The sequence below is a fragment of the Camelus dromedarius genome, chromosome 12 (genome assembly GCF_036321535.1).
Source record: "Camelus dromedarius isolate mCamDro1 chromosome 12, mCamDro1.pat, whole genome shotgun sequence".
Lineage (NCBI taxonomy): Eukaryota > Metazoa > Chordata > Mammalia > Artiodactyla > Camelidae > Camelus > Camelus dromedarius.
The window spans coordinates 4,219,798-4,282,526 of NC_087447.1; the positions used below are offsets into that span (position 1 = coordinate 4,219,798).

Genomic DNA, 62,729 nt, shown 5'->3' on the forward strand with positions numbered 1-62,729 from the left:
TGGGTAGAAATGCACATTCTTGGTTCCTCTCAGCCCTGCCCAATCGGAAACACTGGGAGCAGAGCCTAGGAATCTGTGTTTTGCATGTGAGTTTGCGGTACTGACCCCAAAGGTCATCCCCCAAAATGGAACTTGAGTTTACCCTTTATTAATGAATTTAGGAAGCTTCACTATAATTGCGGGTAAACTTTAAAAAAACAAATGAAGTACCTGAAAAAGTATTTATACTATATATAAAAAGTGTTTTCAACATTGCTATATAAAGAGCTTTTTTCTGTTGCTGTAGTTAACAGGTTACACAAATTTAGCTTAAAACAACTCCCACTTGTTATCTAAATCCTGGAAGTCATAAGTCCAGGGGCCAGACCTCACAAGGCCAAAGTCAAGGTTTCACCCGCCTAAGCCAAGCTCACCAGGTGGTTGGCAGAATTCACTGCTTACGGGGCTAGGGCTGAGGTACCCATTTTCAGCTAGGGGTCATTCTTAGCAACGAGAGGCCACGGCATTCCTTCGCTCGTGGCCCCCTCCATCATCAGATCCAGCAGGAGAACACTGAATCCTTCCCATGCTTTGAATGAGATGCTTCAGATGCAGCAAGATGCTTCCAAACCCTCTAACCTCCCCTCTGCAGCATCTCTTTGCTTTTAAGGGTTGGTATGATTACACTGGACACACCAGATAATCCAGGATAATCTCCTTATTTTAAGATCAGCTGATTAGTAACCCTACTTACATCTGCAAAATCTGTTTTGCCATCTAACCAACTGTAACCACAGCCGTGTGGTATAGGGGAGGCCATAGGGGCCAAAATTCTGCCTCCTACGGAGCTCTTAAAAATCAGTAAGATAAACACACTACTATATACAACACGTACACACTGCTACATACAAAATTGATAGGCAACAAGGTCCTACTATATAGCTCAGGGGATTGTATTAAATATATTGTAATAACCTATAATGGAAAAGAATCTAGGGGAAGGTGTAGCTCAAGTGGTAGTGTGTGCTTAGCATGCACAAGGCTGGGTTCAATCCCCAAGACCTTCCCTAAAAATAAATAAATCTAATTACCTCCCCCACAAAAAAAAATCTGAAAAATAATATATATGTATATTATAATTGAATCACTTTGCTATACACTTGAAACTAACACAACACTGTAAATCATCTATACTTCAATTTAAAAAATAAATACATAATAAAAACATTTTTTAAATCAGTAAGAAAAAGATTAAATTCCCCATAGGTGGGAAAGGGACAAAGAACAAGAACCAGATTACAAGGGGGCCAGAGTGGCCCAGCTGCAGGCTGGGATCAGCCCTTCCCCCCTCCCCTGGTGCCTGGAGAAGTGACATCACTCTAACTCCAGAGCCAAGTTGGGGGAACTATTTCCTAGAACCTGGCTGGCTTCCCCTCCCCCAGCCCAACTGATGGTCAGCCCCGGTCATCAGGGACCTGTTTACCTGGAGACAGAACACCCCGCAGGGTTCTGAGCAGTCAGTTGTGGCCCAGAGGACCCTGGCCTCAGAGGCAGAGCTGTGGGGCCCTGGCAGCCATGGAGGGCCTGCCACCTGTCCCCAGGCCCGCATCCCCCCTGAAGCTGGAGCACCTGTGGGGCGCTCTGCTGCTGGTTTGGGAAAGCCTGACCCTTCTGTTTCCCTGGGGGACCCTGGTATGTGTGGCAGGGCTGGTCTTGACAGTAAAGAAATGGCACACTTCCCGAAGGAGAAGGATGCTCTTCCCGCGATGAAGCCTGTGGACAAGAGACTGAGACCGGGGGACCCACGACCCAAGCCGATGGAGCCAGCAGGCTGCCCGGCGGGGAAGCCAGTCCTCCCCTCTTACAAACTTTATGCACGTCGGCTCTGAACACAAGCCTGAGCAGGTCGGCCTTTCAGGGCACCGTGGACTTCCTAGAAAAGGCTCACAGGAGCCTGCCTTCTCAGCTCTCCAAAGTGACCGATGAGAGACACCAAGCCTCCAGCCACCAGAGAGCACTGGGGAGCAGCTTCAGCAGAGAGGGAAGGAGGACCTGCAGGAAAACCCTCTTTCTCCAGAAAGTCCAGAGCTGCTGGCCTGGGAAATCGGGAGATGGAAGCAGCAAGTCCAGGAGAAGGAGGAAGAGAAAGAAAGACTGGTGGAGGCAGACGCCCAAAGGGAGTGGGCCCTGCAGGACAAGGTCGGCCAGCTGGAGTCCCTTGCTGAGCGCCCACTGAGGGCCGCCCCATGGCCCGGGCCCGGGCCCAGGCCTCTGGGAGATGGCGGGGGGGACGGCAGTGCCAAAGGCCAGCGGGGCGCAGGGGGGCATCACAGGGCCCCCCATCCGTCCCTCGTCCAGAAGGTGACCTGAAGCAGGTCCCGGGTGACATCACAGTGTCCCGTCCAGGTCCTGGGCTGGAACCTCAAGGAAGAGCCAGACCAGTGGGGGAAGAAAAGCAGATGACTCAAGAGCTGACCGGACACATAGCCAGCGTGCAGGCGGAGGAGGCAGGTCTGCGGCGGGAGAAGGCCCGGCTCCACAGCGAGACCCAGCAGCTGCGCCAGAGGCTCCAGATGCTTCCCGGAGTCCACGTGGATCACCTGACGCAGCTTCAGGAGAAGTGGTGCAAGGAGGAAGCATCCTGCTCAGAGCTGGAGAGGAAGCTGGCCGCCGCAAGGGGACAGACGACCTCCACACAGCAGATCCGCGGCGTCTACCAAGAGGTGGCCGAGGCCCAGGGCCAGCACTGGAGGAAAACCGTGCCCACCAGCAGAAGGAGGTCCTCTTTGTGGAGAAGAGAGCCCAGGAGAGCTGGATGGGGGCCGCGGGGATGGAGAGAAAGCCCCAGGAGCTCAGGGAAGACAACTAGTGCCACAGGCAGGCGCTGCAGGTCCAGGGTGACCCCCAGCCCTTCCGACGGGGCCCTAGTGCTCTGCTAACCTGGCAGCTGCCCCCAGGGACCTGGAGGTGGGGCTCCCCAGGCATCAGGCCCCCAGCAAGGAGGAGAGTCTCCCCATGAGGGTTCAGGGCTCCAGGCTCACCTGCAGGGGTGACTCATCTCCCAGCACCCGGGTCTGACCCCCACAGCCACCGCACCACGTCCACACGTGTGTCTGGGGAGGACACGTCCTTCCAGCTCTCCCTAGTTTGTCCTGGTTCCACATCGATGCCACAGTGACTCCTGGTAGTAGAGCATTGTAACTCGGCGGCAGCAGTATTTAAACATGAACTCGTTGATGTACTCTCGTAATTACCTAATTTCCCCGTTGAAATCGTTAGGAATATAGTCTATAGTGTTGTATTTTGGTTGAAATTAAATGCCAACTCTGATCTAAAGCATCCTCTAAGTTTGTCCTGGTAGAGATGTTTGAGACAATGAGAATTCTCTGTACATTAGGCTACTATTTACAATGTGGAAGTAACTGCTGGATATTGACCTGAATGAATTCTGGTTAGTTTGAAAACCTAAGCAAAAAAGCAAGCAAGGAAGGAAGGAAGGAAGAAAGGAAGGAATGAAGGAAGGAACGAAGGAAGGAAAAAAAGAAACTGAACCAAAAAAACTTAAGCAAGACAACCCCATTCAAACTACTTATTATCTGTATTAGCTTAGTCTTAATTTATAGTTTTTCCTAAGTGCATGAGTAATTCAGTACTAAATTCATAGATGAGAAAATTTGAGATTTTGCGACCTCTATTTCCTGTTTTGTAACTTCTGCTTCACCTTCTTGTTTTAAGATAGTGTTTGTCATTTAGCATTTCTAAATATATGCAGCCAGAATAAAAACGTTTTCTTTTGATGCCAAACACACACACACACACCCCAAGGCAGATACTAGACAATTTTAGTTGTTTCACATACCTTAAAAATGTAAGAGAGTTGCAAATTTCTAAAAATGTTTAAAAATAAAGGTGATTGAAGAGGAAAAAAAAAAAACAGATCACAAAAGAAAAAATTTCAGTAATGAACAACTTGAAATAAAGCTCCATCTTATTCAAATACAAACATGCAAATTCAAATAACAACGACATCTTTGAGCTCATCCGTTGGCAGCTATTTAAAAGACGACACAGCTCTGGAGGGCAAGAATGTGGTCAGCGAGGACAGCGAGAAATCACAAGACGTGCTCATAGATTTGATTGGTTCTGGGTTTTGCTCTTTGGTTTTTGTTTTTAACCATCACCATGCAATTTAAAACCTGGAAAAAAGTAAGATATTTTCATTCTGAAAAAGGAAAGAATAGACGCACCCAGCTCTTTGCAAAAAATGGCGCATCCCCCGAGGGCTTGTCTTTACTACAATTAAAGAATCCCTTTGCTGTTTGTACAAACCCAAGTGGAATGCAGCGCCCTGGAGGCGTTTACGCAGACCTTGTGGTGCTGAGGCAGGTGTGGGCGCAGGTGGGCTCACAGAAGGCGCGCTCACAAAAAGGGAGACAGAAATAAGGTTTCTCAGATGCCCGAGTATTGTCCCTGGTAGGACCGAACTGTCCCTGGGGAGCAGACAGATGGTCTCTGGGCCATGTCCATTGCAAGCTTTCTGTAAGTCAGTCAGCCTCATGCTTCGGGGGTGCTTTCGGTGGGAGGGTGGGGAGAAAGGGCTGGGGGCTGTCTGGGCAGCCTGGCGGTCCCGTCCCGAGTGTGGGTCTCCTGGGCCTGGGGGCACTGGCTGAGGGGGACTGGGCCAAGGAGCCAGCTGTCCCACCTGGGAGAGAAACCAGAGGGAGAAACCAGAGCCCAGCCTGTCCCCAGTCCCCAGTGGGACCTTGGGCAGGTCACAGCCCCTCTGCGTGCCTCAGTTTCCTCTTCTGTGAAGTGGGATCATAAAAAACCCAAGATCGCTGTGAGGCACTTGCCTAGTGCCTAGTGGCAATGTAACCTCAGCTGGGGTCCAGCCCTCGGCTCGAGTTGCCTCCCCCAGGTCCAGCCACTCTGTGAGGTCAACCAGGAGCCATTACTTAGCCAGCCCTGCCCAAAAAATATTTATTGAGCACCTGCTACATGCCAGACATCAGTCTGGGTGCTGCGGGACAGCAGCGAACAAAACCGGATTTGGGACACCGGCATTCTGGCTCTGCCAGCCCGCTGTGCGTCCCTGGGCACGTCACGGCCCTCTCTGAGCCTGCTTCCTGTCCAAAGTAGGGAGAGAATTACACCAGCTTCACAAGCCTTTTGAGAGGGTCCAAGCAAGGTGACATGTGTCAAGCACTGGGCAGAGGGAGGCACCCAGTGGTAGGGGGCATCCTTCCATCAGGAACAGCCTGAGTGCCAGTCCCGCCCTGTCTGCCCTCCAGCCCACCCTCAGAGCCCCATGTCTGTCTGGTCCAGTGGACGAGACCGAGGGAACTGGGAGAAAGGATGCTGTGACTGCATTTCCCAGGCTTTGGAGGGAGGGACGCAGATTCAGTGGGCTCCAGCCACACCCCGTAAAAGGCTGGGCAGGCCTGCAGGGCCCTGCTTTTAGGGATGGGGAAACTGAGGCCAGAGGCAGGAAGTGCTCTGCCAAGGTCCCACCTTGTTTGGGGCTGAGGCTAGGTGAGGTCGCCAGGCCTCCTACCAGCTCTGTCCAGGGGGCTTTCTGGAGCCCCAGACTGGGGAGCAGTCCTGCAGGAAACCCCGGGTGTGACAGCGACATCATCTGACACCCCTACCCCTACCTCCCTCTCTCCTTCCTCTTCCTTCCCCAGTCCCTGCCATCCCTCCTCCTCAGCCCAGAGAAGGGTGATGACTCTGCCACAGCCAGAAGCTTCCCTAGGAGGGTTTCCTGATCCTCAGTCTCCTCAACCCACTGGACACTGGACTACAGCAGAGAGTCCCCAGAGCCATTCCTCCCCAGATGGGGATGCTGGGCACATTGAGGCCGTGATGTGGGGAGGAGCCAGGGAGGGGCAGCAAGCAAAGGGAGGCAGGAGGGCGAAACCTGAACGATCTTTATGTGGTGCAGCCCCCACCCCCTCAGCAGAACAGAACTCAGCCTGGAAAGAGGAAGGCTTCGCCGCACCTTGAGGACAGTGGCCCGCAGACATAATCCAGAATTACCCGTAATGCTGAGCACACCTGCTGCAGCGTCTATCACCATCCTGTCAATATCGCTGCGATCACCAGACTTGGGTCATCGTCTGAAGTCCCGATTTTTTCCCATCCCTCCCCCGTCTTAGAGATCTCTTCAGATTACTTTTCCCTACTTAGTGCGACCGCAAGCAGTAACTGTCACAAATCCAGTTTCACGTGCTACGTTTTTCCTAAGACACATTAAACTCCATATGTGTATGGGTTATCTATGGCTGCGTAACAAAGAACCCCAGAAAGTCATGGTTTAAGACAACGTTTGTTGTCTGGAACCTGGATGCAGCTCAGCTGGATGTCTCTCTTTCCCAGGCTACACTCAAGCTGGGGTGGAGACTGCAGACGCCTCCGGGGCCAGGTTCACTCAGCAGCTCTGGGCTGGATTCAGGTCCTCACGGGCTGCTGGACTGAGAGCCTCGGTTCCCTGCCACGTGGTCTCTCCCTAGGACACCTCACGACAGGCAGCCAGCTTCATCAGAATGAGCAGGTGAGAAAGACCTGAGAGAGACAGAGGACTAGCACAATGGAAGTCACGGTCCTCTAGGACGTGATCCCAGAAGCCACATCCATCATTCTGGCTATGATCTTTAAGTTAGAATGAGTCACCAGATCCAGCCCAGCCTCAAGGGGTGGGGAGCATAGCAGGGCGAGAACTCCAGGAGGCGGACCCTTGCGGGGCATGTTAGAAGGCTGCCTGCCACAACAGTGGTGAGAAAGATTCTGTTTTCCTGTTAAGTTCTATGTCTCTAAGATCTCTCCCACACCACAATCCTCACCACCTGGTTCTCACAGCCGCCCTGTGAGCCGAGACAGCTGTCGCTGTCCCAGGGAGCGGGGATGAGGAAACGGAGGCCGGAGGGCTCCATGACGGTCCTCCCAAGGTTGCACCACCCGTGCGCCAAGTCCAGGAGCACAGGACCCACTCTGGGTGGGAAGCAGGGACAGGCTGCCCGGGGCCGGGCGGTGGCGGGGTGGGTAAGAGGGAGGCCGCAGCACGTCAGGCCTGGGGAAGGGCCAGCTGGACCTTGGGTTACCCTCCAAAGCCACAAAGCACAGTCTGCCAACAGGCCAGCCCAGAGGAAGCAGTGGGGCGGTCACAGAGCCACTGGTTTGCAAAGCTGGTGAGGAAAGGTCCCCGGGACACAAACTCCGTTCCCCGGCCTGCCCCCAGGGAGAAAACAAACCTGAGAATCACAGGGGGCCAGAGCCCTCCGGTCCCCGCGGCCCCTCCCCCGACACCCAAAACGAACGAGCAATCGGCCCACCACCCGCCGCTGCGTTTCCGGCCTTTCCAGCCGTTGCCCTGGTCGTGGTGTCCCTTGGAACCTGCAGTGGAGCAAGCTGTCCTCTTGGTGGGGACACCGGCTTTGACTCGGCCCGAACGTCCTTCGTGTCATGCCAGGGCCATTGCTGGCGGCTCGCTTTGTCCAAGAGGGCTTCTCTCCCAAGATACCCGCCCGCCCGCGGGATGCACCAAACTCGGTTTGAATGTCAGAAACACAACCCCCCCCCCGGCTCCCAGCTGTGCCCCCAGCTGTGTTATTTTGGGCAAACTGCCAACTACCTCTGTGTCTCGATCCCGTGTTGTTTTATAGGAGAATAAATGGAACCTCCTTGGTGAGGGTGCTGGGGTACAGAGGAGACCCCAGGGGGGCCCAAACGTCCTTCCAGCCTGGGGCCCTGACTGTCAGAGGTCAGGCACCCTGGGCCTGTCCCCTTGGATGCTGCTTGGTCGTGTCCACTTCCTTCCCAGACACATCGGGCCAACACCCACCACGGAGCTGGGCTTTCTTTGTCACCTGCAGGAGCAGCGAGCATGTGCCCCTGGGTTATGTGCCCCTAATGCCAAAGTAGCTTTACAGTTCAACTCATTCAGTCACTCATTCATCCACGCATCTATTGAGCACCTACTGCATGCCAGCAGCTTCTGGGAGCTATTGAAAAATACAAAAGGTGATCTTTGTAACAGTTTCAAATGATTTCTAAAAGTCCATAGAAAATTTTCTTTAAATCACCTGTCTTGAAGACCTAAACAAGCAACTCTCCAATAAAGACATTCAAATGGCCAATAGGCACATGAAAAAATGCTCAGTGTCGCTATTAGAGAAATGCAGATCAAAATTACAATGAGATATCACCTCACATTGGTCAGAACTGCCCTCATTGAAAAGTCTACAAATAACACATGCTGGAGTGGGTGTGGAGCAAAGGGGACCCCTCCTACACTGTTGGTGGGAATGTAAATTGGTGCAGCCATTTTGGAAAACAGTATGGAGATTCCTCAAAAAACTGAAAATGGACTTACCGTATGATCCAGCAATCCCACTCCTGGGCATATATCTGGAGGAAACTCTATTTCAAAAAGACACATGCTCCCCAGTGTTCATAGCAGCACTATTTACAATAGCCAAGACATGGAAACAACCTAAATGTCCATCAACAGATGACTGGATAAAGAAGAGGTGGTATATTTATACAATGGAATACTACTCAGCCATAAAAAGAATAAAATAATGCCATTTGCAGCAACATAGATGGACCTAGAGATAGTCATTCTAAGTCAAGTAAGCCAGAAAGAGAAAGAAAAATACCATATGATAGCACTTATATGTGGAATCTAAAAAAAAAAGAGAAAAAGAGGATACTAATGAACTCATCTACAAAACTTGCAGACGTAGTAAACAGTCTTATAGTTACCAGGGAAAGGGGGTGGGAAGGGATAAATCTGGGAGTTTGAGATTTGCAAATGTTAGCTACTATATATAAAAGTAGGTGAAAAGATTTCTTCTGTAGAGCACAGGGAACTATATTCAATATCTTGTAATAACCTTTAGTGAAAAAGAATATGAAAATAAATATATGTGTGTATATGCATGACTGGGACATTGTGCTGTACACCAGAAACTGACACACTGTAACTGACTGTACTTCAGTTAAAAAAAAAGATTAAAAAAAAGAGTGATGCCAAATCCACAAGAAAATTTTTTTTTTAAAAAATCACCTGTCTTCCTGGTTACAAGAAAGAACCGTGGGCCTCAAACCATGCAGATCTGATTTTTTTTTTTTTTTTGCTTATCCCAGCCTGTTTTTTTTTAAATTGAAGTGTAGTCAGTTTACAATGTGAGGTCGATTTCTGCTGCACAGCATCACGTTTCAGTCATCCGTATGCATATATATATATATATATATATATATATATATATATCCATTTCCATATTCTCAGCCCTGAATTTATATCCTTCCTCTCAGCCACCTAGAGCTCCGGCAAGACCCCCACCTTGCGGGGCCTTGGTCTCTGCATCCTTAAAATGGGGATAATGACGGTGGCATTCCCACTTGCAGCGAGAAGGGACACAGGACAGGGCCTGTCCTTCCACTCCCTCCCTTCGACACCATCCCTGGAGGAAACATAACGCAGTGTTTTAAGATCACAAAGAATCCCAAGTCCTTGTCACATTCAGTCTTAAAATTAGCACCAAGATTAGTGCAGCGACAATCCTACCATTGTGCTTGGGGGAACTAAGACTCAGAGAGGCCGCATGCTCTGTCCACGGTCACACAGCAAGTGAGGGACACAGTGGACCTCAGGCCTGCCCGAGCCCAGGGAAGAGAATGTGTCAGCTGAGCCCGGGGCCAAAAGCAGGATCGTCAGTTGAACAAGTCCCTCGTCTGTGCCCCGGAGACCAACCCCTGGGAAAACCAGATACTTCCCAGGCTGGGCACAGGCTGCACGGGCTATTTTCAGTTCTCCCACACATGATACAAACAGGAATCTGGGGAGACCCAGATCATTGTCCCGTTGGGAACCGAGATGCTCAGGGTGGCTGCCAAGAGAAAGGCTGTGAGTGCCGAGGGTCGGCGGGGTGGGGGCAGGAGAGCAGAGGGCTGGAGGGATGCCTTCACGGTTGGGGTGCAGTGCTGGAGAGAAGCCCCATGGGGGGCCCGGAGCAAGGGCCTGGGAGAGGCGGGGGCGAGTCGGCCTGACTGGGAGAGGAATCCGAGGCTTTTCCAGGTCAGGCGAGCACACACACACACACACACACACTCACACACACACACACACACACACACACACACACATATGTCCTCCTGAGCTGGGAGCCTGAGACAGGGTTTGAGCAGTTTGTTTGAACTGCGAGATGTAGGTCAGGGAAGGAAGGAAGCCGTGGAAGGAGCGCTGTCAGCCAGTAGCAACAGTCCCCATGGGGACCTCAGAGAACAAACTCAGGGTGATTCCACCACCTCGGGGCGAGGAAGCAGGCGTGCTCCTAACCGCCCTGCAACGTGGCCATTGGCTCGGGCAGCTCCTAGGGTGTGAATTTCCCTGCACAGAGACGTGCAGGTCCCGGATGGGTCGGTGTCACAGCGCTACCAACCAGCATCCACGGCAACGAGGCTGTGCCAAGCTCAGACCATCCCGCACACCCCTGTTCACCCAGCACCGCCATGTGCCCAGCCCCGGCCACGCACCAAGGCACAGCCTTGAGCTCGCAGTCAGGTCTCCCCTCTCGGAGGTGGCATCTCATCAGAGAGATCAAAAATGAGACAAGCATGGTGGGGAAACAAAAATCCTACACAGGATTCGTGCACGAAGGGGCTGATGGAGGGATAAACAGAACTCTGCACATCCATCCAAAGGCATATTACTCAGCTATAAAAAGGAATGAAGTCCTAAATCTTGGCAATAATTATGCAATGCGGAAGAAGTCTGATACAGAAGGCCACGGATATATTGTATGATTTCATTCATATGAAATGTCCAGAGTAGGTAAATTCACAGAGACAGAGGCAGGTTAGCAGTTGCCAGGGTCTGGGGGGAGGTGGATGGGGAGGGACTGCTAGTGGGTAAGCGGCTTCTTCTGGGAGTGATGAAAGGGTTCTGAAATTAGAGTACTGATGCTGGTGCAATCTTGCGACTACATTAAAAATCACTGAACTGCGCCCTTTAAAAGGGTGAATCTTATGGGAAGCGAATTCATTAAATCTCAATTCTAAAAAACACGCAGAGGGGCCATCTTTAGATGAGACGGTCAGGGAGGGCCTCCTGGAGGAGGTGATGTTTTAGCCGAGGTCTGAAGGACGATGGGGAGTTGGCCACAGGGCAGGCAGGAGGGGGCGTGGTGTGTAGAGCGAGTGACAGCGGGCTGAGGACAGTGAGCTTGAGGGGAGGGGGCCAAGGCAGAGCTGGGGGGCCGCAGCAGCCCCTGTATGGCTTCGCATCCATGCTGAGGGGGTAGCTTATTCTGAGAGCAATGGGAAGTCGGCTGGAGGGTCTCCAGCACAGGAGAGAGACGGGATGGGAATTATGCTTTAAAGTGTGGTGGTGGGTGGAGAGGAATGGATTAGAGGGGCAGGAGGCAGACCCCCCCCCCCCAGGAGACCAGTTGCCCCCTGGGAATCACTTGGGACTGGGGCTTACCTGGTACCAATGTGTTCTCACCCTCCTGCCTTAAGGAGGGGCCGTAGGTGGGGTCACCTAGCTCTGGCTGGCCACTTGCATCCAGTGGTGTCTTAAAGGCACCCTTGCCCTCAGGTGATGCGTTTCAGGCTAGGAGAGAAAAGGCCGCAGCACCGAACAGGGGCTCAGGGGGAGGCTGCCTGGCAGGGGCTGGGGGGAAGGTGGGCAGGGAAGGTGGTCTGCAGGTGAGTGAGAGACAGCAGGACAGGGACCCTGGGACCGCCTGGGAAGCAGCCCAGACTTTGAGCTTGCTGCCAGGCCAGCTGCCCAGGCTCCTCAGTGGGGCACCAGCCCAAAGGGCAGAGGCCACCAGGACCAGGAAACCTGGAAGGGGAGGCCCCTTGTGGGTGGACTTGAGGCCGAGGAGGGGCTGGTGGTCATCCAGGTTGGGGAGGGCAGGTCCTGCCTCAGCCTGCCGGGGAGCCAAGCCAGGCTAGGGGACCTCGCAAGTCACGGTCAAGAACTGTTCTGAGAGCGGAGGGAAAGTCCCCACCCAACTCAGACGGCTAATGGACCACGTGGGCTCCTCAGGAAGCCGGCAACTTCCCAGGAGCTGGAACTGGGGAATCTTCTCAAAGAACAATGCCTAGGGAACAACACTGCTCTTCAGAGCTGGCTGAGGGAGCCACACCGGACACGTGCATCCCGCATCAAGCGTTCCTGTGTGCCAGGTCCTAGCTGGCCATCATGGGAAGGCTTCCTGGAGGAGGTGACCTTTGAACTGGGCCCTGAAGGGTGGTGGGAGTTTTCCAAGGAATAGCAGGTAGAGAGAACCCATGAGCACAGACCTAGAGGTTGGAAAGGGCCTGCAGCAACCTGGGAACTGAGCCTGGGGCAGCGGGTGGAAAGCTGGGGGGACTCCTCTGGGAGGGGTATGGCCCTAGGATCTCTCTGCCAGGAGCCCCTCAAGCTAGGCCAACCTAGGATGGGCCAGCTACTCCCTAACTGGTTAGATTCCTTTGACTCTCCCAGCTTCTGGGCAGAGTGTTTGCCTGGTTCCATCCCTGACAGGTCCTTCCCCAGGTGAGACTGCCGACGGCGTGGGGGACGACAGGGTGACAGAACCGCACATTTCTGCAAGGAGGGACTCTGACACAGTTCAGAGCCAGACAGGAGTGCATCACCGAGGCGGTGGCTCCCACCATCTCAGGGAAAGACCACTTTGCAGACCCCCTGGTAGGGAATCCCACTGCAGAAAGAGGCCTCAAAGACATGCAGGCACCCCCTCTGTGTAGTCAGGGAAGCCACAAGCACATAGGGCGGAAGGCTGCACGCAGCCCCAGGACCGGACCCAAGGCTCAGCAAACTGCCTGCACTGGAATTCAGCCCCACACACCTCTCAGCCAGGACACACAACCCAACGACGGTGCGCACGCACGGCGGCCCTGCCTGCAGCTCTCCCGCATAGCTCTGCGGTCCCGCGACGCGGCCTGGAAAGGCCCAGATCCCCACGCCTGCCATGCCCTGCTCTGTGCTACTGCTTGTTTCTGTTGCAGAACAGCTCACCTCGAGCTGCCATCAACCCCTGGACTTTCAGAATGGATGCTTCTGCTACTATTTATTTATTCATTTTGTTTTTTTTTTAATTGAAGTGTAGTCAGTTTAGAATGCTGTGTTAGTTTCTGGTGTACAGTATAGTGATTCAGTAATGCATATATATATATATATTCCTTTTCACATTCTTTTTCATTATAGGCCATTACAAGTCATTGAATATAGTTCCCTGTGCTGTACAGTAGGACCTTGTTGTTTATCTATTTTATCCCTCCACCCCTTCTCCTTTCCCCATCTGGTAACCCCAAGTTTGTTTGTTTGTTTTTTAACACTGTTCTCATACCCATATTGAAATAGACTTTGAAGTGCCTTCTTTCCTCCTTTCTTTCTTCTTTTATTGGGGGGGATTATTAGGTTAATTTATTTTGACAGAGGCACTGGGGATTGAACCCAGGACCTCACGCATGCTAAGCACGTGCTCTACCCCTGAGCTATACCCTCCCCTCCAGGTTTGTTTTCTATGAGTCTGCTTCTGTTTTGTAAATAAGTTCATTTGTCTCATTTTTTAGATTCCACATATAAGTGACATCTTAGCGTACTTTCTTTCTCTTTCTGGCTAACTTCATGATGTATGATAATCTCTAGGTCCATCCATGTTGCTCCAAATGGCATTATTTCATACTTTTTTATGGCTGAGTAGTGTTCCATTGTGTATATATATATACATCACATCTTCTTTATCTAGTCATCTGTTGATGGACATTTAGGTTGCTTCCATGTCTTGACTACTGTAAATAGTGCTGCTCTGAATATTGGTGTGAAGGAATCTTTTCAAACTAGAGTTTCCTCTGGATATATCCCCAGGAATGGGATTGCTGGATCATAGGGTGCTTCTGCTACTATTTAACTCTACTTCAAGTGAAGGCAGTTTTGGGAAGATGGGCAAGTCAGTGGGGCCCTGATGGTCCGGAGAACTGAGGACCGCCCAGCCGCCAGCAGTTTCCACTGCAAAGTATGGTGGTTCCATCAGACAGCAGAAGCTAGTAACTGGGAGGGACATGCGGGTTTCCATCTGTAGTGGGTGCAAGGGGACAGCAGTAGGGTCACACAGTGCTGGGGGCAGTCTGGGCCCCCGATCCCGTGACAAAGTTGCTGAAGCACCAGAAAACCTTCATTACTGCCCTTCCAAAGCCCACATCTCCTGTAGCCACCGAGCTGACGTTTTAGAAATCAAAGCCCAACTCTGACCCTGGGGGTCAGCACAGCCATTTGAACTCGTGGCCACACGGGTTCCCTCAGTTGAAGTTGGGACATCGATTGGGAAAGAGGGGAACCCTGAACATTGGAACAGATCCCATCTGGAAATACTGCCAGGCGGCTGAACCTCCAAATTCCACAGAACTCTCCTGCCTGGAGAAGCCGCCCCCGGGCCCCGCTCTGAGGGGTCAGCTTGAAGGAGCTGGGATAATCACTCGTAAGGGAGATGCTTCCTCAAGGGGCCAGTACTCCTCTTGCTTCTGGATCTAAACTCAAGCCACAGGGGCAGGGGTTATAAAATCTGACCCAGGAAGATGCACTGTACACAGCAAAAGAACTAACAGGCACCTCCGGCTTGCAGTGGCAGAAAGCCAGGCTCCGTATGCGCAAGGCCCTGCGGGCGTTACACCGGGTAGAAGGAATGCAATACTGGGTCAGCTTCACTTTGATGTGGGCGCCCGCACCTGTCCTAGACTCAGTGTATTAACCCAGAGCTGGGAGAAGCGCTTAACAGAATGCTCGTTTCATTGACTGAAATCTGGACCCAGTGGTAGCCCTTTTTTTTAAGTCAAAATTTAACTTTTTTTTTAATTGAGTGGAACTTTCTTTCAATTCTATAGCGCTTTACAATTTCCAAAGTTTCACACACATGACTTCACATCATCCCATAATAGCCTCCCCCCACCCTCTCCTGCCCCTCCCCCACCCCTCCCCCACCCCTCTCCTGCCCCTCCCTCTCCCCTCTCTCCGCTGGGAACCACTGGTTTGTTCTCTGCCTGTGAGCCTGCTTCTTTCTTGTCTTATTCCCTAGTTGGCTGTATTTTTTGGATTCCATGTTGAGTCCATCCAAGTTGCTGCAAGTGGCAAAATGTCCTTTTTCACAGCCGAGTAGGATTGCATTGTTTATGTAGACCACAGCTTCTTTACCTGTTGGTGGACACTTAGGTTGCTTCCATAACTCGGCAAATGTAAGTAATGCTGCTATGAACATTGGGGTGCGTGTATCTTTTCAAATTAGTGGGATTTTTTTTCCCAGTATATACCCAAGAGTGGAATTGCCAGGACATAGGGTAGCTCTGGTTTTCATTTTTTGAGAAACCTCCATGCTGTTTTCCACAGTGGCTGCACCAACTCACATTCAGTGGTGGCCCATCTTAAACAGAGGTGAGGTTCCGGGACTTCCCGGGTGTGCTATAGAGAACGGTTTTTCAACTTCGGCACTATTGGTATTTGGGGCCAGACGACTCTTTGTTGCAGAGGTTATTGTGGGGCTTAGCAGCATCCCTGGTCCATGAGGTGCTAATAGCACACCCCTCCCGGTTGTAACAACCAAAAGGTCTCCAAACATTGCTAAATGTCCCCATGTCGGCTGGGGGTGGGAAGCAAAATCCTTCCCGGTTGAGAACTACCGCTGTAGAGACAGTCCCCAAAGCCCTGGGGAAACGGGACTGTGGAGCGCATTCATTACACACAGCCTGCTCGCCCACGCCCTGTCCACGCCCCCGGAAGGGCCCTTCACCAAAGCTTCGAGAAATACATTGAGAAGAGGAACCCAGCATGTGGCTGTTCTCTGTGGACCGGGAGTGACTTTGGGAGATGCTGCCACTGAAATGAACTTCCTGAATTCAGTGAGGATGAAGGCCTCCCAGTGCAGCAGGGCCGAGGAGACGGGGAGGGTGTAGCCACCATGATGGAAACGTGATAATCAGAGTAACGTGACCCACAGAGGTCCTTGGCCGTGGCTCATGGATCACGAAGTGCCTGGGACTGAAATGCTTGGTTTGACCATATGAAATTGCTGATAGGCGACCATTGTTGACCTGAACGACCATGAAACAGGGTTCAATCTAATCAATGAGCAGCATCCTGGGGTCTTACTTGACTGGAGTAAGAAAAACAGCTCTGGAGCTGGTGCACAGGACAACCTACTGACCCACTGCACTGACGACATCACGCAGGTGGGCCCCGACCAGCCAGACGCACAAATGCTCTAGAAATCTTGACTCACACGTGTCAGCCGGTAGGAGGTGATCCCCACAAAATGCATTGAAATTTCTAGAGACACAGTGACCTGGGGCATATTGAGAGAGCCCCACCAAGAGGAAGCACAAGTTGTCAGACCAGCCAGCTCCTGGGAGGCACCACGACACCTGGGGGGCCTCTTTAGATTGTGGACGCAACGTTTATTCCCTGAGGTGTGCTCCTCCGACTGGCTTACCTGTGAGGCTGCCAGGTGTGGGCAGGACCCGGTACGAGAAGGCTCGGAGATGCGTCCAGGCTGCAGGCCCTGGCTCAGAGGACGCAGCTAGAGGTAGCTGTAGTTCTTATGATCATCACTGCACGGGCCCCCAGAGGAGAGGGACAAAGTGCATCAGAGAGGTGAGAACAGGACATGGAGGGTGAGATCCTGAGCCCAGAGGAGGTGTTCAGAGCTGCCCAGCTCTGCATCCCCTCAGCCTCATCCAGCCCCTCATTTGCCTGTGCAGCCAGCCGCCTGCCTCAGGGCCTTTGCTCATGCAGTTTCCTCTGCTGGGGATGACTTCCTTCCTCTTCTCACCTGAGCCACTCCTGCCCAACTTTCCCCACAGGCTCCCTCATCACCTCCTCCAAGAAGCCGTCCTGATCTCCCTGGACTGCCTGGCCCTAGTGCCTTCTGTTCAGATGCAGTTTTACATGTGTCCGGGTCATCTGATTCCAGCCTTGCCTACCATCTTCCCGAGGGCAGAGACCTCATCTGTTGATTCATCAGCCCGGAGCACAGTGCCCGGCACCTGGCCGGTGCTCAGTGACCATCCACAGTGTGTGCGGTGATGCCTGGGAGGCTGTGAGCGCTCCCTCCTGGCTTGGAGGGACCAACCCACCACATAGCAAGCAGCTCGGCAACAAGGGGCCACAGAAGGGCCCGGCACAATCCTCCTGCCCGCAGGGACCCCCCAGCAGAGGAGTCCAGGCCTGCACCCTTGTAGGACGCGTGGGGTGGACCACAGAGTCCACCTGTGAGGCCCATGACAGGAGACCATGAAGAATAAAGTTCCCTTCTACTGGAGGGGTGGAGGATGGCACCTGATGGCTGGGTGGTGACTGTTCAGAGCAAGAGGACAGAACATGAGGATCTCCAGGGCAGGGATGGCATCTCGGTCGCCACATGGCCAGCCCTGGGCTGGCCACTGGAAGTAGCCCTAAGCCTCGCTGAGGGAGGGAGGGGAGGAATGACAGTGCTTCCGGGGTCACAGAGAGCTTTTCTGCCCAGGACCTGATTCCTTCCTCACGGCAACTCCATGAGTCATTCTTTTTCCCACCTGACAGTTGAGGAACCAAGGCCTAGGGTCACCCAAGATTTGAGGCAGCCACAGGGGCCCCACGTGTGGCTGGGGGTCTCCCCACTGTCCCTGCAGGAGCCCAGAGGATTCTAGGTGGCAATGGGACATGGCAAACCCAGGCACAGAGTGGCTTTCTCATTTACAAGCACCTCTCATTAGTTTTGAAAGAAACAGATTTCCAGACCAAATAAGGCGGTGGACTTCAGAGCCGCTGCCCACTTCACACAATTCCTTTTAAGAGTTCAAATGCAATTACACTTGGAACTTGCAGGGATTGGCTCCCCCCACCCCCCACCCCACCGGCCTCCAGCCTCCGCATGTAAACAAGCAGCCCAGCTGGGCCCCAGCTGGCCTGCCTGGGAGATGAGGGAGGGTCACCAGCCGCTGCCTGCCGCCTGCCCAGCCCCTCGCTCTCAGCCTTGGGCATGGCCATGAGCTTCGGTATCCTCAAGCCCCTCTTCACCCCTCCCGAAAAACAAATGCCCCTGGAGGTCAGCTGGACCCTGCAGGTAGCCCTGCGATCCAAGCCCATCTGAGGTTCACACTTGGGTGGGGACATCGGGCTCCTCCGGCTGGGCACAGGGGTCCTGCAGCTCCATGGCAGGTGCAGGGGAAGTTCAATTTCTGGGTCCTCTTTAAGGTACCCACAGAGGCACCCCCTGCCTCCAATCTGGGCACCGTGTGCTCCAGCAAAGAAAGCACTCATCAGAATTCCCTCAGGCTCCCTGGGCCATGAGAAAGTTGGCCCAGGGCAGCGGGACCTTCCCTGGTGGCTCCCTGGGAATCCACTCCTCACCACCCCCGCCCTCATGGCCATCCCTCTGGCCCCTGCACCCCCCAGGCTTTGGCTCGATGCCCCAGGACCCCGCGGGGGGCTCGCAAGGGAAGAGGGGGAGCTGACTCATCCTCCCGCTGAGCAGCGCACGCACCAGGCACCACAGCTGCCGATCTCCCTGCTCAGTCCAGGCAAGCACTGTGATTTTCCACTTGCGCCATCTGACTGCTATTAGGGCTGGGGAAAAGGGAATTCCTGGCTCCATAAGCCCACAGGGGGCCCTGGGCAGATTCCGGGATGGAAGGGGGAGTGGGGTGCCACCTGGCTGGCATCACTGTCCTGCTGCCCACACCAAAGGTCCCTGCACCACCCCTTCCATGAAGCCCTCATCCCGCTGCTTCCTGGCATCTCAGCATCAGCCCCTCGGTACATTTAAACCACCGGTGGGGACCTGCAAGCCCCGAAATGCGCAGTGGGGGCCGAGGGAAGGCACCAGGCAAGCAGACAGCCTGGCGCTCCCTCTCTCAGGGCAGCGGGCAGCCCTGTGGAGCTGGATTAACAGCCGGACTCGGGCTGCAGTGCTCAGGCCAACGTGACGTCACCAGGCGGAGAGCTGAGTCCCTGTGGGGCCCTGGGGGGGCTCCTGAGCAAAGCATTCCTTCTCAAAGCCTCCTCCCGGCTCAGCCCCTCCTCCTCCTCCCCCTCCCCGCCCCCTCCTGCCGGGCCTGGAATTGGGTTTGGGGCGGGTTACACTTCCAAAGCCATCTCCTCCAGCAGGCGGGCAAGGGCTCTCCTCCACTCTGAGCTCGAGCTTCCCGAGGCTCCGGGCAGTGTTCTGCGCTGGCCTGCTGCCCTGGTGGTCGGCGACCAGAGGTGGGCGTCACAGGAAGAGCCCTCCACGAAGGGAGGCCTCGGAGCATCAGGCCAGCCGCAGGTAGTTCGCAGCGTCGAGGGCCCAGGGGGGGCATCCGGGCACCGGGACCGCAGGGTGAAGGCCAGGCAGGGAAGGAGAAAGAGGGAGGCACCTTGGAAACTGGCAGCCCCCAGAAATCCCATAGCCCCCAGTAGGAACCCTGAGACCCCAGGGCAGTGCTGTCACCACCAGAGAAGGCCCTCCTGCAGCACTCCTGAGGCCCCAGGAGTCCCAGGGACACTGGGCAGCTCTGAGAGTCCCCTCTCCTGAGTGGCAGGCCCCCGCACTCTGGCAGTTCCTGCCCCGCAAGTTGTCTTCCGCTTCCAGCTCTGTCCTCCTGTGGGTGGGGGCTCCCCCTCCCCCACCACGGCCAGCGTGCTTTCTGGAAGGGCCGGGAGGGAACACCCAGCAAGAGCCGTGGCTCCCACAGCTCTCACGCACGCCGACGGCTCTCCCCTCCTCCACGGGGCTGAGCTCCGGCAGCTGTGGGGCTGGCCCCAGGGTGGACACCCAGGGGTCAGCCTCAGCAGTCAGCGGACAGCTGTGGCCCACCTTCCCCAAGGTGGGCGGTGCCTGGCGGGGTGTCCGCATTGGATGAAGGCTGTTCCTGAGACTTTCTGAAAGGTCTCCTCTGTGTCTGGGGGGAGTGACAGCCACAAGCCCACCTCATGGCCAGTGGCCGCCCAGGGACAAGGAGAGAGACTGGAGAACTGGCATCTGCCGGTTCCCACCGAGGCCTCCTGGAGGACAGCCTTGCCTAGCGGGGCGGGTGGGGGGCCAGGGTAGGCTTGCAGCTGGGCGTGGTGTGCAGGTGTGAAGGCATATGAGGAGCCGGGTAGGGCGGGCAGACAGGTAATGGGGGCCCATTCCTGGGCTTGTGTTTAAAGGGGAAGGTCAGGGGTGAAATGAGAGAGCAGCTTTTTTTTGTCTGCTATAGCTAAAGCTAGTTCTATCACAGGCCAGATCCCAACCTGAGGAGCACACACACTCACACTCACACTCACACTCACACACATGTCACACACATGTCTTCCTATGGCCCATGCGGGGTCCAACTTGGCTTCCCAATCTCTCTGCATAAATCCAAGAGCTTTCCAGGTGGCCCGTTGCCTCAGAGACACACGAGGGACACCCACATGTCAAATCAACCAGCAGAGGTGAGCTGGGCCCCCACCCTCGCTCTATGCCCAGCCCCAGCCAGCTGCCCTGGAGGCATCTGTGTTGTTGTGGGGGGTCCAGCCCTGCAGAGGTGAAAGGAAGAGGCTCTCAGAGTCAGGGCACCCCTGGGGCCCAGACCTAGGGGTGATGTGCTTCTGAAAGGGCAACCAAGAAGAGCTGGACCAGTGGAGAAGGAGTGTGGAAGGAGGGAGTACCCCAGGCCAGGAAGGATGGGGGAGAGGCAGGTAGTTTGTGGGTGCAGGCACCAGCAAGCCCCAGAGCGCGGAAAAGCCTGAGGCCTGTCTGTGGCAAAGGGGACAGGGGCCCAACTCAAGTTATGCGGGGGAGGGAGTTCGGGGGGGCACGAAGTACGCACGCCTCCTAGCACCCAATATCTGCAGGCCCACACTGCACACGCATCACAAGTGCTCACTTGTTCTCGCGCACAAGGGCTCCCACTGCCTGCGCAGCCACCTGGGGCGCCGGCGCAAGCCCCGCGCCGTGCGGGGCCGTGGTCCCGGGCCATGCCATCCGCCCTCCCGGCCCCGCCAGCTGCCCCTAGGGGCGGCCGTGAGCCACCGGCTCCGGGAGGCCGAGGGTTAAAGAGGGGCGGGCAGCTCGCGGGGACCGCCTCCCCGCGCAGCCAATGAGCGGCGCCTGCCCGGCCCCGCCCCGCCCTGGGCGGAGGGGCCGCGCGCGCGCGAGGCGGCGGTGGCCCTCAGCCGAGGAAGGAATTCCGGAGGAGTCAGGAGGAGGAGGGGCCTAGCAGCCTGCAGCCTGGCTGTGCTCCCGGAAGGCCCCTCCTCCGCTTACAGCCTCAGTGTCCCGCCTGCACAATGCGAGGGATGGGGGCTGGCGGACCAATGAGCTCTGACTGGCCAGGGTGGACAAGTCTTGCAGGGACGCCCCCTCCCCGACCTGTCACTTCTCCCAAGCCTGCTGATCTGCAGTCCTGGCCCAGTCCAGCTGCCCCTTCTCCAGCCTGGAGCTGAGGCTACCACAGCGGCCTCCGGGCCGGTCCCTCCTGCCGCCGCAGCCGCTCTAGTCCTGCAGATACACAAATCTGCCAAGCTACAGTGTGTGTGTGTGCGGCTGTCATAGTGTGCACCCAGGACAGGTGACCTCACCTCCCTGAGCCTCGGTGCCTTCATCGTGCCCTCATCGTACGGGGATAACTACACCTGCCTCACAGTCCGTAACCAGGACCCCATGGGAGGACAGGTGTGGGCTGGCTGGCACTCGCTGACAAGAGGTTGATGATGGTGGCAAGGATGCTAATGATGACCAGGCTGTCCTGCCTTCCAGGCACCTGCAGAGGAAAGACCAGACACCTTAGCATGTTACATACACGTGGCCCAGGCAAGCCTTCTCCTCCAGGAAGTTTTCCTGCCAGAAATGACTTCTCCTCATCCACTCTCCCTTCTGGGACTGACTGCCCAGAGCCCCTGTCCCATGGCCAGGCATGAAGGTGGTGGCCAAGAAAGTGTGTGTGGGTATAGATGTATGTCTCCAGAAGCCTTCTGGCTTCAGAAATCTTACAGACCAAGCAGGAAAGGAGAGGGACTTCTTCCCCAGAAAGCGTCACTAGTGTGTCAGCAGGGGGGTGAATGAGGGTCCCGGGACAGGAGGGGGCGGTGCACATGGATGTGACCTGCTCTGGACTCAGCAGGACACCCCGTCCTTCCCATAAAGCCTGTCCTAGGGGCCTGGGGAGGGGTCTAGGAGGGCATGGAGAACACTGCCGCCCTAATGTGAGCCTTTCTGCCTTGCCAGGTGGGCTGGGCGGCCCGGTAGCTGTGAGCAGAGCCAAGAGGAATCTGGACTCACCAGGCCTGGAGATGGCTGGAAACTGCTCTTGGGAGGCCCATCCCACCAACAGGAACAAGGCAAGTGTCACCAGGCAGCTCCTGTCAGAGGGGGCTCCTCTGCGCGGCTGCAAGACAGGTGCGGTGGAAGGGGGCAGACCCAGCCCAGCATCCCTGGCTCACACGCTTTGCCAGCCAGGCCCCGTTCTCTAGCTCAGGACAGACAAGCAGACAGCAGGGCCCCTCTGGGCTCTGTGGCCTGGCCCTGGCTACTGGGTCCTTCAGATTCCCAGGGCCTTCACCTCCGGACATCCTTGAGTCCGGTCCCATGTAGACCTTGGGGTGTCAGTTACCAGCCTTCAGAGGCCTCATCATTGCTTCCCTGTGGATGTGTGGTGGGCAGCAATCTCCCAAGGCCAAGCCCTGCCAGGCTGGCTCCCAGGGGACCCTGATGTCACGTGCTCCATGGAGCTCTGGGCCACCCTGCCAGTGTCGCCCCCGGCTCGGGTCCATTATTCACAGTTAATCACTCGCCTCCAGGCTCCAGCCATGGCTGAGACTCTGACAGCCCATCAGGCTGACCCACCTCTTCTGCCCACACCCTCCTTTTTCTCTGAGGCCCTTAAAAACTCTAGAATTACCTCCCAAATCCCAGACAAAACACTCTCAAGTTGGAAGGACTCCTTGAGTTTACCACGTGTAACATCTGGGGAAACTGAGGCTCACACCAGTGTAGTAACTTGACTGGGGTGAGTCCAGGGGTCGGAAAAGAACCAGGACTCCTCCTACCCGGGGGTCCCAGCCAGGCCCGCAGCCCTTTCACCTTTGGTGGTGACCCCCGTGGAGTGGCCGCCACGGGGGACAGGCACAGATGGGACTGGCTCGGGAGTCTCCAGAAATCCCCCCTCCCCAGAGAAAAGACAGAGCCCAGGGAGGGGACCGTGTTCCAGGGCAGGCGTTTTACAAGGTGGTATGTGGCTGGGATGGCAGCTACACACCCAGTGACTCACCCACCCCCCCACTCTGACTCTGAGGAGAGGATTGCAGGGTTTTTCCAGCCTGCGAGAGGCAGAGTGATCTGATCTGTCCGATGCGGCCCCTGCAGCCCAGGTCCCTCCAGCGCCCGAGCTGGCCCTCCGTGGGCTCGTTTAGGCAGTGGGTCTTGTAAATTACTGGGTCAGCTCCCCAGCTAAGGGGAGGCTTGTAGGAGGCCACTCTGTGGCCTGAAGTGCCCAGAGCCATCAAAGGAAAGGCTGAGTAAGGAGCAAGCTAGAGGGTATGAGAGTTGACAGACAGACAGACACATGTGTAGCCAATAAATGTACTCAGAGAGTGATGGGTGGAGAATAAGACCCCGTGCCCGGACCGCATGGCATCTCCCCAACATTTGCCAGCACCCTCAGTCCCTGCTTGCAGATTCCCCTTGACCAAGCCAGGCCGAAGTTCCCTCCCTTTCCCTAAAAGAGCAATCTTTTAGGACCTAGCTTTCTGCCAGAGCTGGAGGCCATCTGGAAAGTGGCATAATGGTCCTGCTTCAAGAATCTTCTCATTTGTTTAGTTGTTGTTTGTTTTGTTTTGATTTTTTTGGAGGGAGAGTCACAAGCGATGAGAACTGATACCCAGCCTTAGATTAGGGGTGGCCAGGTTCAGGCCTTGTGGGAAAGAGTGCTGGGATGGATTGGTGATGTCTGCCAGGGTGTGGGAAGGGGAGTGACAGACAGTGCTCTGGGCAGCCTTGACCGCCTGGAATGAGAGGTCAAAATCGACAGCCTGAGAACCGAATCCAGCTTGTAGACGTGTTGTGTTTGGCAAACACATGGCTTTTTGAATGTGAACATTTAAAGATCAGGATAGTTCACATTGTGATCTAGAGTTCTGGCTTCTCTGGGGAGAGGGGAAAGAATGACCCACCGCTCAGCCCGCCGGTCTCCCCTGGCGCCCACTGGCTGGAGCAGGGCTGCTGCCCACTTACTCAAGACGGGTGCCCTCTGATCTGCCACCGCCCCCGCCAACTTGCCAGTTGCTTGCACTTGGCCCACCTTCATGCATTTGTATGCCAGCCTAGACCCCGCAGGCAAGACTGGTTCTTAGCCAGATGGACTCGTATAAGCAAAGCAATTGTCAAAATACTGAAGTGTCCCCCCACAGCTTGATAAATAGCCACTGCCTCAAGGGTCGCCCCTTCTAGGGACCCCCTGGGCCAGATCCAGGTCCCTCATGATCCAGAATCCCAAAGGGTCACCCTGGGCCAGCAGGGGCCCACCTCTGATTCCCCAGGGCTCTCTGATCCCTGTCACTATGGGACAAGGTCCACTTTTGTTTTGAGAACTTACAAGTGACTCTATTTTTTTAAATAAATATTTTCATGTTTTAGTGTGAAAAATTGTTTCATGTACAGAAAGTCTGCACACACCTTCACTGATTCATCAACTGTTAGCCTATTGCCACCTGTGCTTTCTCTCTACGTATCTCTTGATAGATTGCCTTTCTGTCCCAGAACTATTTGAAAGTAAGTTGCAGACATCAAGCCCCCTAGCCTCCAAACAGCCTGTGTCTGCTAAGAACCAGGGCATGTCCGTGCACAAGCACTGCACATTTTCCTGTTCAGAAAATGTAACATTGGTACAACACCATTGCCTCTATTCCATAGTCACATTTCTCCAGCCATCCCCACGGTAGCCTCTATAGCAATGGTTAGATCCACTATAAAACCCAGGCTGACAGCCCTGCACTTGTTGGCCATGTCTCTTAATTTCTTTCAATACGAAAAAATTCTTCAGTTTGTTTATCTTGCGTAACACGGACATTTTCCTTTATGGAAGGCTGACTTTTCTTCACTGTCCCTCCTGTAGACTGCTGGCTGCAGACTCTGGGGCGTGGAGGGTGGCACTCTGTGGGACCGGGGTGCCCTGCTCCAGCTGGAGCCAGTGGTTCTACAAGTCTACAGTCAGGACCAGCACACCTGGAATCCAGTGGGGGCTTAGGGGTGGAGCTAGCACATCTGGACACAGGTGCGAGTTTGGGGGTGGAGCCCGGCCAGCATCATCAGGCCTCTCCCCTCCACGCCTGCGCAGATGTGTCCCGGTGTGAGCGAGGCCCCCGAGCTCTACAGCCGTGGCTTCCTGACCATCGAGCAGATCACCATGCTGCCGCCGCCGGCCGTCATGAACTACATCTTCCTGCTTCTCTGTCTGTGTGGCCTGGTGGGCAACGGGCTGGTCCTCTGGTTTTTCGGCTTCTCCATCAAGAGAAGCCCCTTCTCCATCTACTTCCTGCACTTGGCCAGCGCGGACGTCGGCTACCTCTTTAGCAAGGCCGTGTTCTCCATCCTGAACACAGGGGGCTTCGTGGGCGAGTTTGCCGACTACGCCCGCGCCGTGTGCCGGATCCTGGGGCTCTGCACGTTTGTCGCCAGTGTGAGCCTCCTGCCAGCCATCAGCTTGGAGCGCTGCCTGTCGGTCGTCTTCCCCGCCTGGTACTGGCGCCGTCGGCCCAAGCGCCTGTCGGCTGTGGTCTGCTCCCTGCTCTGGACCCTGGCGCTCCTGGTCACCAGCATCCACAACTACTTCTGCGTGTTCCTGGGCCACCAGGAGTCGGGGGCGGCCTGCAGGCACATGGACGCCTTCCTGGGCATCCTGCTGTTCCTGGTCTTCTGCCCGCTCATGGTACTGCCCTGCCTGGCGCTCGTCGCGCATGTGGAGTGCCGCGCCCGGCGGCGCCAGCGCTCCGCCAAGCTCAACCACGTCATCCTGGCCATGGTCTCGGTTTTCCTCGTGTCCTCCATCTACTTAGGGATCGACTGGTTCCTCTTCTGGGTCTTTCAGATCCCGGCCCCCTTCCCCGAGTACATCACCGACCTGTGTATTTGCATCAACAGCAGCGCCAAGCCCGTAGTCTACTTCCTGGCCGGGAGGGACAAGTCGCAGCGGCTGTGGGAGCCTCTCAGGGTGGTCTTCCAGCGGGCCCTGAGAGATGGGGCAGAGCTGGGGGAGGCCGGGGGCGGCACGCCCAACACGGTCACCCTGGAGATGCAGTGCCCCTCGGGGAACGCCTCCTGAGAGGCCGGCACCCGGAGGGGAGGCAGGGGCCAGAGTGGCCTGTGGCCTCCGGGGCCCTTTGTGGAAGGACAGGAGCAGAGGAGCCGCCCCGGTGCCCGAGTGCAAGGAGAAAAGTCTGCTTCCTGCCTCACGTGCCGCCTCCCCCTGGGCTGAGGCTGTGGGAGTGGCCGAGAGACATGAGACGGAGCAGCCACCTGCAAACAGGCCCTGGGGCCACGCCGGGCTCTCCCCAGCCTTGTCCTTTTTCCACGACCCACTGTATGGAAGTTGCCCCCAGGTGGGGCTCCTCCTTGCCCCAGGCTGGTCAGGAAAGGAGCAGAAGGGGTCACCCGTCCACCTCCTGCCCCGTTAGTCAGCCCTCCTTGTAAAGAACAGCCAGCACCTGCGCCCGTCAGGCCAGCAGACTCGTCCCGCCGATTGGACACCTGCCGTCTCCATCCGGTCCTCTCAAGTCAGCACTGTGAGCAGACCTGCACGAGATGGTGCTATCGGGGACAGTGTTCTCCCTACCCTGCCTTGCAGCTCAGTCTTTCTGCAGATGACGCCTTGCCCCCCAGTGAATCCTTTGGAGACTGAAATGGGGCTTTCTGTCTTGGCGATGAGCTGGACACAGGAAGGACCCTTGGCCGGCTTGGTGGGTCACTCTCTCTTCTGACTCCGTGCCGGCCAGTGTGTCCGAGCTGCCATCAGCCTGGTCTCTGAGGCTCTGGGGGGCCTTCCAGGCCATCTCTGGGCCCCTACCCGAAAGTGGGCACTGGCTCCACCTGGCCACCTTGACCCACCTACAGGCACCGTGGCCCAGTGTAGTGAGGGGAAGTTTTATGAGAGACAATCAATGTGTATCAATAAACGTTTCTATCTTGCATTGAGGAAGGCTCACTGCCCTCTGTCCTGCCCGTGGTCTTGTTCCCACCATGAGGATTCCACGGGCAACCGAGGCCCAGATGAGCAGGCTTTCCATGCCGCACCCCACGCAGCTGCTCTGCACCCCAGCTCTTGTGCCTCGTTCCCGCCTGGCCTGTCTCCACCCTTGGCGTGCTCCCTCTTCCAGTAGGATGTCCACTTCTCTGCCAGAGGGAGCTTGGTCAGCCGCGCTGTCCTCTTTTGGCTAACACCCAGGCCCTTTTCACCCACACAGGGACATCCTGCTCCCCCGGGAACCTTAGTTTTCTTCACACCTACTCAGTGCCAGGCTCTGTGCTGGCTGCAAATACAGTCCCTGCCCATGAAGAACACAGTGTGTCCACACAGGGGACCCCTGGGGTGGCAGCTGCATTTTCTGCTTTCTTGCCCCCCATCCAGAACCCTCTGTTCTGAGCTCTCTGAGGCTGGGGCTGGCATCCGTGTGCCCGGCACCTCCCCACTTCCCAGCAATAGGCTGGAGCCCCTCTCAGGAGACAGCCTCAATTAGGGCCGAGCCGGAAGTCCTCCTGACTGCCCCCTCGCCTCTGTCAGCCCCTGGAAGAGGCCCATCTGGGGCTCCTGGTATCCAGCCTGGGACCCCGGCCCCTCTGGGGGGAGATCTGGGCCCAAGGAAAGACCAGGCAGAGGCATCGGGGGTCCAGGCCAAGAGCAGGTCCAGCCCCTCTTCTGTGGAGGGCCAGGAGATGGCCGGGAGGACTGGCTGGCAGGGTGGCTGAGGGAGCAAATGGCCCATGAAGGGAGAAGTACCCCCCAGCAGCTGCCACTCTGCCCGCAGACCCTGGACTCCTTCTGCCTGACCCCGGTGGTCCCAGAGCAGGGGTGGCCACACCACCCTTGGGCCAGCTGGGCCCTGAGTGCATTTCCCTGATGACTGGCCCCCGGCCGCCCGACTTGTCCCTCTGGCCACTCTAGGCCACTGCTCTCAAGTTCCCCTTTCTCACAGTCCCAGCCGCTCCTCCCAGCAAGGCCACTGCTCTGCAGAGAGAGAGGACCCTGTGTGGTCCAGAGACGAAGGTTCCTGGAGCTTCCGGTGATGGAGGTGCCCCTTTGCCCCTCTCCCAGTGCTTGGGGCACACCCACCCCAGCCTCCCACCCATCCCTCCCCGAGCCAGCCAGAGGATCCCGGGAAAGCAGAGTTGGAGGCCACCCCCACTGACACTTCTGGGGACTCAGAGAAGCCAGGTGGGGTCCTGACGACACACATGATGGGGTGGGGCTGGGAACCGCCAACCAGAAAGCTTCCACAGCACAGGCCTCACACAATGGGAAGGCCTCCGAGGCCTGCAGGTGCCCAAGGCGGCCTTCCAGAGCCTGACTCCTTAAGGTCCAGTGAACCGCAGCCCCTGGGAGTTCGCCTCTTCCTCAAGGGCCCCCAACCCTGGGCCTCCAGCCCTGACCCCCCATGGGGAGCTGCCCCCCACCCAGGAACTCAAGGGGCCTCCCTGCCTGCTGTCACGGCTCAAAGCCCAGGCTTGGTGGGTGGACAGAGAGCCCTCACCCACTGCCCGGGCCTGGAGGGCAGGGTAGGGCTGGGCCCCATGTGAACACGCATGTGCCCTTAGCGGGCGCTAGGCCAGGAAAGGTGGGGGGTGAACCCCAGGAATCAGGCCTCTCCCGGCCCCTGGAACCTTCTCACTACAGTCTTGCTAGAGAGCCAGTCCCTTTCTCCCTCCAGCCAATCCGGCCCCCAGGAGGCTTCCATTCACAACCTGACCACCTCATTTCTGTGCTAATGGAGGGGCAGTATAGATGCCTGCAAGCCAGAGCTTCAGGCCCTCGGCCACTTTCTTCCTCCCTCCTTTGGTGTCTAATTATTACAGGGGCCAGGGAGCTGGCTGCGGGGGTGGGGCGAAGTGCCTCTGCTATCCCTGCCGCCCCCAAAGCAGCACAGCCAGGTCCCCCAGTGGTCCCCCAAGCTTCTTTCCAGTTATCCCATTGAGGCAGGAAGCCAGGGGGCCCCAAGCATCACCCTGAAACTGCCTGGAGTGAGGAATCTGGCCATTCTCACCTGACAACTGCTGGTCCACAGAATAACAGAATTATGAGTCAGGGAGTGGGAGTCTCTATTCCTGTCTAGGCAGCTGGACAAAGAGCCATCACTTGCCCCCCTGTCCTGGCTGCTCTGCTCGATACAAAACCCAACTACCCACCCCCAGGACGTGCAGGGTGGGGGCGAGGGGGTGGAGGGGTGGCCACGGGCAGGGAAGGGCGCTCCACATTTTCATCTTTCCGGTCACTACTGTCTCTATAAAAACGAGCAAGTGGAGAAGCATGCTCTGTTAGATCACCCAAGGGATAAACACGGCCAAATTTGGGAAGCCAAGAACAAGCTGCAAGGAGGCAGAGGGCCGCCGCCCGCAAGCTATGGGACCTCGGTCTCCAGTGGCTCAGTTTCCCCACCCACTACGATCAGGTTTCAGAGGGGAGGGGAGTGGCCGCAAAAGGAGAGACATTCACAGGAACCACCAATCCCAGACCGGTGGTTGGGGGAATGGCTGCCATTTGTTGAAGACCTACTATGTGCAGAGGGCCCTGGGCTGAGACCTCCACTTATGAATATCACTTAATCTTCACGACAGTGGTCCACGATACAGACTGTTAGCGGTTGTTGTGGAAGCCTGGGCTCCCAAATGGGTTTCCTTGTCCAAGGTCAGTCCTGCCAGGTGGACAGCCCTGCCTGGGGCCCCAGTCACCATCCAAAGGCACCAGCACAGTGGTTTTCTTGTTTCCCTGGAAGCTCAGGCCTCTGAGCTCCGTGTTTCCCATCAGCAAAGCACTGGGAGTTGGGGGTTCAGGAGTTATGCATGGAATAGACAGCGTATGCCCAGCATAGCCCAAGGGCACCCCTGACCGGCCTTGTTGGATTCCACAGCCTATAGAGATCAAAGGAGGGGACAGCCCAGTTTCAGGCTGTCGAGTTCTGGAAGGGAGTGGGGGATGGGACAAGGATGCGTGGGCAACAGACAGCACAGAGAATGGCCTGAAAGCTGAGGCCTCCTCCTGTCTCATCTTCCATATTAATCAGAGGAAATGGAATGCCTCTCTGGCATCTGCCCGGCTTTCCCGAATCTCCTGCCAGTATAGTTTGGAGATAACTTGAGGTTTACATTTTAGGCCAAAATTTTGAAGCCCCAGGTCTCTTCTGCACAACTTGGGTTCAGAACCTTCAGCCAAGAAGATTCCTCCTTCCCAGAAACCAAGGGCTTCCTCTAGAAGGCGACACGGAGTGATGGGTCCATTTATGGTCCAGCCTCTCAGCGCGCGGGGAGAAGCCCCAGCCCAAGGAAGTGTGCCCTTAAGCACACTGGCAACCAGGCCAAGGCGTTCTGCAAACAAACTGCAGAATCTTCTCGAACCAGGATGACTTGAGAACGCCAGTGCAAAAATATGACATTCTAAGCCAGTGGGGGCTGGAGAGTAGCCAGCAGGGCTTTGGAGAGAACAACAGGACACAGTTCACAAAACTGAAACTCATGGAAACTCTGCCTCAGTGAGTCAGAGCGCCAGCACCAAGTTTCCTGGCGAATCAAGAGAAGGCTTCCCTGCTCAGACAGATTTTTTTCTTAAATCTTTGTCATTGATTTAATTGCAGTCTAATTTATATACAATTAAATGCATCCATTTAATATATAGTTCGGTGATCTTTGACAGGTGTATCTAAAGCTCATGTTATCATAAAATCAGTACATAAAATGCTTACATCTCCCCGAAAAGAACATTTCTATCACCCCCCGCAGAAGTTTCCTAGGGCATCCAGCCCTCATCCCACCCTGCCCCCAGCCTGAGGCAACCGCGCATCTCTGCTTTAGCCTCTATAGAGATTACAGGTTAGTTTCACGGGCAGATTTTTATACCGTATCAGGCAGCACTTTTAGTGACAAATACCAGAAACTCAATTTAACTTAGCTTGGGGGAGAGAGTTACAGGTGGGGGCATGCGTGTGTTTAAGGGAGTGCACTGACCCGGATATCAGAGAAGTTCCAGAATGGTCTTCACTCCAGACACAGCTGGATCCGGGCCTCAAATGATGTTCCTGAGATTACTTCCCTTTTTTTTCCTGTTTCTCATCTCTGCTTTTGTCTGTGTTGCCTTTATTCTCAATAAATAGACTAAATGGCAGGTAACTAACAGTTCCTAGTTTTCATTTGACAAATTCAGCAATCCCAGCAGAAAAGAGGGCAGCCCTTTCCTGATAATTGGGACCAAAGTCCAGACCATTATGCCCACCGGGCAGGCCCCAGTCTCATGCCCTTCCCTGGAGTGGGAGGTGGGCTGGGGCATAAGGAGGACGCCCACCTGCTGAAGCCCAACAGGCTGAGAGCAGGGAAGAGGTGAGCTCAAAGAGAAAGAATGAAAAGGAGCTGCTAGCAGGCAAAGTGACAACAGTGGGCCACATTCGTCCCCCAACATTCCACCACCCACACACCCGTTTCTTGCCCATGTTTCATTTTATAACATTCCCACCCCAAATCTGTAGCTATATTATTCACAGCAGACAAGGCACTCCCCCTAAAAGAGAGACAATTCGAAGTCAATTCCAGGGACTGCCCCCCTCCCCCAGCACCGAGCCCAGGATCTGTGGGCCATTTGCATCTCTCTCCATCAGATCCAAAGGTACTTCCTCTAGGGTTGGTACCCAGTCCTAGTGATAGGTTCCATCCATGCAATCCAAATGATGATGGCCACTCTCAAGACACACAATTCACTGTGGACAGGACAGATGGAATAACTATGACTTTTTTTTTAAATCGCATTTGAAAAGGAGAAAATAGAAACAACAAGTAACAGGGAGGGGATAGCTCAGTGGTAGAGCACGTGCTTAGCATGCGTGAGGTCCTGGGCTCAATCCCCAGTACTGCCGTTAAAAAATAAATTTTAAAAAATGAATTTAAAAAAAAGAAACAACACACAATGTTATTGGGCCATAGCATAGTCTACACTGGACGGAAAGCAGTGAGGACTGGCTATGAGGGAGGTTCTTCTTCAGAGAGTAAGCATGGTCACCAGAATCCAAGACGGCCCCCAACAGTCCATCTTGTGGTATTCACAGTCTGGTGTAATCCCATCCCCACGGGTGTGGGCTGGACCGGGTCACTTGCTTCTAACTGACAGAACGGAGAGAAGACGATTAGGTTACAGGAGGCTGTGACTCCCACGGTGGGAGCAGACTCTCTGCCCTCCTGGCTTTAAGGAAGCAAGCTACCATGTTGGGAGCTGCCGGACCGGGGAGGTCCCCGGAAAGGGGCTGATGGCAGCCTCTGGCCAACAGCCAGCAACCCACTGAGGCCCTCGGTCCGACAGTCTGCAAGGAACACAATCCTGTCCACAGCTGTGGAAGTTTGGAAGAAGGTCATGCCCCAGGTAAGCCTTCAGACGAGACACCTCCAAAGACCGCTTCCTGACAGTCCCACAGGACGAGCCGCTTTGCCGGGTCTGGGGAAGCCGCCTCCAAACTCCTGCACTGTGTGTGGCTTCTTTGCTTTCAGTCAGTTCCATGATCTAATAACCAAAACCAGATCCCTTGTTGAGTTGTGGCCCTTGAATCTAAACCCTGGCCCACGGCGTCCCATCCCTCGGGCACAGGTCTGGAGGACCAGCCGTCCCCCTGGCCTCAGCTGAATGGCCTCCATGAGACTCAGAGCCGATGGAAACAACGGCCCTGGGAGCAGGCAAGCAGAGCTGATCTGTCTCCTGCCACAGAAAGTGGGGCTTAACCACCCCCATGGCGTCAACCCGCTGGGGTCGGGCAGGCGCACACTTGAGGCTGGGCGTTTACAACATGCCTCTTTGCCTCTCTCGGGTAAGAGCTTCCCCATGGTCAGGATTCTTGGTTGCAAGTGACAGAATCCCTGTTGAAACATGGTTTGTGTAACTGAAATCAGTCCAGGTATGGATGGGCTCCAAGAACAGCAGGATCCAAGGACTCTGTCGATGCAACAGTAATTAGTCAAAAATGTGAGCATCTGTACAGACCAGGCACTGCTTCTAGGCACAGAAATTCCAAGAACAGGGGAACCCCTGCCTTCCAGAAGCTCATGTCTTCTTGGGCAGTTTGTTTGTGTCTCTTGGGTCTGAAGCCCTGTATTTCTCTCCTGACTCATTCTCAGGCTGTCACCTCCTGGAGGAAGACATCCACCATGGCCCTCACTCAGGAAGCCCAGAATAGAAGCCTGTGACAGTCCAAGCGGTTGTAAAATCAGGATGGTCCTTGTGCCCCAGAGCCACTCATGAGTACAGGGGAGCCTCCGGGTCCTAAGTCACCTCTGTTTCCAACCTCCCTCCCACCTGCCTGGTGCAGCGCACGTGTTAACTCCTGATTCTCTTGGGAAATTGAGGGTGGCTAGGGACAGATTCTGAGCATCACAGTGAGGACTTGGACTCTCAGGGAGGCCGCCTAAACTGCACAATTCTCTAGCTAAGAAGAGGCAGAACTCGGACTTACAAGGTGGTCCTGGAACCTGGGCCCAGTGCGCCCTCCCCCAACCCGCAGCCCTCCACATACAGAGCGCTGAGCGAGTCCATTAGTCAGAGCACCTCTCCTCGTGGACGTAATGGCCTCTCCACGTCCTCAAGGGCCCCTGTTCCTTCCACAGCCCCACCCTGACCCCCATCATCGGGGCCTGCTGATGCTCTGAGGTCCCCTTGGCTGTTCCAGACGGCCTTCAGGAAGGCAGGCATTGCCAATATGGCACAGAAGGCAATCCTTCCGTCACTCCTCTCAGGTCCCCAGCTTCCGTCTCCATTTCTCTACAACCCAGCAGACCCCATCCCTCGGGCAGGGAGCCGGGGAGCCACGCCCAGCCAGGCCCATTAGCCCCCGCCTGGCTCTTCTGCTGGTCTCCCAGTGGGTGGGGCAGACTCCTCTCCTGCATTTATACCTCAAGCTCCCCTCCCTGCATCTCAGAGGGAGACAGGAGAAGGTTCTACAGGGGTCCCAGGAGCGGGGCTCCTCTGAGGCCAGGGCGTGGGGCAGCGGGAGACAGTTCAGAGCATCCCTGTTAAGCCGTGACAGTGGGGCAGGAGAGGCTTGGGGGCCTGGGCCAACAGGAGCTGCCGAGCTTCCAAGTCCAGGAGCAAGGATGGGGCCAGCCACCTTCCCTGAAGGACTGAGTGCCACACCGGGGAGCAGGTGAGAGGGCCAGGTGTCTACTCTCTGGGTGGAGGCAGGAAGGCATGCTGGTGACAAGTGATGGCCTACAGTCCCGCTAACCCCCAGGTGAGAGTCCCGCTCTGCCGAGGGTGGCGGGGGGACCTGGGCGAGTGTCTCAGCTTCTCTGAGCACGTATCTTCTAAATAAAATGGGCTAATGAAGCCTACCTTTAAAGTATTTAAAGGGGTGATGAGTTCTTACCATCCCCCTGGGTGCCTGCCACCTGGAGGTCCCCCGTCAGTGGTAATAGCAGAGCCAGGATGCAGGTGACACCAGCAGGTGTGGGGGAGCACCATTTAAGGAGAAGACGTACGACTCACTGTTGAAGAATCAGTGAGGTAATATATTTTCATTTTAAAATAATGGATGTGTAAATGCACAGGAAAACCCTTCAAGGATATAGCCACACAGTAAACAGTGATACCCAGGGTGAGGGCAGAGCAAAACCTTATTTCTTCTTTACCATTCGAATCTTTAAAACTAAGACTATTTTGTGGAGGGAGGGGTAGAGCTCAGTGGTAGAGCTGTGCTTAGTATGCACAAGGTCCTGGGTTCAATCCCTGGTACCTCTGTTTAAAAAAAAAAAAAAGGCTATTTTGGTATCTAACCTATGGAATTTAAAAAAAAATGTTTAAGGTACAAGGAGAAACAGACACTATCACAACAGTAGTAGGAAATAACACATTTCCATCAGTCTTTAGTGGAATAGACAAAAATTCAAACAAGGCTTTCAAGGACAGAAAGACCAAAACTAACTCAGTAGTTTCTAGATTTTAAACCATCATCCACCAATAAACCGTCACTGAGCAGCAACTCCCACAGGCTTGGTACAGAGGGATGAAGCCAGCCCCAGGCCGGCCTGCCGGGCTCACGGTGACAGACGCCCCAGGGCAGCTGGCATGTAAGGCTGGGTGGAGGGAAGCAGGGGAGGCTGTCTGGGGGCTCTCTGCAGAGCACTGAGGCCAGGGGCACCTCCACATTTATGCAGCACCCACTGTGTGCCGAGACCTGACTCAGGGATGGCTGAGACACATCCTCCCCTCCACCCACCCCAGCTTTGTTGTGCAGGTGACCTCACTGCAGAGAAGCCAGGCATTGGCAATCACGTGGTCGATTTTCTTGCCGTGTGTGTGTGTGTGTGTGTGTGTGTGTGTGTGTGTGTGTGTGTGTGTGTGTGTGTTGTTTACTTCCATTGGGAAGTAGTCACAGTTCATTATTCCACTAAGTTGGTGCATTAGTCCGCTTGGCTGCTGTTACAAAACAGCACAAATGGGGCGCCTAAAACAACAGACATTTATTTCCTATCAGGTCTGGAGGCTGGAAGTCTGAGATCAGTTCGGTTCCTGGTGAGGGTTCTCTTCTTGGCGGGAGGACAGCTGCCTTCTCACTGTGCTCTCCCAGGGCAGGGGGAGGGAGGGAGAGTGCACTGGCATCTCTTCCTAAAACGACACTGATCTTGTTGGACTAGGGCCCCACCCTTATGGCCTCATTAAATCTTAATCACCTCCTTAAAGGCCCATCTCCAAGTACAGTCAGGCTTGTGGGAGGGTTAGGCTCTGACAGATGGATTTGAGGGAGACAAAATTCAGTCCGTAGCAATTGGGATAAGGACTCCTCTGTCTTCAGTTCCCTCTTTTCCTTCCTCAGTCCCAATATTTGCCCTCCCCTCGATTTTCACTGAAAAAGAAGATGCCCCCAGGACCCCCTCCTGCTGCCTGGGCCTCTTTCCTGGTTATCAGTTTTTCCCTTTTTGCCGAATCACTCCCATCCACAACTGAATATCTTTCTTTAAAAATAAACAAAACCTCTGCCTCCATTGGCTCCTGTCCCTGCCATCCATGTAAGAAACTCCTTCAAGAAGTCGCCCACACTCCCTGACTCCACCGCTGGCTCCTCAGTGCGTGTGGGGGTCTCTGCCCCTCTCCCCGTCCCCCACCCCCACCCCCCGCTCTGTTACCTGGGAGAGTTTCTCATTAAAACGCCTGTGGAGCAGCTGTCACCATCTCTGTGACAGTGACCACGTCTGAAGCTACTTCTTCTTGTGCTTCTTGCTTATTGACCATCTGTCCTCAGAACCTAAGCCCCTGGGGAGGCAGCAAGTGTCTGACTTCTTGTCCCAAGAACCCCAGGACCTGGAATAGCATTGGCCCCGTCTGCCCTCTGACTGCGGGTGAAGGATGGATACCTAACGACTGCTAGGAAAGAAGCAGGTGGTCTGAAGACCCCTGATAAGGGGCATGTGGGGAGCCAGGGGTGTGGGCATGTGGGGAGCCAGGGGTGTTGGCCTGTGTTGATCTCCCACTCCAGGCTCAGCAGGTGCAGGACCATGTCCCCCCATCACGAGAGAGCACCCCAACCCAGCTCACTAGTGTGACTTGACTGGACGTGCATTCATGGAGCCCTGCAGGCAGCCACCCAGCAGTGGCAGCCTAGGATGGCGGCGTGGAGGAGGGGGCCCGCTGGCTGGGGAGGGGCTGGGGGACCACAGTCTGTGGCCCCTCTGTGGAGGAGCCTCAATTGGTCCTTCAGGGCATCCCCTTTACCTGGCCTCTCCCAGCTGCCCTTGGACCTCAGTACCTCCCAAACCATCCATCCTCTGAGTCCCCACCTTGTTAGCTATCTTCCACCCAGGTCCCACCACTGCACCCGGCGATTGGAGGTAATTGTCTAATTGTGCATTTCCCACCCCGGACTGCAAGTTCTGTGAGGGTGAACTTGCCTATCATAGTCATTTCTGTCTATGTGCTGTGTGTGTGTGCGTTCATGTGTCCACGTGTATACATGTATGTGCATGTGTGTGTACATGTGCCCTGTCCTATGTTTATCTATGTGTTTGTACTCTGCTGTACGTATATATGCTGCTATATGTGTTTGCTGTGTGTGATATCAACCCAGATCCTTGGACTCTTGAATCAGTACAAATTGATAAAAGGCCAAACAAGAAATTCAGACAAGGCTTTAAGGGGCTCAAGATGCAGCATGAGGAAGTAAGAACAGTAAAAGGTGCCCTTGCTGTCTCCCCAAGGGAGGGCGAGCTGCTCCCTTAGATGCGGTGGTGGAGAAGATCCATGGATCAGGCCGGAGGGGTGGCTTGGGTGGTGCCATGTGCAGGGATCATGTGCAGTCCCCTGCTTTCGCTCCAGGCACCTCAGAAGTGGCAGTTGGGTTTTGCCCTTTCTGTCTCTTACAAGTCATAATTTTCCCCTACTGAGCATGCACTCAGTCATTTTTAGTCCCTTATAGTTTCTTTGTATTCTGTTGCTCAAAGAGCTGTTTGTCCAAATGCAGTAAAGGGTCCCAGGTCCCAGCCTGTCTCAAATGTTTGTACATATGTATATGTGCTATTATATATATACGTACTGTGTGTGTACATGTGTGTGTGACACGTGCTGTGTGTGCTACATGTGTGTTGTATTTGCACGTGTATGTATATATGCTATTATATACATATGTGTGTTCTCTCTGTGTATAGCACTTTGTATCTGGCACATAGTATAAGTTTGATAAATATTATTTAAACTTTTTTTGAACCTAAAGGAAAGACTTCTGGTTGTAGCTGCCGGGCACCTGTGGAGGTTGGTGCCCATATGACATGGTCCCACACTCCCACTGTGGATACAAAGAAACATGGGACAAAACATAATCCCCTCCTGCCCACCAAATAGAATTCAGAGCTGAAAGGTGAAAGAGGGAAAGGAAATCTCCAGATGCCTCAGTAAACTTGCAACTGGCGCTGACATTGATGGCCCAGGGTGCATCATACAGGCTCTGGGGACCGGGGGTGCGGTGGGGCTAGGGCGAAGAAGGGGTAGGGGGCAGGGAGGTGGTCTCGGAACGACATAAGTGGGGGAGGGAGCCTGATCAGGGGGACCTCTGAGAGGCCAGAATTCTGGGAGGATCTTGCTGCTTAAAGAAAGCAACGTTCACCCAAATGCCATTAGGATCCTCTCCCCGCCTGAGGCTGCGGGGTGGGAGGGGTGGCGGAAGAGTATTGAGTGGAACTGGACACCAACTGGAGTAACCAAAGCCTTGCATTTGTACCATTCAAATCTGAATTTACACACCAAACCTCCAAGCCAGGAAATCCAACAAAAACCAGGTCTTAGGCCAGTGAAATCCTTTGAAAGTCCAACAGAGGCCAAAGCCAAATGCCTAGATAGCAACATAGATACACAACCTCTTGGGGCTCCCAGAAGAAGTAATGTCATCCCTGTGGAAGACAGCCCAAAATTGCAAAGTATGTGGGGAATGAATAGGAAGATTAGGAAACATTAATTTTAAAAATTGGTATCAGATCAAATAGACTTTAAAGCTAAAAAAGTACTAAGGATGAAGAGAGCTACACCATAAAAGGGACAATTCACCAGGATAATATAATCATCTCAGATTTGCATACACTTAACAAAATTTCAAAAATAACTGAAGGAAAGAGAAAATGACAAAACTGGCATCATAATGGGTTAATATTTAAATCAGACAAAAAATTAATCAGGATATAGACCATTTAAAGAATGCAATTTGAAAAGCTTAATCAGATGAGTATAGAGGGGCTGGGGGTGTAGCTCAGTGGTACATGTGCTTAGCATGCACAAGGCCCTGGTTTCAATCCCCAGTATCTCCATTTAAAAGAATTTTGTTTGACAACAAAAAAAAAAAGTATAGAAAGTAAATGAAAATTGGCCTCTACTATGCTACCAAGTGTGTCTCAACAAATACCCAAAAATTGACCACATTGTCTGACCGCAACACAGTATCAGAAATCAACAACCAAAAGACAGCCAAAGCGCTCGTTGGGAAATAGACTTCTCAGTAATTGATGGATATTCAAAGTGTAAGCTGAAAATGTTTAAAATGGTTTTAAATGGTAAAATATTTAGACATAAACAACCATGAAGACACAACATACCAAAACTAATGAAACAGCTAAAGAAATACTTAATAGTATGTTTATGAGCCTAGACATCTGTTAGAAAAAGTAGAATGTTTGAAAATTAATTGCCTAATAATTCAACACAAGAAGCAGAAAAAAGAATCCCAAGGTAAATCCAAAGGAAGTGGAAGAAATAAAAGCATGAATCAAAGAAATGGGAAGCAAAGAAACTACAGAATTGATTTAAAAAAACAGTTGTCAAAAACAAACCTCTTGGTGGGTAGGAGTAGCTCTGTGGTAGAGCACGTGCTCAGCCTGCATGAGGTCCCGGGTTCAATTCCCAGTCTCTGTATTGGACATAAATAAATAAACACATATTGTTTAAAAACAAATAAACAAACCACTGGTAAAATGATAAAGAAAAAGAAGGAACAAAGGTACAAATTTAAAACGGCAGACAGAGTTGAAGTTTTAAAAATAGTAAAAGAATACCATGCAGTGGATTATATCGAAAATGTGAAACCAGAAGCATGAACAATTTTCTAGAAAAATATTACTTACTGTAACTCAAGAAGAGATTGAAAACTAAATAGACCTAAAATATTAAATAAATCAGAGTTGTAATTTTTTTCCAAAGCCATGCCTATCCACTAACACAAAAAAATTACCAGACCAGATGGTTTTACCTTCTGCCAAATCTTCAAAGAAAGATGATCCTTACATGATACAGGTTGTTCTAGAGGGTGGAGAAAAAGGACAATCTCTCCAAGTCATTTTATGAAGCTAATAGAACCTTACAGCTTTGAAATTAAAAAAACTGACAAGGATAGTACCAGAAGGGAAAATTGTGGGCAAATTTGTCTTAAGAACATGGATGAAAATGGTCTAAATAAAATCAGAGCATCAAGAGGGAAAAAAAGAAAAAAAACAGAACACACTAGAAATGGTTTATCCTAAAAATATAAGGATGAATGAACACCATAAAATGTATCAATATGTATTCACCACATAAGTAAGCTTAAGGAGAAAATTATTAAGTAAACTCAGAAAAAAATTTATGATAAATTTCATCATTGACTTATGATTAAAAAAAAAACTCTTAAAAAACTGAAAGGGGAGCTTTCTCACCTCGATAAAAGATAACACCAAAAACTTAGAGCAAACATCATATTTAATGGAGAAAAGTTAGACACATTATGTTTAAGATTAGGAAAAAGATAAGCGTGTCTGATTCCAGTCATTGCTCAGCATCATACTAGGTATTCTGGGCTATGCTATAAGATATGAAAAAGAAATTAGAGGTATGAGGACAGTAGCATAGAAAATCAAAATATTCAACAGACAAAGTGATAGATATGATCAACTAAATGAGGTTATTTGCCTGATAAACGAAAGCTACAGAAATCACCAGTGCCCTCTACACCGGCAATAATCAACGGGAAAATATAACAGAGGCACTTCTGTCTGTGGCCATGATGGAGTGACTGGTACTAGCCCAGTCCTCTGGTTGTAAACAGCTAGAAAACCGGAGGAAACACGAGAAACAACTGTTTTCAGATACTGGACTAGAGGCATCCCAGGACTATAATCTCAGACGAGAGCCCTCGCGTCACCCAGCTCTCTGCTCGGAGCTGCTCTCTGCACCGCGGCACAGGAAGTGGGCAAAGCCAGGTGGAGCACGGTGGTCTCCTGGAGTTCAAGACACGAAAGTCAGACTTCAGGGAGATTAAAGTGGCTAGAATTTGTAAGGTGGAGTACTAGACAGAACGGAGCCCACTACCCGGAAAGATAACTCCAAACATCTGCACGCGGGCTCGAGCCTTTGGCTGAAAACTAGGCTGGACACGTTAGGATGAAACTGGCAAAGAACATCCACCGAGCAGCTGTCAGCTCAGAGCCCTCGGGGGTGGGGGGCTCACACAAAGCCATGTTTGCTTTAGAAACAACAACAGTGTGTTAACGTTGCAGGAACAGACAAACCAATGACACAGAATGGAGAAGGCAAAAACAGTCCCGTGTGTAAACAGGAACAGCCTAGAACATATTGTTGAATAAGAAAACGAAAACAAAACCAGCATGAATTCTAAATCACAACGGCATTTGTAGAAATTAAAAACACTTATGCGGAACCATCTGTTGTGCAAGACGGTTAGATGTCCAAGGATGTATGTTAATCAGGTCAGAAGAGATGTGAGTGAAGGCAGGGGAAAGAGGCCGGAATGAAGAGGGAAACTGAAATAAATGATTTTGTTTGATTTTCAAAGACCTGCTGATCATGGTAGGCCGTAAAGTCAGGGTGCAATTAAACTATTCTTTGCACCTGAGGTCCAGTTTAAAAAAAAATTAATTCACAAGATTTGAAGATTACAGCAGGCAAAAAAAAATGATACTATCAATATATATAGAAAAGCCTTTAAGTCAGTTATCTCTTCATGATGGAAAGAATAATTAAAGTCAAAATAGAAGAGAACCTCTTAACCTGACAGAGAGCAACTATAACCACTTTGTGTCTGCAGTGGTGGGGCTGGCAGATCCGGGAGGCGTGGGAGCTGGGGAAGCAGGGAAAGGGTCAGGCCTCCAGGTCACTGTCTGTTGCCAAAAAAAAAAAAAAAAAAATCAGGGTTAGAGCCCTGGAAGGGGAAACAAGGTGAGGGTCTCCCAGGAGTCCCCCAGGGGCCAAGCAACACAGAACCTCACATGGACCCATCTTCCTTCCATAGGATGAACCAGACTCTGAACAGCAGCAAGACCCCAGCATCAAACTGGAGCGGCCCCCCGAGGGAAACACTGGGCGTGACCACCTGGGTGCTGAGTGCGCTGACCATACTCACCTACGTGGTCGGCATCGCAGGCAATGGCGTGGTGGTCTGGCTGCTGAGCTTCCGCGAGCAAAGGGGCCCCTTCTGTGTCTACATCCTCCACCTGGCCGTGGCCAACCTCCTTTTCCTCCTCTGCCTGGCCTCCAAGCTCATCCTAGAAGCCAGCCTGGTGGCTAACACGGGTCATACAATCTACTCAGACCACACAGTTCACATGTTCCCCACGGCCCTCAAGGCATTTGAGGTGCTGAGGAGAATGAACTTCTTGGCCTACACGGTGGGCCTGAGCCTGCTGACGGCCATCAGCACGGAGCGCTGCCTCTCAGTCCTCTTTCCCATCTGGTACAGGTGTCACCGGCCACAGCACCTGTCTGCCATGGTGTGCGCCCTGCTCTGGGCACTGGCCGTCCTGCTGAATGTGATCAAAGCGTTGTTCTGCAGAGAGTTCTGGAACCTGGACGCACAGCAGTGCTTCACAGTGGACCTCATCTTCAGCCTCCTCATCCTGGCACTCTTCACGCCCGTGATGGCCCTGTCCAGCCTCATCCTCTCCGTGCGGGTGCAGAGAAGCTTCCAGCGGCGCCGGCGGCAGCCCACACGGCTGTATGTGGCCATCCTGGCCTCCGTCCTGGTGTTCCTCATCTGTGCCCTGCCCCTGGGCATCTACTGGTGCCTCCTCTACTGGCTGGACCGGCACCTGTGGACAGACATTAAACTCAGCTACTCCATATTCTTCTCCTCGTCCGTGAGCAGCAGTGCCAACCCCGTCATCTACTTCGTGGTGGGCCGTCGGAGGAGCCCGGGCCCGAGGGAGGCCCTGGGGACCGTGCTTCACAGGGTGCTGCAGGAGGAGGCCGAGCTGGAGCCCGGGGACACGCCCTCCACCGGCACCAACCAGGAGGGGGTCTGAGAGCGGCACGCCCGCCCGGGAGAGCTGCGTGCCTGTCTGGCCGCTGGCGGGAGCCCGGAAGGCTTTGCATCTCACCCTGTCCGGGTCCCTTTCTTGCCTGCCAAGGCTCCCCCACAGAACACCGTGTCCTGGATCTCACAGTGCAGCTCCACTGGGAAGATTAAATGTCATCTTTTTCTTTGCAGACGATCTTCTGGTTAGAAGGCAAATGTCAGCTTTCAGCCCTCGCCTGATTGAAGCTAATTATCTCAATAGTGTCACCAGTGGGTGCCGCCCCTAAAAGCAGGTGTGCTCTGAGCACCCTCCTTTCCTGGCTCATCTGCTTTCCCATCTCAGCTCAGACCCCCAGATGTGTGTTCCCCAGGGAGGCATGTGGGTGGGGGGTCTTCATCAATCATTCCAGGCATCCCATGGGGCACCCTGCACCAGCACTGGCCTTGCATGCATAAGCACTTAATAAGCACGCATTTCCCTAATAAAAATAACTGACAGCTGTACAGTGCTTTCTAGCCGTGGAGCTCAGAGAGGTCAGTGTTTTGTCCAGCGTCACATAGCCTGTGAATAAAATTGCTAGGATTCAATCCTTATATTTTGGCCACAAAACCCATGCTCCCACAAACCTGGGCAGGGACAAAGTGGGCCGTCTGACGCAGGTGGTTGGTGATGAGGGTCACCTCACCTCTTGAGGGTTAGTGGTTATCATGGGGCCCCTCAGTTGCATGTGGAAAGAGAGGAGCCCTAGAAATTGTTCACACAGTTACATTTCAGTACAGTTCACTGTATCACACATCAGTTAGGACCACAGTCTCCCTCTACGCCAACTTTTCCTCCATCACGCTCCACCTCAGGCCATGTGACACTCGCTTGGCCACAGGTGTCCAGGGAGCTGGCTAAAGGAAAGTTGGGTCAGTGGCTCCTGCAGTGTGGACTCACCTGGTATCATGAAGGAAAATGCAGGCCCAGAGTCGTCTGGACATCAGATCACCAGAAGCGAGTGCGTCCTGGGCAGCAGAGAAGAAATCAGCTCTGAAATGTTCATAATCAGAAGCCAGTCACTGGCCATGTACAGTTGTAAGAGGAAGATTCCCCTCTCACGGATGCCCGGTTGAAATAGTTCTCATCTGTGAGGAATATGCCTGAAATTGCAGCGTGTGTGATCGTAAAACATGCTCTGCCTTGTTTACTATGGGAGACGTGCAAAAGCACAGTTTATCACACATCCTGCTCTGCGGAATAGTCCTGGAGCTGGGCTGCAAACCGCCAAAATGTCTGTGTGAAGTTGCCAGCTTTATGCATGCCTGCCGTGGATGTTACCAAATAAATCTAATCAGTGAGGAAAGACCGAGTTATCTTTCTATTTTCCCTGTAGAAAATATTACAAAAATGTGCAAGAACAAGAACTCGGGGTCACACGGTTGCAGGGGCGCCGAATCTAGTCCATCACACACAAACCATGTAGTCTGGTCGAGTCGTGACATATCCCTAATTCTCCACATTCGCATCTTTGAAGGGGGACAATACCCGTGACTGTCTCAGGGGTTTCCCGGGGGTTCAATGAGATGACTGTGCGGTGTTTAGATGTATGTGGCCCACAGCAGGGACTCAGTAAACAAGTTACGATTTTTATGCACCAGATCTTTTGGAGGACTGGGGAAGGGTGCCCCGAGCCTCCAGTCCTCATTCCTGGGACCCCACAATTTCCTACTGTTCCTCTTTGTGGGGCAACTTGGTTAATCCAGGAGTCCTCTGCCCCAGAGACCACAGGGGTCCCCTGAGCCTCCCTCCACAGGTCCTCACCACCCCAGAACACCGAAGGGCTGGCCAGGACCCACAGTGGCCAGGCCGCCTCTGCCCCAGAATGCCAGGTCTAGACGAGAGGGAGCCAGGGCAGGAGAGCATTCAGAAGTCATCCAAGCCCCCAGCAGCAGCCTGACATTAACTGAGATCTTGTCCGATGCCTGTTCTGTTTTTAGGCCGGATCTCCAGTCTCGGTGTTGATTGTGCAAACTCTCCAATCTCTCTCCAGTTACTCCCCTTTTTCACTTAACTTGTCTACAACATGTTTTCCTTGCCTGCAGCCAAGGATCACTCACTCACACAGAACTCCTATCAGCAAGGCAGCTGATAGCAGGGCGTTGAGAACTGAGATCTGGCCGAGAGGGTGAGGCTGGTGAAGGGCGGACCCCAAAGCTCCACGCCGCGTGGGCTCCCCCGAAGGCCCTGGAGGAGGCCCGCCCTGTGTTCGCCAGGACGTTCGTTCGTGGAATTTGCATGGTGACATGGTGAGGCTTTTTAACCAGGACTGGTTACCACGGCTGCCTCTCTACCCCCTCAAGTTCTCTTGTCACTCTCCCATTCATGTCAGTGGCATTGGAGTGGCCGCAGATGGACCTCTGGGGGAGGCTGAGTCGGGGATATGCTCAGTTTGGGTTTAACACTATATATTTACCTAGTTCACAAGTCACTTCTATGTAACCATTGTTCCCTAGTGAGATTAGTGGGTTTACCGGCGTCAGGACACGAAGGCACGGCCACCAGAAGTTGGTGGAGCCCTACGGCGCCCAGCACACGAACGGTCTGGGCGGCAGAGGAGACATGTTCAGCCAGAAGCCAGGCTATGGGAAAGTCTTCCGGTCACCCGAGTCACAGCATTTGAAGTGGAGAAGTCAGTTCCCAGGGATGCTGAGATGCAGCAGACAACCACCGTGCACCCTAGACCCCGTTGGAGAAAGAGCTGGTCCACACGGTTGCCGACTTCTGTAGTGTTTTCAGGGGTTATAGGTTTTCTCTCTTAGTTCATCTTGTAAATGGAATACTGGAATGGAATGGAATGGAGTACACCCCCCCCCCGACTTTTCCTCTTAAAGAGCCGTGAATCGTGAGCAGGGAGGGTGTAGCTCAGCAGAAGAGCCCACGCCTAGCGTACACGGGATCCTAGGCTCCATTCCAGCACCTCCCTTAAATAAATAAAACATAAATCAACCTAATTACCTCCCACCAACCCCACAATCAAAATTAAGGAAAAAAAAAAGAGTTATGCATAACAAGATGGCCTCCCATCACAAATCTGCTCGAGCCTCACGTCAAGCGTATGGTGACATTTTCAAGACTCTAAAATACATTTCTGAAGACTGGATGTGGCAGAAAAACACCAGTTGTAAACAACACAAAAAGGTTATTCACATTCAGAAAGGTATTTTGGAACATTTCCCCCCAAACAGTCAGAAAAGATAAACTCTTGACTTAAATAGATATGAAAGGGAACTTCTGTTGTTATCTTTAATTTTGCTTATTTGTGAAAGAAGTAAGAGAAAGTTCAGATTAAAGTTACTGAACTAGGATTCATAGCAATACTATATACAATAGCCAAGACAAGGAAGTGCCCATCAACAGATGACTGGATAAAGGAGTTGTGGTCTATTTATGCAATGGAACACTACTCAGCCATAAAAAAGAATAAAATAATGCCATTTGCAGCAACATGGATGGAACTGGAGATTATCATTCTAAGTGAAGTGAGCCAGAAAGAGAAAGAAAAATACCATATGATATCACTCATACGTGGAATCTAAGAAAAAGAAAAGAAAAAAGAGGACACTAATGAACTCATCTACAAAACAGAAACAGACTCACAGACATAGTAAGCAATCTTATGGTTACTGGGGGACAGCAAGTAGGAAAGGATAAATTTGAGAGTTTGAGATTTGCAAAGTTTAACCACTATATATAAAAATAGATTTAAAAATGAATTTGTATGAAAAATGTATAGCACAGGAAACTATGTCCAGTGTCTTATCATAACCTTTGATGAAAAAGAATGTGAAGGCGAATGTATGTATGTATGTGCATGATGGGGACATTGTGCTGTACACCAGAAATTGACATATTGCAACTGACTATACTTCAATCAATCAATCAGTCAGTCAGTCAAGTTAATGAACAGGAGATAGTTTGAAATTGAAAGCTGAATTGTAACCAAAAGTAATTCATTAAGAGGAAGAAATTATTTTAGAAGAGAAGAAATAAATAAGCTCTTGGATTTTGATTACCAAATCAGAATGTGTCTTATGAATACATTTGGGAAATGTTTAAATTTCATGCTGATTTGACTTCATTGATGGCAGCTTAAAATCATGTCACCACTACAGCAAGGACATTGACAACAAAATAGTTCACAAGTGTCACCAATTCAAGAAATATTTCAGGTCCATCACCATATAAGAAAAGGAGGTGCCCTGAAATCTTACCGCTCAGATATGAAAAAACTTAGAGATCTTCCCAGATTTGATAGCAATCCTAAAAATGTACGACATCACCCATAAAGCTAAGAAACATATTTAAACTACTGATATCATAAAACAAATGTTGATCAGCCGTGCTAGGAAAAAAAAAGGGATTGAATTATCTTTCACGTCTCTCTATGGAAAATACTCAAATCTGTTGAAATATGAGAAGACTACCAGAGTGTGCAGCCAAAAAAAGATAGGGGAAAAAAACATTGCAGATGTTTTTCTCTATTTTGTATTACTTTTTGGTATTTGTCAGCTTTTAAAAATCTGTAATTTGCTGTGTGATTCTTTTTCCCATTCTAAATAACTACTCGTATCTAACTTTGTACTTATAATTTTGTTTTTTTTTTAAAGAAGACCCCCCCATCTCATTGATAAGCTTTAGGCCCCACAAACTTTGCCTTGAAAGGACGGTGGAAGAATTCTCAAATTCCAGATGATCAGCAGGACCCCTGGGTCAACTGAGGTCAGCCTGAGGGTGACCACAGGGCTATCGCCAAGGATACCCACCAAGAGGGGGAGGAGCTCAAGGACCACAGGGCTGCGGGCCGCTTCTGACAGCACTTAAGTCAACAGAATGACAACTCAAATCCCTAATTTCTTGTTTTGAAATCTGGACTGAAACTCAGGGACTTCCGAGGCCAGTGCTGAGAGAACATTTTTTTTTAGTAGCCTGGGCTGAGATTGATTTGGAAAACCAACCAACCAACCAACCAAATGAACACACAACATGCTTCTGCCTTTTGCTGAATTAAAATATCTGTTGAATTCACAGCTTCTTGGGTCTGTTATTCATTCAACAAGCATTTGTGATCATTTACTGTGAGCCAAGCATTGCTCATTAGAGGCTGCACTTCTGTTCATGGAAAAAGAGATACTGAGAAGGTTCCAGAAGACACAGGGCAGATCCTGACCCTGAAAAGACAAACTTCATGGAACGACCCATAGACTTCTCTTGCCGGGAAAGTTCCTCTCCTCCTTGTCTGAGGCCACCCCACCCTTCTTTGAGGAGCTGCTGCCTTCCCAAGGGAGCTCTGCTAAGGAAACTAATTCATTATCCCCTCAACCTTACCTTGGACCAGATCCCCACCCGAGCCTGGGTGGGTGGGGAGACAGCAGGAATTCCAGCCCCCAGGTTAGAAAACATGTGGGTGATGTCTGTGGGGATGGGTTCTGGGGAGTGCTTAACAGATGAGGGCACAAAGCTACTTAAAATCATGGTATGCGTATGTTTATAGAAACTGCACCCATGGCCATGCCCACAAGGCTGGATGTGGTCCTGGGAGCCTCGGGGCTGTTAACATGAAGCTGAAAGTCACCCAGGCTAAGGGGCTCAGATGACAGAGCCCTAGGCTTAATATGGATGGAAGGACCCAAAAACCTCAGAAAATAGAAGGGAATCGGGTCCGGGAGTGCCCCCCACCTCACGCACCATGGCCCCAGAGAGGACCCAGAGGGACATGAGACGATGCCAGGACATTCCAAAACACTGGGTGTGAGGGGAGGGGCGTTGAGGAGGGTGTGAACTGGGAGAAGGGCATGTGCAGATGGACTTGCTGCCACGTGGTCCCACCTCCAACCCCCTTTCTAAAAGAACCAGAACTCCTCTGTAGGAATGGCCTTCCAGTCCTTTTATTTTTCAGGTTGTACAATGTGATTTTTTAAAGGTTATACAATGAGGTGATTTAATATATGCATATGCCACGAAATGATGACTGCAATGAACTCCACACACCTCCTGCCTCTCAAAATCGCCACATTGTGTAGGGTGAGAACACTTAAGATCTAGTCTCTTACTGACTTGCAAGTGTACAGGGCAGTGTTGTTAACTCTGGTCTCCGTACTGGGCAGTAGATCCCAGAACTTCTGTGTCTACAAGTCTGCCCTTTGTTTCACGTCGCCCCACCTGCCACCTCCAGCAACCGCCGTTCTACCCTCTGCTTATATGAGTTGGGTTTTCCTGGAGTCCACATACCAGTAAGATCATCCAGGATTTGTCTTTCTGTGTCTGGCTTAACCTCATTTAGCGAATGGCAAGCTTTCCTTCTTTCACAGCTGAGCAGTATTCCGCAGTACGCCCACACCGCGTCGTCTTCATCCATTCATCCATCCAGACACTTAGGTTGTCTCCCTCTCTTGGCTCTTGTGGATGATGTGGTGATGGAACACGGGGGTACAGATATCTCTTCGAGATGCTGATTTCATTGCCTTTGGCTGTATGACCAGAAGTGGTAATTCTGTTTTTTATTTTTGGAGGAACCTCATCACTGTTTTCCATAACGGCTCTGCCAGCCTCCCAGTCTTGATGGGAGAATAAATCCAGTATTTTCTGCCACAGAAACCAAAAGGGCCCCTTCCTACAAACACTTTCCATCATTCACACAACTAAGGGGTGTGCATTGTCTGTGGAGGGTTGAAGAGTGTCCCTTCAAAGTTCAAGTTCACCTGGAACCTCACAATTCAATCCTCACTTTACTTGGAAATAGGGTTTTTACAGATGTAACTAGTTAAGATGAGGTCATACAGGATTGGGGTTGGCCTAAATCCAATGACTGGTGTCCTTATCGGAAGGCCACGTGACGACGAGGCAGAGGCAAGGACCGCTAAGGGCTGCCAGGGGTCTCCAGGGGCCAGGATCCCCGCTCAGAACCTCCAGAGGGGACAACCCCTGCCAGCACCTTGACTTCAGACTTTGTTACCGAGTCCACATGTTTTCTGCTCACAGTACGACAGGCCAATAAATTGGGAGACGAGCTGTTGGGGCAAGGAATAGCGACTTTATTCGGAAAGCCGGCAGACCGAGAGGATGGTAGACTAATGTCTTGGAGAACCATCCTGCTCTGGTCAGAATACAGCCTCCTTTTATACAAAAAGCAAGGGCGGGGGTGTGGTTGGTTGTTGCAAACTTCTTGCTGCAGGCGTTCTTTGTTCTTGCAGCTGACCGCGTGGGCCAGGTCATGGTGTCCCTGTAAACCTCCAACAAAACAAATGTTATTCTCTATTACAACTTCTGGCCTCCAGACTGTGGGAGAATGAGTTACTGTGGTTTTAAGCTCCCCACCACCACCCCGAGATTGTGGTCATTGACTATGGCAGCCACAGGAACCGCACACCTGGCCCCAGATTGACCTGATATTCTCAGTCCCAGAGAACTGAGTCTTGAAACAAGTAACTCACAGAGAGACCCTTGAGGGTCACCTGTATTTTTCCAGCCCCTTCTCCAAGTACCAATCGATTCAGCAGCTCCCTAACATGCTTCTAATCAGTGCCTTTCTTTTTCTTTTTCCTTTTTTCCCTCAGGTCAGACAGGGCTGACTGTAACCATCTCAAGCAAGGAATCTGAACAGATATGTAGCATCGTCATTCAAGAAGTTGCTTCAGTGAAGATGCTTCAGGCTGCAAGTGGACTAAACGAAGGTCAAACTGAATAGAAGGGGAAAGGAATTTACTGGCTCTTGTAACTAAAAACTCCCTCAAAATATTACGACTTCAGGCATGGCTGGATCCAGGTGCTGTGGGAACCTGTTTCTCTTGGCAGTTCTGCTATCCACTGTGAAAGTCACTATGGGCCTGGGTTTCCCCAGTGCTGGCACAATGGACTTCACTTCTCCCACTTCCATCCTACCTGCTCTCCCACCCCAGGGGGAGTGTGTCTTTTCAATGTTTCCCATAAAATTCCTGGAATTGACTCTTTTTTTTATTCAAGTTTTTTTTTAATTGAAGTACAGTCAGTTACAACGTATCGATTTCTGATGTACAGCATAATGTCCCAGTCATGCATATATATACATATATTTGTTTTCATATTCTTTTTCAATAAAGGTTATTACAAGATATTGAATATAGTTCCCTGTGCTCTACAGAAGAAATTTGCTTTTTATCTATTTTCTTATATAGTAGTTAACATTTGCAAATCTCAAACTCTCAAATTTATCCCTTCCCACCCTCTTTCCCCTGGTAACTATAAGATTCTATACTATGTCTGCGAGTCTGTTTCTGATTTGTACATGAGTTCATTAGTGTCCTCTTTTTCCTTTGTCTTTCCTTTCTTTCTTTTTTAGATTTCATTGCATAAATTGGATTCCAGTCTTTTATGTGCCTTTTCCCAAACTAATCACGTAGCCAGGGGGATGGAATCTGCTCACTGTCCGTATCTGAAGGATATCACACTCGTGTGGAGCCAGATGTGAGACTGGAATTCCCCACCGGAAAACACGTGGGGCTCGTCTTAGCAAGATTCAAGCAGGCTGACCGGCGGCCAACTCCCTTCAAAGCATGGTTGCCCCATGGAGCATGCGTGTTCCATCAGCTCCGTGGTTCCAGTCAAAGCCAAGTCACCGTCCTTCCAACGACACCACAGGCCGTGATCCCCTCCACCCCCCCAGCCCTCAGCTTCCTGGAGCCCCCTCCCCCACCTGCCATGTGACATTCAGGGGTGGGGCACAGCAGGGGAACTGAGCCCAACACTCCCGAGGAATTGCGAAGGACATGGCAAACTGTATGGCCCATTAATAGATGCCGGCCCGGCAGCCGCAGGAGTCTTGAAAATCGGGACGTCACGGAAGTTCCCTGAGACCACAGACACCAGCGGAGCTGCCATCTGCTCACTCAGCGGGATGCCATGCCGCAGGTGTGAGTCTCGCTCTGTACACACAGAGCTGGAATCCACCCTAGCTTTGCCGCCGTGTGGGGCCACCTCCCCGCAGTCTGGGGTGTGTGGTGGTGGTGGTGGCGGCTGCTGAACAAGAGGCACAAATCCTGTCTCCTGAATTGGTGAGTTCCTTTGGGACTTGGTTTCTCTTTCCCCACCGGGGCGCACCTGGTCATCGTCCCCAGGTCACAGCTGAGAGGACAGATGGCTCTTACAGTCGGGTAATGTCCAGCTTCTCAGGCGGCAGGAAGCGTGCACCAGGCCTGGGCGGGCTGGGCGCTTTCCCAGGTCAGCTGGCAGGACCCCCGCCTTTGCTGGAACTTGGGCCCGAAGCAGGGGACTCATCGCTCCCACCGGGCTCTGGTCACGTGCCTCTCCGCCCCCTCGATGCCACTCCGTGGCGGAAAGGACCGCCCTCTGCACAGCTGTGTGGTCCTATTTCAGACAGTTTCAGGTAGTTCAGCTTCCAGGACGCTGGTCTTGCTCTTGTCAGACCTCATTACTCAAGACTCCCAGAAGCCTCAGAAACCCTAACCTTCTCCCCATTCTTCCAAGGCTCTGTGATGGGCTCAGCGGTGTCCCCGCAAATTTGTATGTTGCAGTCCTGACCCACAGCAAGTCAGGATGTGACCGTGTTTGGCGTTAGAGTCTCCTAAGAGGAAACCAAGATAAAATGAGGTCACTGGGTGGGTCCTTCGTCCCACAGGCCTGGTGTCCTTACAAGAGGAGATCAGGACACAGACACGCACAGAGGGACGACCAGATGAGGACGTGGGGAGAAGACAGCCGTCTGCACGCCGAGGAGAGGCCCCGGGGCAGCCGGCCCCTCCCATGCCCGGACCTCGGACTCCTGGTCTCCAGACGGGGACAGCACATTCCTAGGGTGTGGGCTGCCCAGCCCCCGGTGTTGGTTACAGCCGCCCTGGCAAACTCACACGGGCTCCTTCCTCAGTGAATGTACAGCAGGAGCAAAACACACAAAAAGGGTTGGCACAAAATGGAGTTTTCACAACGACTTGCCGCCTTCTAACAAGGATCACCGATGTCCGGCCGGGCACTGGGGGATGCTCCCGGCCCACGGCCCACCCAGACCCCACCAGGCGCCATCCTACCCGAGGTTTTCTGCATCAGCTAGGAATCTTTCAGTTCCACGGGGCAGAACCCACGTCAATGAATGAAGCACACTCCTTCCTCGGGCTTGTTGGCGCCACACTCGAAACGTGTAGGGCAAGGCTGGCTCCAGGCACGGCTGGATCTCGGTGTGGTCAGGAATCTCTCTTTCCTCATCTCTCACCTTTGACTTCCTTTGTGGGCTACTTTTTAGGCCAACTCTAGGTGTGAGGGGAAGCATGGCAGCACTCCCCTAATCCTCTGTTCTCCTGCTGGAACCCAGTTTCCCAAAACCCCAGAGAAAGGTGGGCCGGGATTGACGGCAAGACTGACCTCAGCCATCTGCCCGTCCTTGAAACTATGACCTTGAGCCGGAGGTGCAACAGGCTGTGGCTGGCCTGGGACAAATATCAACCCAGGAACCCACCTGAAACACAGAGATAAGGGGAAACCCAGGTGGTCTTCTGAGAAGAAGAGGGAAATTCGTGCTGAGCAGGAAAAATAAACTGATTTCCTTATGGTGCCTGGGGTTAACGGGAGCACCATGTTACTGGTACCACATCATCTGAGGTCTCACCTCTTCCATCTCCTCAATCCTCACCCCCCAGCCTTGACCACCACCTGGTGTCGGCATGCTTCCCCCTTCCCGTGCCTGCTGCACCTCCGCAGTGGACCACGACCAGGAGAATTCACACCCGCGTAAATGAATGGAGCCTTTAAGATTCTCAGTCATCGGTCAGTGACATCAGGGGACTGAACACTGTTAGTCTCCTGCAGCTGCTATAACTAATAACCACACACTTAGTGGCTTAAAACAACACAAACGTACTATCTTACAGTCGTGGAAGTCAGATGTCTGAAGTGGGTCTTCAGGGCTGAAGTCAAAGGCTGGGCTCCTTCTGGGGGTTCTGGGGGGAAAGCCATTTCCTCACATTTTCTAGCCTCTAGAAGGTGCCGCCCACCCTCCTTGGCTCATGGCCCTGCATCACTCCAGCCTCGGCGTCTGTCATCACATCTCCTCTGCCCCCGACCTTCTTGCCTCCTTTTTCTTAGGGCCCTTGTGATTACATTTAGGGCCCAGCCAGACAGTCTTCATCTCGCAGCCCTTAATGTGATCACTTCTGCAAAGTCCTTTTTGCCCTGGAGGATGACAGTCACATCTATGAGGATTGGGACATTGTATTAGTTCCCTAGGGCTGTGATAAGGAAGTTCAACAGACTAGGGGTGATTGAAAACCAAAAATGCACGTCTCACAGCCCTGGAGGCTGGAAGTCTGGGGTCAGAGGTCGGCAAGGCCCAGCTCCCTCTGGAGATGCAGGGAAGCACCTGCTCCAGGCGTCTCTCCCAGTTTGCGGTGTTCTGTGGCCTGCAGCTGTATCCTTTCAGTCCTCCGCCTTCACACTGTCTTTCTTCCACGTGAATGCGTCCAAATCTCCCCCTTTTATAAGGACACTGGTCATGTTGGATCAGGGCCCACCCTAATGACCTCATCCTCACTTGGTTAAATCTGCAAAGGCTAGCTCCATATAAGGTCACATTCTGAGGTCCTGGGGGTTCAGACTCCAACATAACTTCTTTTGGAGGACGTATGTCAGCCCAGAACAGACACGGACTCTTTGGGGCCATGATTCTGCCTCCTCCATCTGCACCCCACCAAGGACTGGCCATCGTTTTATGTGGGAGAAGGGCCAGGCCCCTGGAGCAGACCACCAGATCGCATCCCAGTGCCCTTCATGGCGCTAGCTTCACCGCCGATTCTCACAGGAGGTGATGGAACCAAGCAGGTGATGGTCAGACCCAGGGGATGGCAAGCAAAGGTCGCTCAGCCAAGCTAGACCACTGGCAGAACGGGCACGTGGTCCCGGGGCTCTGGCTCCCATGTCCTGGTCTCTGCACTCTGGGCCTCTGCCGAGAAGGGACTTCAGAGACCCGGAAATGCCCACCAGCTGGAGCCCCTCACCCCGCCAGCCCCGCCACGCACCCCAGGCTGCAGCCTGCGATGCTTTTTTTTTTAATTGAAGTATAATCAGTTACAATGTGTCAATTTCTGGTGTACAGCACAATGTCCCAGGGTTCGGGGTTCAGCTGTCCCAGACACAGAGACCCCTGCTCTCTTTCTCCAAGTCCCCGAAAATCCCACCCTCCCCTGGACAGGAGACACCGAGGCTGTCACCAGGGCCGCCCATCCCCCTCTGCCTCTGGACTCCACGCACATTTGTACTTTGCCACCTGCTTCTCAGAAGACGCAGATTCTGATCCCAGTGACCAGACTTCCAGGAGCACCAAGAGACCGCCCCCAAGCTGGCCCTGCCCGGGGGTCCTCGGCCAAGGGCAGCAGCTGAGACCCCAGGTTCCAGCGTGTGGGTGGGCTGGGCCCCCTCCCCCGCAGGACAGGCTACTGCAGCCAAAAGCAGGCGAGGGGACTCGGAGTAGGAGCCACAGTCCCAAGTCCGAGGCTGGACTCGGCCACTTACTCTTCCCCGGGTGGCTCTGGGCCGCTCCCCTGACTTCCGTCAGCATCCCGCTTCTCTTCTGCCTGTGGGGACAGCCAGCTGCTCACCGCACCCCCGAGGACCAGTTGCCCCATCCAGATCGCCCGCATGTGGGACGTGCGGAACTAAATGCGCCCCCCGCCCGGTTATTTCCATCCTGAGAGCACAATAAGCTGCTATTTATTCAAAGGAAAAAATGCAAAGTGGAAAGAACACGACGTTTTTCCTTCATCTCCTTTAATGGAAAAAAAGTAGGTGGAAAAAAAACTGATTAATGAAAAAGGGGGGAAAAAAGCCGATTTGGGGCAACATCCCTTTTGTGATTAACTTGTTAAAAAAAAAAAAAGGCAACAGAATACAAAAGGTAAAGTCAAAGAAGCAGGGCCAGTGTGGAGTCAGGTCTGCTCTTCCTGGTCCAGCTCCGGGGAAATGGCCGTGGACTAAACCAACAGGAGCCCCAGCCCCGGGGGCCGCACCCTCAAAGATGATTTGCTCAGTGAACGAGGCCAGGTGCAAAGGGCCACATGTACGATTTCATGTGCAGGAAATGTCCAGAGCAGGCAACTCCATGCAGACAGGAAGCAGAGGGATGGGGACTGTTACTGGGTAGGGCTTTCCTTTTGGGGTGATGAAAATGTCCTGGAATCAGACAGTGATGGTTGCACAGCTCTGTGAATTGACTAAAAACTATGGAACTGTGTGCTTTTAAGGGTGACTTTTATGGTATGTGAATTACAGATCAATTTTTTTGTGAAAACAAGCCTGGGCCCTTCTGAGCACAGTGCCCTGTGTGAATGGGTGATTGTACCACCACAGAAGGCCCACCCTGGTGCTAGGGCAGGTGGGGGACACACACAGCCCTGTCCCCTTACCCAGAATACACCCCAGCTCCTACCATGCTGAGAGCTGGCAGGACCCATCAAGGTGCCTTTACCATCTCAGCCTCTTCTCTCTTCCCCTCCTACCATCCACCATCCCACTGCTCAAACACATCCAGTGCATTTCCCACCGAGAGCTTTTCACTTGCTGTTTTCTCAGCCCAGAACTCACTTCTCCTTGATCTTGGGATAATTGGTTCCATCACATCATTTAGATCTCAGCTTGGACTCCGCCGTGGTGAGGGCTTCCCCACCATGCACTCAGCAGCACTGCCCTGCACACTCCTGTACCGGGCAGCACTCAGCACCTTCTCGTTTCTTTGCTCACTTATTGCCTGGAGCTTTTCCATGGCTGTTTTCCCAGCCCCCAGCTGGCCTCTGTGCCCCCAGGTGAGAGGCAGGGCCCTCTGCCGGGGCTGGGTCACTGCCCAGAGTCCCCGGAGCACCATGGGTGCTTCATAAACATACTGATGAATGAGTGAGTAAATGAATAGCAAACACATGGATATTCCGTATATGATGTAATGAGTATTGAATATCGACTCGCATCTAAGCAATGCATTTTAACCCTGGAGCAAACTTGGTTGCATTCGGACTCCCACTTGCTGACCCAGGAAAGACTTAGCTCCGTCAGGAAGATTTTTCAACCACCTTGTTCCAGGTCAGATGGGGTCAAATCCTTTTTGCCTCCCCATGTGACAGCTACGGTCCTCAAGGTTAAGAGGTCCCCAGGGGGATCTTGGCCCCATTTGATTTGCGACCAGCGGGATCCCCGGGGCGTGATCAGAAAAACCTTCTGTTCTACTGTGTTTTTAAAAGTTTTCTTTGAGAAGTCAGTTCTTCCCCAGCTTTGATGAAAACTGGTCAGGCCCCATGACGTCTCCAGTCAAATGACAAAGTCCTGATTCAGAAACGCGATGGCAAATCCTGTCACAGACCTGGTGGGCAGTCAGGGACTCAGGCACAGACCCCTCTTCGGGTGTGAGCCTCCTCCCTCAGGCCTCCCCTCTTCCTCCCTCCTCCTCCATAGTAATTCTGGTTTCAGAGCACTGGGAGGGAGAGGGTTCTGCAAAGTTCTGGCTGGATGGGCACTGTCACCGGTGAGTTCGCCCTCTCTGGGACTGACAAGTATTCACAGCCGACTCCTTCTCTCAGGGACACTCATTGCAGTCCTTGAGAGGCGACCTTTGGGAACTGTGGCCTGTAGCCCATCCACTTAGCAGACCCTGAGTGTCAGGCTCTGTCTTCGGCAACATGCAGAGGGCAACCCCTTTAGAGCTCACGAAAGCCCTGGGAGGCAAGCACCTGCCATCAGTGAGGAAACTGCAGCAGAGAGTGAGCTGCCCAGGTCCCTCTGGGATGTGTGTTGAGCTGAATGGGCTGCCCCCCTACCCTCAAGGGGCCCACGCCTGCTCTTTAGAAAGCACTCCCCATGCTGTGCTGAAAGGCACCCCAATCCCAGCGCTGCCGGCACCCCCATCTGGAGCCCAGCTGGCCTCTGTGCCCCGCAGGTGAGAGGCAGGTACCTCGGCCGGGGCCCAGGTCACTGCCCATCAGCCGTTCACCTCCAAGAAATCTTCTTCACCCCTCCCGGGTTTCCAGCCCTAGCCTCCCCAGCAAATCTGCCGACTTCCCCGGCCCCGCAGCTCAGCTCTGCTGCCCCATCTCTTCTCCCTTAAAGTCTCTGTCGAAACTTCCTGTTACACATAAGGGAACAAACCGAGGTGACAAAAGTCACCCACAGTCACACAACCCTGGCTGACCTGGGGCTTAATCCGTCTTGAGGTTTCTGGTCCAGAGGCTGCCTTTCCAGTGCCTACTGTGAGTGAGGTGGGAAGCCCCATAAAAAGACCGGCAGGACCCCCAGGCAAGGCCACCACTCTCCTGCCAGCACCATCCGGTTCCCTGGCCCAGAGGCTCTATCTCTTTTTGCCTCTGAAAGGGCTTACTTCTAGGAAAGTGGAACTTACCCCTAAAATTCTATTGGTTCCCTGAGCTAACTCCTGATTGGTCCATTTGCAGTACTTCATTTGCATGGAGCTCACTCCTGATTGGTTATTTCTCTCACTCCTGATTGGTCCATTTCCCTCACTCCCGATTGATTGTTTCTCTCCCTCCTGATTGGTCCATTTCTACAAAGCTTGTTTCTAATTAGTCAACTTTTATTATACCTTATTTGCATATGATGTTCAAAGTGTAAACTGGCAGCATATAAAAGCCTGTGTAACCCTGCAGGCGGAGTCCAGAGCTTGGAGTGTTAACTCTTCTGAGCCCGCTGTAATAAACCTGAGTTTTCCAACTCTCTGAGTGCTGCTTGGTCTCTCGCCCAGATCCAAGTTGCTGTCACAACTGAGCTATAACACATTTTTTTTGTAACAGGAGGAGCGACGGAGAACCAGAAGTTTCCACGCACCAGACATTCTGCTGATGCTGGCTTCCCAGCTCCTGGAGGCATCAGTCCCTCTAGGGGCCCCGGAGCTCCCGACAGGAGACCACCCAAAGCCTGGTGGCCCCTGAGCCCTGGGCAAGCTTCCTCTGGGGAGGCCGGGAGAGGGGAAGTGTTACCATCAGTTCTTGTTCTGTCCCCCTTACCCAGCCCTCCCTGCTCACAGCCCCCTGCCCTCCCTTGGGGCCTGGGAGCCAGGGCGGGCCCATTAGGCCGGTGATCCTGCAGGAAGAGGCCTAATGCAGCCGGTCTCATTTTGAGGCCTCCCCACTCCCTCGAGGGCTGAACGCCTCTCTTCTCAGAGGAGGCAGCCTCCGGGGGCAGATCCCAGAGGCAGAGGCAGGCCCCTTCCGGAGCTCAGAGAGCCTCAGGCGCTGGTGCGAGCAGGGCCTGCAGTGGAAGTAGCACAGGGGTCGGGCCAGGGAGCCAAGGCCTCCAGGATGCCAGATCAGACAGCGCAGGTGGGCCAGGTGAGAGGGCCGCTGCTTCAGTCCACGGTCAGAGGCCGCCCCACACACACACACACACACAAGCACACCCTTAGCAAGGCCACTTCTGCTTCACGTGCCCACCTTTCGTGGATGGCCCGGGGTCAGCCCAGACCCAAGGCCTGGACAGTTCTAACTCTCCACTTTTGTGGGAAAGACGGGAGACAGCACTGGCAGGTCCAGGTGAGTTTATCCTCCCGCAGGGTGGGTGGTGACGGAACAGCCTGGTTCCGGGGCTCTTGCTCTGCACAGTCATCTTTTGGGCACCAAGCAGGGCTCCCCCAGGTCAGGAGGTGAACACAGACGGCCCTCTCAGTGCCCCGAGCGTGCTGGGGACAGGAGGGACTCTGGTGGCCTGAGCTGCTCCCCTCGTGGGACAGGTGGCCATTGGAGACCCTCGCCTGCCAGGTGCCTAGCTCTGCCGTCCCAGGGAGGGCATCCAGGCCAGGAAGCACTCCAGGGAGCTGCGGCTGGCTGGCCTCCCGTCCCCTTCTCTGCCCTACTTGATGACCATGGTGCAAAAGACCCACATGGCCCTTTCAGCAAATATGGAGGGGCCTTCAAGGCCAGAGGCAGGGTCACATGGCTCCAGGGTGGGCACTGGGACGGGCAGGGACACACAGATAGGCGGGGACACACACAGGGGTGTCTGAGCCAAATGGGAGGCTTGGTGGACGGTGGACAGACCTTGAGACAGCAAAGGGGCGGAAGGAGAGCAGGACTTTTCCAGTGGAAGGCTGTGTGCCCCGGGGGCTGCCCTCTAGGGTCCCTTAACCCCTTCTCAGTCTTTGGAGGTCAGATCTCCCCACACTGTCCCCCACGCACATTTATACAAGGAAAGCAATCTAGTGGAGGGTTCAGAGCCTAAAGCAGAAGATCTCCAACTCTGCGGAGGAGGTGGGAGCCCCTTGGGGCAGGTCCCACCCCCCCCCCACCCTGGCCCTAGGTGACCAGTTCAATAATAAGCAATGTGATCAGTAATAGGAATACCAGTAATAAACAATACAATCCATTGCATCACTAGTAGAGAAAGAAGTGATCATTATAAAATAAAGAAGCAGCGCCTGCCACCAGTGGTGGGGCGCCCCCCACAGGCCGGAGCCACACCCACAGACTTTCCGAGTGTGCACGGACCTCAGCAGACCGCGGCAGTCTGGACTCCGAGGACGGAGCTGAAACCTGTAACGTGGGGGTGACGACACTGACCTCGCCGGGCGCTGCAGGCTGGCAGAGCAAGTGAGCACAGTGCCCCCCCAGCCCCAGGCTGCCGAGTGCACCCCGGGTCCCAGCCAGGCCTGACAGGCCCTGAGCTTTTCCACCCCTGGGTCTCTGAGCCGTCCGGGCAGGGCATGCTGGGGGCCAGGAGGTTAGACCCAGAAGGCAATTTGCAAAGGGAGTAAAGGAAGCCACGGGGGAGGAGCACTCTGGCCCATCAGAGTGCAGGCCAACGCCAGGCACAGCGGTGTCACCGGCCGTCAGTCGGGCAGCACAGGTTTGTGGAGATCCCTCCCCAGGACCAGGACTGCGATCCCGGTGAGCTCTGCAGCAGGGTAGATGGGTGGGCAACAGGGCCTTCCAGGCAGGCTAGGGACCCGGCGGGTAGGGGGCCGCGCTGACCGCAGGACGCCCTCGGGCACCTGGGAGGAGTCAAGGAGCTTACTGGCTCATTGCCGAGGGTGCGCTATGAGTCCGCTGTGTGCCAAGCATGTCACATGGTACCCTCACGATGATGGGGTGCAAGGCGCCAGGCCCAGGAATCCCAGCTGGGGAGGGGCAGTGCTCCCCGCCTCCCCCCACCTCCCCGGGGGGCACAGTGTAGTGACCCTGTGCAGCCACTCTGCTCATTCATGCTGACTGCTGCAGGGCCCAGAAGTGGGCACCTGGGGGCCCCAAGGGACCAGCCCCCAGCATGGCAGAGGCCAGGCCTGTGCCGAGCCTGCGGGCCATGCTGGGGGCAGCTGCTCAGGGAGCCTTGCCCCGAGCTTGGCCACCCTCATGGCCAGCAACAGAAATGGGCCTTGGCCTGCCCCAGAGCTGGGAGCAGGTAACCTGAATTAGGCATGAGAGAGTGACCTGGCATGGCCGGCAACAGCTCCAAGGAGTGGCACGTGGTAAATCCAGAGGACATAGATGAGGGTGGAGGCTGTGGAGAATGGTCTGGACCAGGGGCGAAGAGGACCATCAGGGCCAGGAGGGTGGTGGTAAGAAACCCCAACAACATTCCAGAAGGATCCTCAAGCAAGGGGCTGCTCAGAGCACAGAACGTCATTTTTCATCACCTTGTGATCGGAAGAACGAGGTGCAGATGCCAGGAGGGGCTCACTCCGCCAGCATCAGTGACTCAGACTCCCTGGCAGGTTCACCGCATGGGAGATCCCCCACCGCTGAGTGGCTGGGCTCGGACACAGGTGATGGAGGAGGCAGAGATGCCCCAGCTCCCCGGGCAGAGGGCTCCAGCGGGCCCTCCATCTCTCCCTGCCTCATTTGCAGGGACGGCGGACGCCCTGCTTAATGGCAGCAGCTCCAGGAGCCGCAGCCTGGACATTGCTGTCTGGCGGAGGTGCCCACCCACACGGTGCGGGAGGTCCTGAGCACGCTGGTCTTGTTCGCCTGCGTGGGCAGCATCGCGGGCAACAGCCTGGTGGTCTGGCTGCTGGGTGTCTGCGGGCAGAGGGGCACTATGGGCACCTACATCCTCCACCTGGCGGCCGCCGACCTCCTCTTCCTCTTCTGCTCGGCCGTCCTGACCATTCTGAACGCCACCGCCTGGGCAGCCCGCGTGCACCATCTGGGCCTCCTGGCCGTGAGTTGCGCCAAATACCTGGCTTACATGGAGGGCCTGAGCCTGCTGACGGCCGCCAGTGCCCAGCCCTGCCTCTGGCTTCTTCCCTGCCTGGAACCAGGTCCACTGGCACCCGCACCTGTCGACCCTGGTGTGCAGTGTGCTCTGGCTTCTGGCCCTCCTGGTGACCACACTGGCCTTGTATTTCCTTGATGAGCCCCCGCCTGCAGTCGGGCTCCACGGTGGACACCATCTTCCACATCCTCATGCTGGTCAGCTTCACGCCCCTCATGGCGCTGTCCAGCACGAGCCTCTTCATCCAGGTTCAGAAAAGTCCCCGGCCACGGCAGCGGCAGCCCACGCAACTCTACGTGGTCACCCTGGTCTGCGTCTTTGTACTCCTCGTCTGCACCCTGCCCCTCGGCATCTCCGGGTTCCTCCTCTACTGGCTGGACCCGCCCTAGAAGACAAAGACTGTTCGGCCACTTCGCACACCTCTCTCTGTCCGTGAGCTGCAGCACCAAGCCTGTCATCTGCTTCCTGGTGGGCAGTCAGCGCAGCCCGAGCCCATGGGAGGCCCTGGGGACCACGCTCCGCCGGGCACTGCAGGAGGAGCCCGAGCTGGATCCAGGGAGGTGC

The 62,729-nt window shown here is 53.6% G+C and overlaps 3 protein-coding genes across 4 annotated transcripts; all 3 read left to right on the top strand.

Annotated features, from left to right (window-relative positions):
• Positions 1-1,554: 1,554 nt before the first annotated feature.
• On the top strand, positions 1,555-3,318 carry LOC105104395 (uncharacterized). Its single transcript, XM_064491850.1, has 3 exons — positions 1,555-1,610; positions 1,705-2,178; positions 2,386-3,318. The coding sequence occupies exons 1-3, from the start codon at positions 1,555-1,557 to the stop codon at positions 2,846-2,848; spliced, it is 993 nt and encodes a 330-aa protein (XP_064347920.1). The 3' UTR covers positions 2,849-3,318.
• A 15,778-nt stretch (positions 3,319-19,096) lies between these two features.
• Positions 19,097-27,149, top strand: MRGPRF (MAS related GPR family member F). Of its 2 annotated transcripts, none has more exons than XM_064492032.1 (3): positions 19,097-19,280; positions 22,191-22,303; positions 25,075-27,149. In XM_064492032.1, exon 3 carries the CDS (start codon positions 25,297-25,299, stop codon positions 26,278-26,280), a length of 984 nt encoding a protein of 327 aa, XP_064348102.1. In that variant the 5' UTR covers positions 19,097-19,280; positions 22,191-22,303; positions 25,075-25,296; the 3' UTR covers positions 26,281-27,149. The 2 variants fall into 2 exon arrangements, with proteins under 2 accessions (XP_064348102.1, XP_010996385.1); XM_010998083.3 differs by having other exon boundaries at positions 25,297-27,149.
• Positions 27,150-41,945: 14,796 nt separating this feature from the next.
• MRGPRD (MAS related GPR family member D) lies at positions 41,946-42,953 on the top strand. Its single transcript, XM_031448131.2, has one exon. The coding sequence runs from the start codon at positions 41,946-41,948 to the stop codon at positions 42,951-42,953; it is 1,008 nt and encodes a 335-aa protein (XP_031303991.2).
• The last annotated feature ends 19,776 nt before the right edge of the window (positions 42,954-62,729 follow it).

Excerpts from the sequence above, each read along its gene's own strand:
- LOC105104395 (XM_064491850.1), top strand. The coding sequence starts at position 1,555 with ATGGAGGGCCTGCCACCTGTCCCCAGGCCCGCATCCCCCCTGAAGCTG. Across the intron at positions 1,611-1,704 it reads CCCCTGAAGCTGGAGCACCT|AAATGGCACACTTCCCGAAG; the intron begins GTGGGGCGCTCT and ends TTGACAGTAAAG. Across the intron at positions 2,179-2,385 it reads AGTGGGCCCTGCAGGACAAG|GTCCTGGGCTGGAACCTCAA; the intron begins GTCGGCCAGCTG and ends TGTCCCGTCCAG.
- MRGPRF (XM_010998083.3), top strand. The coding sequence starts at position 22,256 with ATGGCTGGAAACTGCTCTTGGGAGGCCCATCCCACCAACAGGAACAAG. Across the intron at positions 22,304-25,296 it reads ATCCCACCAACAGGAACAAG|ATGTGTCCCGGTGTGAGCGA; the intron begins GCAAGTGTCACC and ends ACGCCTGCGCAG.
- MRGPRD (XM_031448131.2), top strand. The coding sequence starts at position 41,946 with ATGAACCAGACTCTGAACAGCAGCAAGACCCCAGCATCAAACTGGAGC.